The sequence below is a fragment of the Juglans microcarpa x Juglans regia genome, chromosome 8D (assembly GCF_004785595.1).
Source record: "Juglans microcarpa x Juglans regia isolate MS1-56 chromosome 8D, Jm3101_v1.0, whole genome shotgun sequence".
Taxonomy (NCBI): Eukaryota; Viridiplantae; Streptophyta; class Magnoliopsida; order Fagales; family Juglandaceae; genus Juglans; species Juglans microcarpa x Juglans regia.
The window spans coordinates 3,226,302-3,298,390 of NC_054608.1; the positions used below are offsets into that span (position 1 = coordinate 3,226,302).

Here is a 72,089-nt window from a genome sequence, read left to right on the forward strand (position 1 = left end):
ATTTATTGAGGAGAAATCTAATCCACAAGTAAGAAAAAGTGTTAAGATATAAAATCTACTAATTCTTCTCATCAGTTTAAACTTTTGATATAAATAGTAATTTCACATGAATTAAACCCTGTAACTGTAATTAGGGAATTGGGATAGTACTTCATGTACAAGTACGATTCTACTATGCGTACTACAGAAATGGTGCGCATGCATATATAACATGTTCACGGGATCAGTACTTTTCTTGCATGCGGATTAATGTTCGTCCTATAGATGTTAGCTTGGTTTTCAAATTCTATATATATAAACTCTGTGCTTACATGTATACTCTGATTTATAAGATGATGAAAAGAAGTGATAAGATTGATTCATATCAAAAACAAATATTGATCTGCAAAACTAAACGCAGATTGAACATATTATATATTGTTGATCAAAATGTACTTCAATTTCTTCTTTTTCCTTTTTTTACCCGCTTCTAAGGAAATTTCCAGGAAGCTTGCCTTACTTCCATCTCGAAAACAAACAAAGTGCAAAAAACAAGAATAACTAAATTGCTTATTTCATTTTGAGTAATGCTAGATATATACAAATGTGGTCCCGCGCACTCAATTTAAAAAAATCGTGGTCTATCATGCAAAAGTTGATTTTTTTCATGTGGATCCCAAGTTTTAAATGAGTGCACGGGCTTGCACAGTATAAGAAATTATAAATAATTTTCCTTTCATTTTTCTCTCCAACTTTTAATGCATAATATTAGTGAAACCATGACCCCAAAATGGGGATTGCATGCAATTTATATTAGATTAAGGAGCTTAGAATGCCATCTAGGTAGCAATAATAGTCAGATGGAGATCAAAAGCATTATCTTAGGCAAAACATGAGCTAATTACAAGCTGCAAAGGATGTTTAATTATATTAATCATCATCTAATCTTTAGTCATATAATTCAATTACAAATAACATGACGAATGCATGTATTATATCTAAATTTAACATCTGAGGGAAAAACGAGCGTTAAAGTATCTTTTGCGTTACAGTTTAGTAAAACCTGAATATAATATAATATAATGAACTCAATAATTATGGGCAGGAATCGGATATTTGGTAGAGGCCGGCATGATCGATGCCCTCTAGCTCTAGGTTTTTCTATAATCAGCTGGAGTACTCTAGAAATTAATGACCCCCTAAAGAACAGCGACGCACTAACTATATTACAGACCAGACAGGAAACATTAGCATTGATATCAGCTTTCAAGCCAGCCTCATTGGTGGGTCTATAATGTGTACACTACATCCATGCATGTGGAGATTTTCTGACTCAGATCATATCCTTAAGTCACATGCGAAACAGAAACTTGTCCGGTTCTTGAATGATCTAGTGACCTGATCAGCATGTGCACGAGCTACCTAAGGATCAGGAACTAGGAAACCGAAATTATTTGAATGCTAAATTTGTAAGAAAAATATATTTAATCTGAAGAATTTTTTTTTTTTTTTTTTTTTTTACAATATGCCTCGAATTATTACATTTCTCCTGGTGATCTAAGACTCCAAACTAGAACTAATACACTACTGATGATTAGAATTAGGTCAAAATCCTCCACGATCCAGAAGGTATTCCATATATATATACAGGTTAGAGACTCTTAAGAGATTTTCTCGATGATGCTTGCATGTCTTTTCTTTTTCTATCTTTTTTCTGGGCTGCCAATCACAACTTGGTTAATTAGGTTGATGGACAAAATGACAGACCCAAAAAGTTGCGTTTGTTGTCTTTCAGAATACACAAAATTATATATGTACAAGGTGGTGGCCCCAAAGGAGGGCATGGTACATGATGTATTGGTTTTTTTTTTTTTTTTTTTTTTTTTTTTTTTTTTTTTTTTTTTTTTTTTTTTTTTTTTTTTTATCTTATGAGTACTAGAGGCTTTGATTTGATGTAGATTCCTTCAAAATATAATTTCGTCCTCCATATCATGTAATTTTTTCGATCCCGACAAATGTGGTTCTTTGTCTCTACTTATTGCCATCTGACTTGGGAAACAAATGGAGTTGCTTGTCCTTAGCTTTGGCCCCTCGCGTAGTCCTTCCACACCCATTTAAAAGTTGTCCCTACGCAAACAGTACGAGGACAACCCTCGTGTCCTTGTGTTTACATACATACATGCATACATATATATACATATATCAAAGCCTCCTCCGGGTGATTGCCCACATTATAATATGTTATCATATATAAAGCTAGATGCATGAAACTTGCAACAACTCTCATGATCACCTCAACATGACAAAATCAGTTTCATATGGCATGTACATTATTGAGGTTCGAAATATACATGATTTAGTACTTCCAATATAATTTGATATTAATTTGATAAAAAGGCTACAGAAGAAACCTTGCAGATCATGAGTAATTCATGCCAACCCCACCAGCTGACACATACTGCCCACCAACAAATATTATAGCTAGCTATAGCCAAAACATCATACCACACGACAAATTAATGTATTTGACAAAACAAGAGAGGCCGGAAAGCTCACAAATACCAAAAATATACAAGACCATTCATACTCACCAAACCCAAAATGTTCTTAACTTGCCTCCAAGGAGACCCCAACCTCTCTTTATACACATGGTGCATGGAAGTCGGTTCATCATGATCTCCTAGCCATGCACTCAATTATAAGTTGACAATGAAAGAGACAGAGAACTATCCCGAAGGGAGGGGGTCGATATACAGGTCTTCTTTATTGGTGGAAGATGATATATATTAAGGAGAGAAGTGAGAGAGAGAGAGAGAGAGAGAGAGAGGTGGTGGTTATGATCTTCTTTCTGTTTAAACCATATATATATGCATGTATGATACTTTTCCGTACTTATTATATTTTAATTATGTAATATCAACATATTCTGTGTAGCTTTATATATATATATATATATATATATATATAATTCACCACACACACACACATATCAATTATCTGCATAGTTTAAGGATACGTTGAATATTGAGGTAATCTCAAATGATCTATGAATAATAGTGAAAAAATAATAAATAATTTATAAATAGTATTAATAAACTTTTTGTAAATAATAGTAAAATAGCCTAAGCATAAATTGAAAACCAAATATTCCAATGATCTATCTCCTTCTGCGCCATATATACTCGTGTATGACATGATGTACATACACGTACATAGTGAACATGAACATGATATGACGCATAAACTATTGCTTAGTACTAGCCAATCGCTGCATATATATATATATATATATAGTACATGTACTGAGATGCATGTGCATGCATGGATGGAAACGTCAAAACTTAATTATTTGTTGAATACAACACTTGTTTTTATCCCACATTGTTAAAATAGTTAGTCCTTCATGCATGAAGGGTACAAGCTCGGAATTAAATATTTGCTTGCAAAGTACTGATGATTGAAATTTTATTGGGCCAGTGATCAGCTTAATTACTAGTTTTTGTGCCATGCATGCATATTTATTTGGTGAATAAAACACGGATATATGTACTTAAAAAGGGCTGTTATATATTACTTTCTTGTTTTTGTTCCCCGTACCAAATTGATTATCTTCTCTTCAAGTACTGTTCGTACGGGAGGTGCTTGATGAGAAGTTTCAAGCTGGAGTTTTCTAGATGCGGCCTGCAGGCCGTCTCTGGTGTAACGGTGTTGCATGTACTCATATACAGATCACTTTGAACCATAAAAAATCAAATGAAATCAAGCCGCCTCCATTCCCAATTCATCACCTAATCGACCGATCATTTCATGACACGTTGTATTAATTATGCAACAAAGTGGAAATTACGTGATTTTCAATTTATTTTACATTTAATTACAGACACTGGCACCTATAAATACATATACATCATGTGTGGATTTATATATCTTAATTAATTAGGTTCCAATGTATTTAATTATCCCCTCAGAACCCGATCAAATGAACTTAGCAACAATTAATAGTACTCGATCGACTTGGTCTTAATAGTTATCATGATCGTGAGTATCGTTTTCTCATTGTATATAGATTGATTTCATCCATATAAAACAGAATATAAAGGAGTTGGTCCTGTATTGCGCTAGACATGAACTTGTTCGAAGGTGTGTGTGTGTGTATATATATATATATACACACATATATACACACATGTACATACATACATACCAAAAAAGAAATCAATATATATATATATATATATATATATATAGCTGGTTTTGAACTGACCAATAGGTACATAGATATATTTTGCATGCACACACGTCTACATATCCACTCAGAAACTCGAATAAACAAACAGAAACAATCCTCGCGCGCTCAATTGCGATGGACTGGATGATCATGATGATGATGATTATCTGCTAATTAACAACATATAATATATAATTTTCTAAGACAGAGAGAATGCATGCGTATTAATTAATCGATCAGAGATCACTCGCTGGTTTGGAAGAAAGAAGCCATTTGGTGAAGTTTGGTAGGGTGGCATCATCAGCACGGTAATGGTATTGAGTGAAATAGAGCAAATCCGACCATGTGAAATCAGGGTACGCACTTGTCCCATCACGGCACACAAGATCCTCAGGGGGTCTCACCAACTTGTCCTCTCTTGGGCACAGAAAGAATGCCAACGACCTCCTCTCCTTGTACCTGTTAACCACTGCCCTGTGTAGACAACTCTTGTATCTCCCATTCGACAATGCCTACGTACATATATATATATACATGTTATCCATTATTGTAACTCTGTATCGATCAGATGCATATACACATATTGTATATACATACATCCAAAAAGCATACATACATAAGGCTGCAAATTATATATAAGTTTCTTTCTTTAAAAAATAATTAAAAAGAAGTACTGTCTTGGCGTAATATTGGAATATCAGCTCCAACGACATATATCGATCGACTTATGCAATCTCAGTACTCAAACAGCAACAAAGTGTCCAATCTTTAAACTAATAAGTTGTTGTTTCAACGAACAGCTTATTATATTAATTATTCGAGATCATTAGTCACTGATCAGTACTTAAAGTAGTAGTTTAATATCGATCCCAACTACTCCTTGTGAGTTTGACTGCTTAATTCCTTTCAAACCTAGCCAGTTTGATATCATTCTGGTCTCTGTAGTTGTCTTGATCTTCTACCTAGATTAATTAATTACACGCGAATTTTAGGGGCATCTATATATATGTCCAATTCTGATTAATTTTCCCTAGCTCTTTCGTCGTTACAAAGTAAATACATACATATATATATATATATAAACTCTAATGTTAGAATTAAAGGACACACACCGACAGGTTTTTCAAGCTCGGAAAATAGGAAAAAAATTAGCTAGGATAAGATATAATATTAGCGATCATATTAGGTGATTTGCTCTAGAGAATAAACATCGATCGTCTCTATATATTTTTATTTTTTTAATTCAATGGTCTAATATTCCAAGATGGATAATTATAGCATATATTAAATGTATGTCTATGTAGGGTCCAAGAACGTTACTTAAAAGGGCCTTAATTAGAGAATCTAGTAGCATATAATTAAAAATGTTTTCCATCATTGGGCATGCAGTCTAGTAGTACTATATCTAGATCAGTTTCTTGATGTTTTGCGTACGTACAATTAAAGCTTAAAAATAGATAACTTAAAGTGTGTATAAAAGAGTAACGACTTCATCTTGTGTGCATGTGTGTGTTTGTAACAATAATATTACGAAAACGTGATCATAACCAAATTTGCATATTTTCTGATCACGTTTGTTATGCATCTCATCTCTCGCGCCGCCCGTTGTACCTCCTTCAATTTGAGTAAAATTCATGTCCATACGAAAAATATTTTAGTCACAAATAAATCTTATAAAAATAATTTTTTGTTATAAAGCAGATCTAAATTATAAAGTAATGTCAGTTTGTACATTTACTTTTGTAAAATCTTTTTGTAAGTATAGTGCTTCTCTGTCGATAGGCTAGTTTTAAATTTTAATAGCCATACAAGCTAAAATAAATGAGTACATAAAAATTGATGGTTCATGTTTTCAAGAGAATATGGTCGTTGACAGCACTGTAAATTGTAATTTTTCCGAAATATATAAATATAATATCAATAAAATTAATTTTGAAATCTCTTTTGTCTTTATATTATCAATGAGTGTGTAGAGCCAGTAGCATATATAAGAGAAAACATCTAGCAAATATTTCCGTAACGTTGTAATAAACCTACTTACGCACGTACCATGAAGGTGTCACCAATGTTAACGACTAGTGCATCGGGACGAGGTCGAACATTCCGCCATTTATTTTTGGCGAATACTTCAAGACCACCAACTTGGTCCTGGTGAAGAATGGTTAAGGATGTTGGATCGCAATGAGGTCCTGTGCCGAAGGCAAGACCTGGCTCTTTGCATGGTGGGTAGTAATTACATCTCATTATCGAGGAACCATCTTGAAAAAAGTGCTTATAATGCAGTGGATGGACTCCCAAGCTGATTGCCAGTAGCTCCATGATTGCTAGTGCTACATCTTTCATTGCTTCACAATACTTTTGGTATACCACTCTGCAAATTAAACAAGTAGTTCAAGTTCATGAATTGAAAACACGAGTACAAGTTGCATGGTTTGTATATGCGATCTCCTTCCAACTATATAATATAGCCTACCCTGTTTGCTCGAAATCCATCCCTAGGTTGGATTTGAAGAAATCTTCCACAACTGGTTTTGAGCCAGAGTCATGGAATCCGAAGGATAATGTCTCCTTCCAAGGTAGTTTCGACGAGAAACGATCAGCATGGGCGCCGGAGTAGCCCCACATATTACCAGGCGTTCTCTTAGCCCTAAGTTTCATGCAGGCTGGAAGCTTAAAGAAATTATCCATATGATGATATGCCATTTTGACGAGCCGAGGATCGACTCCATGGTTGGTTACTTGAAAGAAACCATGGTTTAAACAGGCTGTCCTAATGAGCAGCACAGCGTGTTGTTTTGCCACCAGATCACCCCTAAAGAAACCTCCAAGATCCACTATTGGCTCTCTAAGCTCATCATGAGCTACCACTAAATCCCCTTTTGGCCAAATGAAATTTAAGGGCACAGAGGATTCTTTCTGCAGAAATGGTGGGTGTAAAAAGGAATCCCCATGATCTTTCTGGTCTTCTCTCTCTAGAGGAAGCTGGGAAACGAGAAGTGTAGAAACGCTTGAATCCATGGGGATAGAAAGATACAAGAGCTTCTACAAAACCATACCATATTTATAGAGAACTCAGCACCACAGGAGTAAATGAATTCTCGAAAAGGACAATTAAAGAGTAATACTTCAGAAAAGAGAAAACGACTTCTACTGTGGTGAAAAAGGTTCGAGGTGGATCATCTTTGACTGGGGTGGAGGCTAGGAAAAATGAGAGATAAAATGAGCTAGCTGGTGACTGTTTTGAAAATGAAAGATAGTACAGTTGGTTGCCTTTTCAGAGCTTCCATTTATACAAGCATGCATGAAGATATTAACAGAGTACTACAACTCTTGGAACGAGGTCATGAATTGATCTGCAAACTGCAAATTCTGAAGGAAACCTCAGCAAATAGGCCACCGAGGTGACCTTCTATAGTACCTAACTTTTTCGTTCGTTCTTTACAATGATTATAAGATCTTTTAAGATGTCGAAAAAAATTTTGAATCCCTATTCTTTCGGATCCACTACTCAATTGTTTTCAACTCTGGCCTAGTGTATCACCATGAATAGATTTTTTTTTTCTATTTTCTTATAAAGTAGTACTTGCAGATAAATCAAGTGGTTTTCTTTTTGTGGGGATCGATCATTTAATTTGTTGTTTCGTGCTAGCCACTTTATGGTGGCATCATTATTTGCGACAACTTTTGAGTGTTAATCCATTCGAGCTGGCTAGCTAACGATCATCGTCAACGCTCCCTTTCTATGGTTATCAATTGTCTCATTTGCTAATTAATCAATCATGTGAGTTAATGTTGTGAAAAGCCTCAGAATTAATGGCCAGCCGGAACCCTTTTTCTGGAAATTCATTTCTTTCTAGCGAAGGCCTCCAAAAGATCCTCAATTTACACTACTTCTTTGGAAAGAGACAAAAATCTGCATCAATCGAGGCCTGCTTTGTTTTTTTAGTTAAAAGAAGAAAGAATATCTGGATTGATTTGGATCGTTGAATTAAGAAATTGAAATTTACATCTGTATTATGAAATATAATTTTAAATAAAAGGTAATAACTCTCTGACCCCTTCGGACTGAGGCATTACAGTTGATACAATTAATATATATAACTCCATATATATATTAATTGATCGAGTAATCATTCAAGAAAATTATAATCCTCTCGTTCTTGTCCAAATGGGTTAATTATTAGCATGTGTACTACCCCCAAGCAAGCTAGCTACGTGTAGAGCGGGCCCCAATATCTCAAGAAAAGAGAGCAGAAAAAGTCGGACGAGAGAAGAGTTATTATGTGTTTTGGCCTGCATGCAGACTTGATGCTAAATGGTTTTGATTTGTACCAAATAGAAAGAGACCACATCACGTGAAATGAATCGTCGTATTGCATTTCTAAGGACGCAATGCTTGGCCTACCTGCCCCGTTTACGTAAAACAGGCGGCTTAATCATCCTGCATTATCCCACTAAAAAAGAGGTAAAGAGTGAAAAGGTCAAACATAAAACATCCTTGGCCTACATGTTTCGTACAGCTAAAACCAACTTAATCCATCCGCTGCTTTATCGCATTAAATGAAGTAGCAGATGACACGTGATACGCACTAGTCGGATCCCTGTGGCAGGGACATGCATGAGTACTGCCACGAAGCCTACCTACATTTATAATGATCTGATGATATTTCAAACCATCGTTTTTCTTCGGCTTCTTTCATCCATGATTTGAATCCATGAATTATATATGGCGGATTCTGGGATGTTCTGAATTATAAGTTTCCGTTTCTTGTCGTTTCCAAAATGTTGCAGTAAATTAAAAACAATTTACAGCAGACTGATTTTTATTTTCGATTTTTCATACGTACGTACGGTACAAAATAAAAGAGAAACTGTCTATATTATTGTAAGGTGAATTCATAGTACGTACAGAAAAAAAATGGAGCTATGCGGCATAGAGCTTCGAAAAAATACAGGATTTCTTACTATTCATAAAACTTCCACACAATACATTTTCTTTTAATTTTTCTTATTTTTTCCTTTTATCAAATATTTAATATATAAATAATGAATAAAAAAATTAAATTAATTTAAAAAAAATTAACTCAAAAAAAAAATTTAAAATTTAAAAATTTAAAAAAATATGATGTATAAAAGTTAGAGATCAGATTGTGTAGCATTGCTCTAGAGCTTCAGTCTTTACATTGGCGGGAACTAACTTTGACTAGGTAACGATATAATTATTATAATTAGCTAGATATCATGTATTGTCGATCGACACATATATGCTCACATGTAATCATAATAGTACTCTCCATCAAGATGGAATATATATGTTCTATAAACCCATCGTGGAAAAAAAGAGAGTTAAGCAGAGAAGAGCCTAAGGGCTCGGTACTGAGTATAGCAGCAACTTGATTTTTGGAAGATACATGCAAAGTGCGCACAAATCATGTTACTAAATGAAAGTCCAATTTTGTGTGCTTAGTATGCTCATGAAAAATCAAATTAGTTATAACATGGAGATCAGCAGCTTAATTATCACAAAAAAGTAAGGCAACATGCATGGAGGACAGGCTCAATGGTAAGGCCATTTAGGTCATTGCTTAAGGCCTCCATCTTATGTAAGGCCTCCAAAAATAAAAAAATGAGGTTTTTTTTTCTTTTTTTGTGAAAAAAAAAAGCATTTCATTAAATAAAACTTTAAATAATTTCTATTGTTTTCAATGTGTGCAAGGCCCCATAATTCTAAATTTAATATTTAATACAATGAATTTTTTTATAAGTAATACAATGAATTATTTATATTTTATTTGATTTTTTTAGGATCTTGCTAAATTGAGGCACAAAATCTACATTGAAGCCTCATTTTAAGTTGTTGTAAATATAAATTCACAAAAACTGTATTTAAAGATTTTAAATAAAATCTCATTTTATTGAAAATTTTGAAAATATTCCATATAATAATTTATATTTTATTGCATTAATTATAATTACTAATGACTCACTTACATTTTGCCTTAGGCCTCAATTTATATTGAGCCACCCCTGAGGATGATTCTGATGTAATTCTCTAAGCAAGGATAAAACCCAAGTGACTTCAAATATAGTAGTGGCCATTGATCTATATACTTCCTCAAGAGAAGATCGAAGACTATTTGTTGTCCTTTTGGACTTCCATGAGATTAAAGAGTTACGTACCAAGGAAGACATGATATCTAGAAATTGAATGCCTTGAATCTGAACACTTTGCCCAATCAGAATTGGCAAAAGCCATAATATGCAAAGGAGAATCAGTAGAGGAAAAAGTCCCTTGACCAGGAGCCTTTTTTATGTATCTCAAAATGTGATGTGCTGCTTGCATATGAGGAACTCGAGGAGATACTAAGAACGGGCTAAGATAATGGACTTAGAAAGCAAGATGAGGCCCAATATAAGTTAGATACAACAATTGACTAATCAACCTTCCATATGAAGAAGTATATGAAGAAGCATCTAACAAGAACTACCATCGATCAATTTTAGAGAGTTTAGAATGAGAATCCATGGGAAAATTCATTGGTTCAGCAGCAACTGATCTTGCATCCAAAAGTAATTCCAAAGCATACTTTCTTTGGCACAAAGAAATACCTTTCTTAAATCTAATTATCTCCATGCCCAAAAAATATTTAACAGCAACCACACCTTTCAACTTTAAGAGACTATGAAGAAACTCTTTAAGAGCAACAACAAGTGATTCATTCTAATTACTTGCTATTAATATATCATCAACATAGGCAAGTAATGCTATGAAAGATGAAGCTTGTTTCCTTGTAAACAAAAAATAATTAGATTTGAACTTAGTGAAGCCATGAGCGAAGTGTAACAATAAACTTAGAATTCCATTGGCGTGAAGTTTACTTCAAACCATACAATAATTTTTACAGCTTACAAACTCGACCATCCCATTTCTAAGATAACGAGGAGGTAATGTAATGTAGACTTATTCCTCTAGATCACCATTTAAAACTACATTAACTATCAACATCTATTTGAAATAAGGACAACCTAGGCATATATAGCATCCAAAGAAAGAATAAATCTAATAGTCACCATCTTGACTACATGAGAAAATTTCTCCAAGTAATCTAAGCCCTCTTACTGAGTATATCTTGTAGTAACTAATCTAGCCATATAAATTTGTATAGAACCATCAACTTTATGTTTTTTCATATAAACCCACTTATAGCCTATGTGAGTTTTGCCAACTAGAAGTGTAATGACCTAACTCGTGATCAAACCCAACCTGTTTGTTAAGCCTAACCTAACCAAAAAAAAAAAAAAGGGGGGGGGGGGGGGGGGGGGGGGGGGGGGGGGGGGGGGGGGGGGGGGGGGGGGAATGATGCCATTTATACCCAACTCCTAAAACCCTAGTTCCTTTTTCTCCCCAGGCTACAGACTCCATTTTTTTTCTCTCTTTCATCTCATGCATGACCCCAGCCCCTTATGCCTCTGTCTCTCCCTCTCTCCAGTTCGGCAAGCCTCCCTCTCACTCTTCTATTCATTGTGCCATAGCAAGTCCCTCAGCCTCTATCTCATATCCTTGTTCATTTGCAGCCATCGTATGCTGCTGCACATTACCAAGTTGGTAAGCTGCCCTCTCTGATTAATCTCTCTGCTTACCCACTCTCTCAAACAGTGCCTTTCTCACTCTCACTCTCTTTGCCTATGAATGAAACTGCAGCTGCCTTCCCATGTCATTGTCAAGCCACACTACCACCATACTCCTCTGCCTCACCAGTAGGTCCTCTCTCGTACTCCATCTCTTTCCCTATCCATCTGTCTCCCTCACTTATCTCCCAGTTTTTTGTTGTAGCTCGTCATTGTAGCCGCTCAAGTCTTCTGCCACAAAGCTCCACCACACCAAGCCCTCATCTTCCCTCGGGTTCCTTCGGTCTATCACACCTCGCTTTGCTAGTAAGCTTTTCTCGTCCGTCTCTCTCTCTCTCTCTCTTTCTCTCTCTCTCTCTCTCTGTTTACTTTCTCTAAGTTTACTTGCTTTGTCTCATTGTCTTCGTTTATTTTTTATCACCATCTCACTGTTAGTTCCTCCCCATACACTCTGTCTTATCCACCACCACACCCTACTTGGAGTTTGTCGCACCATAGTCCAAGTTCAGTCGTCGCCTAACAATCTGTCTCTTAAGATAAGATGTGTTGTTAACTGGAAAACTGTGTTGTTGTTATGATGCTTGTTTCAATCAGTAGTTGAGGTTTGCTGGATTTAAGGTCAAGATAGGAATTGGTAATTTAGTTCAAATTCAAAAACCTTCGTTGCGGTGGAAGTGTACTTTTTTAGCCATTGTGGAGTATATTGGGTGTGGTTCTATGGTCAGTCTGATGCTGTGAAGGGGAATGGTTTTTATGCATAAGATAAGGTTGAGCTTTGTGTAGTTATGTTCACCAAGTAATCTTGGAAAGGTGAGGGTGTGGTTTGTACTATGGTGGTGTTACCTTTGGGCTGTGTGAAGGTACTTAGAACAAATAGATTTGGATAGATCGGCCTTGCAAAATTTGGGTCATAGGTGAATAAGATTTTAAGTGCATTTAATGTAGTTTGGGTTAATGGAGATTTTGATGAGAGTTTAGGTATGATCTATTTTATTTTTTAAAATCAGTGTTCAAGTTTGTTAACCCAAGATAGTGGTAATTATGTTTTGGTGAGCATTGAAATATGCTTGGCGTTGTTGTGAGTAAATTCAGAGAAAGTTACAAAGTTTAGGTAAAAGGCGCTCTTATGCTAGACTTCTACTAAAAACTAAATGGCGTTGATTTTATGATAAACTTGCATATTTTGTTATGGAAACAACCTCGGTAGTTTTTTGCACTACTCTTTGTATCTAAATAAGAAAATGAAATATTTCTTGTGTCATGAGTGTCATAACTGGTTTCTTTTGTCATGAATGTCATGACTGGTGTAGGCATGAGCATTTTTGTTATTATGTTCTCATATGCAAAAAAACAAAAGGGCGATTATGAATTCTAAAATCTTTGTATGGTTATATGATATTCATCTCTCAGTATTCCGTTTTGATATGACATTGCATATAAAAACTCTCAGGCATGACATTCTTTTTCTACTTTTGTCCTGACCTTACCATGGATGTAAAACCATGACCTATATTATTATGTTGGTACCAAAATCTCTGTTTTTGAATGCACGCATTTTGGCGACAAAAGTTTTTTCTGCGTAGTCTTTCTAGTATGCACACTTGGCACACTAAGTTTAAAAGGGGGAGATTCGCTTCTCTTTATACTCTATTTGGCCACCGGGGATAGTACAATCTACTACGGGAGTTAAATATAGTCTCTGTTTTAATATGATGCAGTTTTAATTATATTTATGCCAAAGGTCTTTATATTATTATTGTAAATAAATATTTCTAAAATTTCGCTATGTTATTTCTAAGATTTTGTTTTGTTCTGCATTTTGTAATTAACTCATATTACACACTAGTATATGTTTGCTGCTTACTGAGTTTGTAGACTAACCCCTTTATCCACCATTTTTTTTTTAAAGATAAGTTTGATGGTTGTAGTTAGAATAAATAGCATATGACAGAATTATATGAGAAACATGAGATAAGTGACAGGTGGGATAAGTGGATTTGTTTGAGTTAAGAGAAATTTTGTCAGCGTTTAGTTTATTTTATTTGGAAGAACCTTTGAGACATTTGATTTTTTAGGACTTTATGTATTTGAGTTCTTATTATTGTGGATTTCAGGTTAAAGGATTCATCCCGAGTACGGGGCGTGACAGGATGTGGAGTAAGAGTCCAATTATGATTTTCTTCTTGAGTAAATAATTCATCATTCATAGCATCTAACCAATTAGAGTAATCGATTCCTTGATGATAGAACTGTGGTTTTGTTTTGGGAAGATAAAGCTAAACAAAAGACAAGATGAGGAGTAGATAACTTTAAGTAAGAAAGAACACTATAAAGGGCATTTATTTTACCTGGTTTTGATTGAATGGAACTTGTAGATGGGTTGTTGGTGGCAGATGATGCAATTAGATTGCAATGATGTGAATGCAAGTAGCTAGAGCCTTGTGCACTCTAGTAGATTTTTGAAGTGGTGAAACTATATAAGATCATTGTGAGCTATTAAAACTGAATCTGAATTATTAGTATGCGAATGGATGATATATGTTGATGCTGTAGGAGTTGTAGAAAATTCAAAAATAGGTTGAGTAAGAACAATATTATATGGGTCAAAAGCCAAAGCGAAAGAGTTATTCTAATATGGAAAAATAGACTCATGAAAGACATCTCTAGAGGCAAAAATAGTATTGGATTCAAGGATGAAGAGTTTATAACCCTTAGTACTGAGTGGATAACCACGAAATATACATTTCTTGACTCTAGCATCAAACTTAGACCTATTATGACTGAAAGTAAAGGCAAAACACAAAGAACCAGACACCTGTAGATGATCATATGAAGGAATAGAATTATAAATAACCTCATGAGAAGACTTCTTACAAAATAAAGAAGTAGGCTTCCTATTTATGAGAATTGATGTAATTAACATGCAGTCACCCAAGAAATGTAGAGGAGCTTTAGATTGAAACTTAAGTGCTCTTACTACATTTTAAAAGTGCTTATGTTTTCTTTCAGCTACATAATTTTGTTGTGGTGTATTGATGCAAGAAGTTTGATGGAGAATGTCATTGGAGGAAAAAAAATCAGTCATGAAGAACTCCAAACCATTTTCACTTATAATGGATTAAATCCAAGTCTTAAACTAACTTTCTATCACATTATAAAAAGAAATAAAAAGATGCTTAACGTCATTTTTTTACTTCATCAAATAAGCCCATGTGCATCTAGAATGATTATCCAAGTGTTAGAAAAATTTAAAACCATTAAAAGTTGAGATACTAAAAGGACACCAAATATCATAATGAACCAATTGAAAAAATGTACAATAGAAACATTAGAATTATGAGGAAAATGTGATCTTTTCTATTTTTCCATTGGATAAACAATAAAAAGAAATGTACAAGCATGTGAAAAAGAAACTAGTGGACATGTTTCAGAAATAAGAGACATCATAGGTAAAGAAGGATAACCCAGGCAACAATTCCAAAGATCAAATTTGGAAAGATTTATAGCATTTACAAAGAGAAGTGACATTCTTGCATGGTGCACTAGTGAATGATTAGTGCAAAATGTATAATCCATCACATCTTCTATCTATCACATCTTCTATCCATCACAATCATCTTCCATGCCACAAGATTCTTAATGAAACAAAAATCAGGTAAAAAGATAAAAGCACATTTCTAACCAGATGCAAGCTTATTTGCAAATAGTAAATTGTAAAAGAAAGTAGGTACTAAAAGTATATCTATCATGTTTAAAGAATATGAGAGTCCAATGTTACTAAGGGTGTAGCCGATCCAATTCGGTCTGGTTTTAAACATATTTTGGAACCAAATTGGTATATATCAGTTTTGAGATTTGAAAAACTGATACCGCACCGGTTACACTACAAAACCAATATTTTCGGTGTATTATATAGAACAATTATCATCAATGTGAGGCAAAACTATGACTGCTTTGTGATTAGAAGACGAACTTCATTTGTTAATTGTGAATTTAGCAAGTTCAAGATTTGCTAATATTGTTCCTAAGAAAAAATCATAGACGAATTAGTATCAAGCAGTGTACTAGAAAGTTGGCAAACACTTGATTAGTAATAGAGAACTTCCCTTTGAACTTGTGACCTATAGGACACCCGTGTAACTTGTAGCACTTCTTCTATCAAAAAAAAAAAACTTGTAGCACTTCTCAACTATGTGATTGGTGAGTCTACAATGGTTGAAATTAACAAATCTTGAAGCATCTATCCTTGAAACATTTATTCTTTTACTAAAAAAAAAAAAAAAAAGCTGTTTTTTCAACATTAGGTGATGCTACTGAAGCACCAACTTCTTTCTATTTTTCACCTTGAACTACCAAAGGAAAAACCTTTGCAATTGGGGGTAAAGGATCCACAATGAGAATTTGTCCTTGCACCTGGGAAAAAGTTTCATTGAGTCTTGTAAGAAATTGTATAGTATGTCTACGCCGTAGAGGCTCTAAGGAAATTTTTTTTAGCACTACAAGTGCAGTTTGGAAGTGGACTATGGGGGTGCAACTCATCCCATAATCCTTTTAAATGAATGTAATATATGCCAATTCCCTTGTGTGAGAGACAAAAGATCATTTTCCAATTGAAAAATTCTTGGCCCATTGCTTTGTGTGAAAGAATGTTGATCTAATTCTTGCCATCTTTCCCAAGTAGTGTTTATACCAATGATTATTGCAACAATTTCTTTGGAGACTGAGTTGATTATCCATGAAATGATTATGTTGTTATACTGATTCCATGCATCATAGGAAGAACCCAATTAACAACGGGTTTTGGAATTGTACCATTTATAAATCCAATCTTGTGCTAGGCAACTAGAACCAGCTACATCAATCGTCTCCATGTGAAATAGTTTTCTCCTATGAAAATTTGAGTAATGAGAACTATTCCAAGAGAATCTCAATTTTGTAAGAAGAACGGGCAAGCAGAGTCTTCAACTATGGAAGACGATGAAGAGGACTTCAAGGTAAGAAAACCTAATTTGATGCCATATTACAAAATGAATGAGAAACTTGCTATATTATTGTAAAGTAAATACAACTTTTTCAAATACAAACACTTTCAAACCAATCATTACAATTTTTTCAGACTAATCATTACAATTTTTCTAAATTTTTAAAAATAAATACAACTTTTTCAAATCTCAAAATAAAAATAATATTAAAAAAATTATATTTTAACAATATTTTAACTTTATAATATTTTATATTCAACTTTTTCTCTCTCATTTTTCAAAACTCCATAAATATTTAATTCAAATTATCTTACTACTATTCACAAATTATTTTATTACTATTTATAAAATTTTCATCTCATCTCATTTTTCAAGATAAGTTGTATCATGTATTGACACCTTTATGCTGACATGTAATCCTAATACAACTTTAAGTAACTAATCGGCCAAAAAGTTGATGGATAAACAAGATTTTACACTCAATCTAAATCCAAACCTCAAATTTATCAATTGGAAACTGAAGTCAGTGTTGACTCTTTGACGTCAAAAGAAGCTTAATTCTTTCTGAATCTCCCAAACTTTTCAATTTTTTATTTCATCTAAGCGGATTAGATGTAAATACCCATGATATATATGTGCCAAAGTCTGGGCTTGGTCACCATTTTCCTAGCCCAATCAGGGCGTCATACCCACCGAGGCCCGGAATCATAAACAAAATAACATCGTAAACAATTTAAAATTGCAGCTGAGGAGTTTGAAAAGAGTATAAATCAGGGGGAAACTGTTGATCAGCTTTCAAATGCAGAATTTAGAGAGAAAATAAATAAATGAATCTCTTATATTATAGGATTAATTTTAGCCAATCTAACACTCTTTAGGTGTTAAGCTTGGCAATTAGACTAGATTACGTTTAGATAGTGAGATATTCTGAAGTATTCTATGAAAAAAATACATACAAAAATAATAATAAAATTTTAAATAGTAATGAATAGTAGTAAAAAGTAGATAAAAAATAATGATAAAATAATGAATAGTAGTGAAGTATTCTCGTAATAATACTTGAGAATACCTTGACATCCAAAATAGGATTAAAATTAAACAAAATGCAGAGATTCAATCACAATTTTCAACCTTGTTGCGTCTTCTTTAGACCAGTTCACCTGCCTAAACGTCGTCTGTCTTGGATGGTCTGTCATATGCGGGACGAATCGCCAAGTGGTCAATTCTATCATCTTCATATGTTTGTCATATGCAGAAACACCAACATAAGTTAAAAGGGAACGCAAAACTATGTACATGCATAGAAGTAGAAAGAAAAACACTTCAAAAGTAGGTAAAATTACACGATTAATCGTCTTCTAATTAATGAGTAGGGGATTCTTTTCTCACTTATGAAAAAGACAACCACATACTATCTTCAAGCTGTAATGGGAATGATACGATGCAGAAATTTCCTCTTCATGATTTGCCTCTCAATTTGACCAATTTCGACAGTATAGAGTTGAGAAGAGAAAATTTCATGCCATTCATGTCACCATGTTCGGATCTAACTCAGATATCTACTGTAATACCATATTAGATCATCATTTGTTCTAAAAGCTTGAGCCGACAAGAATAAATGAATCTAATCATTTAATTTATTAACATTTCCAAACAACAAGACTCTTAGCTTCATTACATTACTTCAAAAATAGAATATGTAGGCAGCAAAAATAATTACAAAAGGAAATAGGAAAATACTCATGATCCCATAACCACAAAGAAGATCAGGGAATTTGATCCTGCTGATCATTATCAAAACCTGTTCATGAATGAAGGCTGCAAATTATACCCAATGAAAGGGGAAAAAAAAATACACTATATATCAGCACACTTACAAGTTCTACACAAAGATAAAACAATCCAAGGAGATGAGAGGGTTGTCAATGTCCTCCATGGGAATCGAGTCGATGTCAAAATCTGACAGTGCTTTTCCAACTGCCATTTCATCGATTTTTGAACCAATTCTGTGTATGCATGTCTCCCTATTCCTCAAACAAGGGCGTAGACGACTTGAGTTGCTTTTTGGACTTGTCGGCCTCAAATTTTCCTTCCTCACAGATGATTGTACAGAGCTCACTGTATTAGGCTTAACCATATGCTTTGAATGACATTCTAGTGGTGCGTGTATCAAAACTGGCCCATATCTATCACCATTATTATACCTCCGGCTTGGAGATGGTGACTTCAGTGTTCTGCTTGGTGTAGAATATGCATGATTAGGCCACTCGGGATTCCTCCGAAAACTCTTCTGTCTTGTCAGCGGTTTTGGAGAGCTTGACCGGACTCTCTTCTGTGGTATCGAGGCTGCAGCTTTTTGTGGGTGTTTCAGTGGTGCAGCAATTGGTTTAGCCACTAAGTCTGTCTTTTGGATATGAACCTTACTGAGCAAAGCAGAATTTTCCTTGACAGAATTGATACGGACAACATGTGGATTCTCCTTAACACATGACCACAAGAACTCATTGGAGAATGATCGATCTTTCGAGCTCAAGACCGAAGATGCACTTGATGACAATGAGCTTGAGGTCGTGGTGTTACTGGCGGTGCAAGTGAGGGAAGAAACAGAAGAAGTTGAAGAAGTGGGGGAAAGAGGAGAAGGAGAAACTTTGTTAGAGTGAGGAGTACTTGGAGTTTTAGGGGCTTGAGAGACGACACGCTTGTCTTGGATATGGCTAAATTGTTCCTGGGGATGTTTCTTGGGTCTGCATTTGCTGATGCAAGAACCCATTTCATAGATTTTGATTCAGATTTTTGCAAAGGAGAGTACGGACTATAGCCAGCATATAGAAGAACATAGTGGCCATTTCTATATAAGATTTTGCAGTAGCATTTGAAAAGGGGAAGGAAAAAAAGTGGAGTTGGGTGGCTTTTTTGCTTTTGCTCTTTTTACTTTTCAGATATTTGAATTTGGTTGCCGGGTATGAAACCCGTTGCATAACGGCTGCGTAGAGGGAATAATCAATGATGGTTTTGCTTACTTTATCAAGCAGAGTGGGGATCATAGCAGATTAGGTGCCTCTTGGTATTTTATTAAGGCTTTACCTTTCAGCTTAGGGACTTGCTATGCATGAGATGCAATTAAGCTGCCAAGTGCTCATGTTTGATGTGCAAATGCATCTCTTCCATTCCACATCAATTTTCAAAAAACCTGCCGTCATTGGCTATTTCAAACACTTGCTGTATGTCGATTCAGGAGTGGGCGAAGCTACAAGAAAAAAGTAATTGGCAACTGGGAAAAAAAAATATGTATTTGGAAACAACGGTTCATCATGTACACTACACACTGCCTAACTTCAATCACTTTTCCTTCACAAATAAGAAAACTTTCCTTGGCCATTTTTGCAAGTTTTACCTTGAGAAGTTTCATTCCTCACCTTTTGCTCGTGCTAGTTAATTTCCTAACCTGAATAATGGGCACCTTTGCAACATTTGCAGTGCAATAAACCATTAATTAACAAATTAAGGCAGGGGTTGTAGAGATTCCAAAAGCTTATGAGATATTATAAAGTAGGGGTGCTATCCGTAACTCCCGACAAGACATATGCCTGTCCTGCCGGACACCGGCACCGCCCACCATGAGAGGGTGCCTCGTCTAGATTTCGGGAGCAGATTGGCCCTTACAACTATTAGCTCCACCCTGCCCACCTTCCACTTACGGCGAAATACAATTGGAAAAAGTCAAAAAATGCAAAAAAAAAAAAATCTTAAACAACTGAAAAAGAACAATAAACCTATAGATCAATCTCTAAAATTCACAAATCTATCATCCAACATTAAAAAATTCAAGAAATTACAAAGTACAAACAATTAAACACACGGCAAAAAGATCACGGTCATGGCAAGACCACGGCATGGCCATAGGTTTGAGCAAAAAACTCAAACCCATGGGCATTCGGGTAGTGGTTCCATGGCCACGCTTCAAGAAGAAAACAATGAAAAGAAAAACTAAAAATTGGAGGAGTATCCGAGAAGGAGAAGAAGAGAAGAGGCGAGAACGGAGGAGGGAGAGAGAGAGAAGAGAGGAGAGGAGAGCGGCGGAGGGGAGAGAGAGAGAGAAAGAGAGAGAAGAGAGGATAGATGAATTAGAATTTAGGGTTTTGCTTTATATACACTCATTCATAAGCATAAAACGAAGTTGGTTCGATGTTTGTTTTATATATATGTATGTATCTATGTATGTATACATATATATTTGGGCCTAGGCCTAGCTTGGGCCCCTTCTCTTGGCCTTCGTAAGTGTACATCGACGGTTTGTTTATATATGTGTGTATGCATTTGGGTTGAGCAGATGGGGCCCTTGTCCCAACCAGGCTAGGGCTGCATAAGGTGGGCGGGGTGGTGGGTAGCGAAGCCCCGCCACTCATTCCTAACGGAGAGGATCCATTTTAATCTCTCAATTATGTTTCAACCATTTTTACAAGGAAGAATTGTTTTCATTGCCCACTTTAATGCACAAAAAGAATGAAATTTGTAATTTTATGCAAGCCTCTTGAAAAATGTGAATAAGTTTAGAATGCGTATGAAAAAATTATTTTTTTAAAGGTGAATTCCAATTTTTTTTAAATAAAATGTGTGAGACTTACATATTCTAAAATATATATATATATATATAACATTACTCATGCACAAATAATTACTTCTTGACCAGAAATAATAAGATTATTTAGTGGTGAACCCAATTCCTTTATTAACTTCTAAAGCAAACTATAAGAAATCATTCATCCAATGACTACCTGTTCGGCTGACTCAAGTGGTCGTGAAACAAGGACTTGGATCAAGCATTGTCTACACACCGTTGTAGAACATAAGCCCAATACCTCATCATGTGAACCCAAAGGGCCGAAACCCAAGTAGAGAAAGTGAGAAACTTGGGTTTCCTGACACAAAAACAAAAGGACCTTTACATTAAACTTGAATCGACAGCAGTTGAAAATAAAGATTCCTACAATCCTTAATTTCTAGATTTTCCCACCAAGCAGTGAACCAAAGCCACCACTCAATCTTTTTAGCTTCATCAATAAAATCAAAAGACTCATCGAAGCTAACCAAGGTTCAGAACAATGATAAGCATCATTAACTTCAACAAGAGCTTTTTTTCGCAACAGTGTCTAAGAACTGAACCATGAAAGCTGCAGAGATTGTAATGGTGATACTATGTTTGTGAAATATCAAAGATTTTTGCCAATGAAGTAGGGGATGATATTGTAGTAAAATATCAAGGACAGTACAGAAAATGAAGGATGATGCAGGTGATCCATTCTCAGAAGAACAAAATTTTCTGGCTGGGAAGGAAGCGCAGGCACGGAACAAACTTTGAATTTTTGGAACGTTGAGCTGCTTCATGTTCTCGTCGTCATCTTCGGTATCGCTCTGCTGAAGGGTTGGCTTTATCAGATGAGACCGGCTTTATTATATCTAGTGTAGAATTTCATAAGTGGCTTATTTTTATTGGAGGCTGTTAAACGTCCAAGAACAGCCGAACCGTTCCAAAGAGGAACTGATAATCATAATTAAACTTGCCTAGAAACGGAAATCAAAGAGAAAAGGAAAAGGAACTTGCCTGGAAATGGAAAACGGAGAGAAATGTTATGTGGAAATTGAGAGATGAACAGCCACCAAGAAATCAAGGGAAAACAAGAAATCGAGGGAAAAAGACTGAAAAGAGAGTGTTCTGGATCGAGGAAGCAAATATTATAAAATAATAATAATAATAATAAAAATAAAAAGGACTTTGATCGAGCCACAGTTCACACGCAGCAAAACTATATCAAACTGGAGGTGGTGGAAAGGCAACTCGAAAATTCTGTAGGGTGAAATTAAAGGGTCATGCTTTAAGTAGTTAAAGGGACAATGGAAAAGGTTGACGCCAAAGGCAAAAGGAAAATGTTTTGGGCCTTGGGTCCCGGCCCCAAAACTACGCATGCAATGCACACAGTGCTGATATAGCCCAGCTGCTGCTACGTAAGATTTCGGATATCACATTACAGGAAAAAAGCTACCCAATTCTCGAATCTTATTGAGTTTTAATGGGTTTGATTTTCCACTTTTTATTTTTATTTTTTTAAGAAAAGGGAGGTTTCTCAATTTTATTAATAGCATCGCGAAAAAAAATGACACCTAAAATTACAAATAATCATAAAAGATCAAAACTGGTATTCAGAAAACCTAATATAAAGCCACGATAGACAAATATCCTAGGATTATAGTCAATCAACAGTAAAACAAACCTTAAAAAACTAAAAAGGACAAACCTGCATATAAACATCAACACACAGTGAGAAGAATAGCAACAAAGAAAAACAGGTGCAACGAAATAAAAAATCTCACGAAAAAATTTGTAAATAAGGAATATCTGTTATGTCTATGTGAAGAAGACCTCTCAACTTATAAGACAAAAGATCTATATCTTCAATCCAATCCATATTTATGCCCTCAGCACCACCAGACTTAGTTAAAAAATTAACTATAACATTTCTTTCACAAAACACATGGCTCACTCTTTCACTTATATATGCTATGAATCTATGATCCGATGCTAAATCATTGCTCCAATAAGAAACATAATTATCATTATGTTGAATCTTGGAAGCTTATAGTTTGGGAAACTTTCATACAGCAAAAAGTCTTTTTTCACTGGGATAGGCAATAAAGCCTGAGCTAGGTTGTAGCTAGCTAAAGAAAATATATATCAAACCTTTTGTCTTGGGGTTATCCTTATTTAATGTATGAAAGTCTTCAGCAACATTTTAGAAAGCTAGACAGCCCCCGAAAAGCGAGATAAAGGCAGAAAAATGCAGATTCATAGGAAATCTACTGATAAGGTTCGCCTAACGTATCACTTGGAGTACTCAACCTGGCGGCCAACTCATATTACACGGGCATAACTGTACCATATTTTATATAAACGCATCGATGATCTGTAAGAGAAAAGTACATACAAAGAACAAAAGAGCAAATTGGAACAACGATATATATATATATATATATATATATATATAGCCTATAGGCGATTATTAATTACAGTAGTACCTATGCAATGTCTGGTGTTGATCAGTGCTGAGAACTATTATAATTAGAATAGTAATTATTAAAATTGTCTTCTTAATATAACATAACATTGAATTTGAACACATAATTTACTCCTAATTTAATTTACTTTATATATATATATATATATATATTAATTTCACTTGAGTTAAACTGTTGTAGAAATTGATTAGAGATGAATGTATATATCCAAATCTAATCCTTCCTAGTAATTATTATGTATCTCAAAATATAGAAACGTAATCCTCTCGCTATGATATGACGTATTGTTTTTTTTTTTTTTTTTTTTGATAAACAGCATTCCATTCATTGAAAAATAAAGTCCTTACAAGAGATTCTTCTTATCAAGCCAAACAGCTTGTGATATAAAAGAAGGACAAGAATCCTACCATATGATCTCAATTTCCTCAACATTCCAAATATACCTTGCTAATTGATGTGCAACCGTATTTCCCAGTCTACTTACACGTGAAAACCGCACTTCTTGAAAGCCCCTCAGCATTTTTTTTATGTCTTGAATCAGAAAAGCAAAATCAGTAAGGTACTCAGCAGAAGAAATCAAAGCATTTTTATATGTAAATACATTTTCTAATTATATGGCAACTTGCAATATATGATCAAGTCGAGTATCGTCTCATCTATTCAAAGGGAATTGCACCGACTTCACCACATGAATTAATGCCGCCCCCACAATTTCAACATGAATCATGAATAATATTATATATATAATATCACCGCCTAAGATGGTGTATGACTGATCAGTTTATTCTTCCTTGGAAATTTGTCTTGTGACATCTCCAATCATATCATTATCAAGAAGACCTGATCTTGGAAGGAACAATATTCCCACTTGGGTCCAACATGTCCACCATTTAAAGTTTTTCCTTTATATAAACACGTTTATTGTAGAAATTACAGCCCAAATCATGCAAGATTATGGCCCGTCGTCATGACTCCGATCAATTAACTTTTTACCAAAATCAAATCAAGATCGATGATATATATGCACTTGACAGATTTCATTAAACGAGGAGGGAAGGGGAAGGGGCCGGCGGAGGAACATTTTGCAGATGATCTAATATGTCAAATAAAATCCATGGGATTAATTAATTATGTATAATAATTCAATGATCTTTTTGATACTTGAAATTACCTAGCTAGCTAATTAATTATCTTATATGTAGTATTATTCTTAGCATAAAAATTAAAAGATTTGTCTATTATTAATGTACTACTACTGTTAATTATTGACATGGTACATATTTGGAATAACATTTTCAAACAGTAATTATTGTCAATTCACTTAAACCCAGTTGATATAAGGGAAGAAAAATATTAAGGCACCATTTAGATAGTGAGATGAGATGAGATGATTTTAAATTAAAATTAAAAGTTGAATAAAATAATATTATTTTTTTAATATTATTATTATTTTGGGATTTGAAAAAGTTAAATTGTTTATTATATTCTGTGTGAAAATTTGAAAAAGTTGTAATAATAAAATGAGATTAGATGAGATGAAACTGTTTCTGTATCCAATGCTCCGTTTGTGTTGAAAACAGAGTAAAGAAAGGTGTAGAGCAGATGCTCGTAAAAATGCATCAGAGAAAATGTATATTCCGAATGAAGTGTTTTTGGTTTTCCATACATCCTCAATACAATAGTGCTCATATTTATAGCAGAAATCATTTACAAGAGAATAATTCTAGAGGGTTCTTCTGTTATTCCGTATGAGGTGCAGAGGAGGTTGTGGCATTTTGTTGAGGGCAGCCAGCAGAGGAGACATTCGGTTGAGGGCATGCAGTAGACGTGGCCCGTGAGGCGTGCTCCTCTACAGCAGGTGTACATGCTCTAATATCCCCCCGCGAGGCAAGCGGCACTGATAAAATGGTGAGGCTGGATCGTAAAAGTGCAAAGCGTGCCGAGGAGAGTGGCTTAGTAAAAATATCTGCAATTTGTTCTTTACTTGAGACAAAAGAAACAGTGAGGGTTTTGTTGGCAACACGATCACGCACAAAGTGATAATCAAGATCTACATGTTTAGTGCGTGAGTGTAGAACAGGATTAGCCGAGAGATAAGTTGCACCAATATTATCACATAACAAGTGAGGTGCTTCAGTCAAAAAAATTCCTAATTCTTTTAAGAGAGCTTGTATCCACAAAATTTCACAAGCAGTATTTGCAACTGATTTATATTCTGCTTCAGTTGAAGATCGAGCTATTGTAGGTTGTTTCTTGGAGCCCCAAGACACAAGATGAGAACCAAAGTAAATACAAAAACCACCAGTCGATTTCCGATCATCCGGGCAACCAGCCCAATCAGCATCTGAAAAAGCTGTAAGTTTGAGGGAAGAGACAGAGGAAAGGAAAAGACCAAGGGAGACAGTGAGTTTGAGATAACGCAATATGCGTTTGACAGCTTTCCAGTGGGATTGACGAGGACAGTGCATGTATTGACAGACTTTATTGACTGCATAGGAGAGGTCTGGGCGAGTGAAAGATAGATATTGAAGACTACCAACAATACTACGATAAAGGTGGGGATCTTCGAAAGAGGGTCCATCAAGTGCAGAAAGTTTATCAGATGTGGACAATGGTGTGGACACTGGTTTGGAGTCATGCATATTAGTCTTTCGTAATAAATCAGAAATGTAACGAGACTGAGATAAGAAAATACCCTGAGCCGTGCGGTGAACATGAATGCCTAAAAAAAATGTAGTGAGCCGAGATCTTTGACAGGAAATGATGAGGACAGGGATGAAATAAAATCAGTAATGAGAGAGGAATCAGAAGCTGTCACTACTATATCATCAACATAGATTAAAACATATACAGAAGCAGTGGCAGATGTAAGAATAAAAAGAGATGAGTCAGAAACGGAAGCATGAAAACCAAGAGATATTAATTTCGAACTAAGTTTAGCAAACCAAGCCCTAGGGGCTTGTTTCAAGCCATAGATGGATTTTTTTAATTTACAAACATAATGAGGAAAATCAGAATGAACAAACCCAGTAGGTTGCTGCATGAAGACATCTTCTTGCAAGTCCCCGTGTAAAAATGCGTTCTGTATATCCAACTGATGAAGAGGCCAATTCCGAGATACTGCAAGAGAGAGCAAAATACGTATAGTGACAGGCTTAACAACCCGACTAAAAGTCTCGGAATAATCAAGACCGGCTTGTTGATGAAAACCCTTGGCAACAAGGCGAGCCTTGCGCCGTTCAATGGTCCCATCAGCAAGTCGTTTGGTTTTAAGAACCCATTTTGAGCCAAGAAGATTTTGAGAGGGATGAGGGGGGACGAGAGACCAGGTTTCGTTTCTGAGAAGTGCTTCAAATTCGCTGGCCATGGTCATACGCCAGACAGAAAATTTTGAGGCTTCGAAGTAGGAGGAGGGCTCATCGGGAATGGAGGAATGTGTGGTTAGGGAAGCATGAAGATTCGGTGATTTTGGTGGAGGCCATAGAATAGTTCCGTCGTGACGTTGGAGAGGCCGAGTGATATGGTGTTTGGACCGAGTGATCATGGGATGGGAATTGATGAGAGAGGGAGTAGAGTGATCGAAACCGATTGAAGGATTATTTGGGAAGGAATTGGTCTGTGATGAAGTAAGAGGCGTTGGAAGGATGGAAGGAGAGGACGGCGCAGAAGGTAAGTGTTCGGGAGAAGAGGAAGATTCAGAGTTAGGGTTTGTGAGCGTTGGCTCGTGGGCCGGAGTAGGAGAAAGGATAAGGGATGAGGTAGGCTGAAAGCTGGTGGGCTCGGGGGCTGGGCTGGAGCTAAGAAAAGGCCGAATAGAAGTAGAGGAAGGATGATCATGAGAGGAAGCAGCGGGCTGGGTTGGAGTGAGGTGTTCGGCCTGAGGATGTAATGAAGAAATAGAGGGCTGTGTAGGCAGTGTGTGAGTAGAGGCGAAAGGAAAAGAAGTTTCATCAAATCGTACATCACGGGAGATGTAAATACGACCGGATGACACATGCAAGCAATTATACCCTTTGTGATCAAGAGTGTAGCCTAGAAAGACACAGAGTTTAGATCTCATGTCTAATTTATGATGATTGAAGGGACGAAGGTTAGGCCAACAGGCCGAACCAAAAACTCGTAAAAAATTGTAATCTGGAGGTGAATTAAAAAGGGTTTGAAAAGGAGAAAGATAGCGGAGGATAGGTGTAGGCATTCTATTAATGAGAAAAACTGCAGTTTGAAAAGCATCAACCCAGTATTTAATGGGTACGGAAGACTGGGCTAAAAGAGAGAGCCCAGTTTCGACAATATGGCGATGACGCCGTTCGATGCTACCATTTTGTGCATGAGAGTAAGGACAAGAAATTCTATGAGAAATACCCAGAGTTTGTAAAAGAGTATGAAAGGGGCGGAATTCACCACCCCAGTCGGATTGAACAGCTATGATATTTTTTGAAAAGGTATTCTTGACAAATTGAACAAAGTTGAGAAAGATTTTAGAAACATCGGACTTGACATACAACGGAAAGAGCCAAACATACTTCGTAAAATCATCAACAATGGAGAAATAAAATCTAAAACCATTGGAGGATAGCACAGGCGCAGGTCCCCATACATCTAAAAATAATAATTGAAAAGGAAATTGAGATTGAGAAGGTGATGATGGATGAGGAAGAGCATGAGACTTGGCATGAAGACATGCCGAGCAGGGTAATGAGGTTGACATGGATGAGACTGGAAGATTGTGATGTCGTATGGTAAAGGAGGTGATCCGAGGGGAGGGATGTCCAAGACGAGCATGCCATGTAGAAGATGAAGTCCTTTCACCAATGAGAGCATGTTGTGAAGGAAGATTGACATTCTTGACATCAGTTGGAAGGACATACAAGCCATTTTTAACGGGGCCCTGAAGCAGTACTTCTTGGGAATGCAAATCCTTCACAAAAAAATCAGAAGAGTTAAATTCAAAGAAAACAAAATTATCTAAACAAAATTGTCGGACAGATAATAAATTTCGAGAAATTAAAGGAACATGGAGTAATTGACGGAGAAGAAAATTGCCAGAGGGTGTGGGAAGTAAGCCTGAGCCAGTGTTTTGTATAGCAAGAGATGATCCATCGCCAATAGTCACTTGATCTGGACCTTGATAAGCAGATGATTCCAGATTAAGTTTAGAAAAATCAGATGTGAAGTGAGTGGAAGCAGCCGTATCTGGAAACCAAGAAGTGGAAGAAGTGGAATTATTTGGAAAATTTGTGAAGTTAGCCGAGAGAGAGGAGGGAGGAGGAGACTGATATGCATGATCAAAACGATGGTAACAGGAGATTACAGTGTGACCAATGCGATTACAGAGTTGACAAGTGGGGCGATTATTCGGAGAAGAGGAAAAGAAATTTGGGGAAGAAGATGGAAGAGTTCGACCACCTCGTCCACGCCGATAGCCACGACCACGGCTTCGGTTAGGAGTGAAATTATGAGGAGAAGAAGAGGGACCACGCGTAGTAGTGAAGTTAGCCTGAAACGAATGATTGAGAAGAGACTGTGTTTGGTGTGCAAGACGAGACTCATGGTTGACAAGAAAACTGTAAACCTGAGAAATGGAAAGAGGCTCAGGTCGTGTAGTGATTGAGGACACTACAGACTCGAAATCCGACCCAAGACCAGTTAAAAAGTAGATGATAAATTCGAATTCTGGGAGAGGGTGACCGGCGGCATTAAGGGATGCCGAGAGTGCTTTTGCCTTGTGAAAATAAGTGGAGACCGAATCGGATCCTTTTTTGAGGGTAGCAAGTTGGAATTTCGTGGTCATTAGATGGGCTGTTGATTGAGCAGAATAAAGATTGTGAAGTGTATCCCAGATTTGCTTAGAGGTCGGACAGTCAAGAATTTGAGAGAGAACATTTTCGGTAAGAGAAGAATAGATTGCCGACATGATGAGTTGGTCTTGAGTGAGCCAGGAGAGGTAGTTCGGATTGGGAGCATCATCGATGGAAGAGGGAGGTGCTGGGATAGAGCCGTCGACATGACCAAACAATTGGTTGCCACGGAGGAAGGTAGTGATCTGTGCATGCCAAAGAAGATAATTTTCGGAAGAAAGTTTGATGGTGATGGATTGGGCAGCTGCGTTTGTGATGGAAGGATTTGGAGAGTTAGACTTAGGTGGTGCCATGATGATCGGAAAAAAAAAGGATGGGTGTTAGCCCTATGTGGCTCTCGATACCATGTTGAAAACAGAGTAAAGAAAGGTGTAGAGCAGATGCTCGTAAAAATGCATCAGAGAAAATGTATATTCCGAATGAAGTGCTTTTGGTTTTCCATACATCCTCAATACAATAGTGCTCATATTTATAGCAGAAATCATTTACAAGAGAATAATTCTAGAGGGTTCTTCTGTTGTTCCGTATGAGGTGCAGAGGAGGTTGTGGCATTTTGTTGAGGGCAACCAGCAGAGGAGACATTCGGTTGAGGGCATGCAGTAGACGTGGCCCGTAAGGCGTGCTCCTCTACAGCAGGTGTACATGCTCTAATAGTTTGGATGTTGAGATGAGTTGAATTAACGTTTTTTATAAATAATAGTAAATTAAGATGATGGAGTGAATTTTGTAAGGCTCATCTAAAATGAGTTTAGATATGTTTAGATGTCAAGATGAGTTTAATTAGATGTATTTATGGGAACTTGAAAAAAGTTGTAGGTCCCGCATGTAAAGAGGTATTGAGTTGAAAAATATTGGTCCCACGTGTAAAGAAATTTTGAGTTGAGATGAGTTTAGTAATTTGAGAATTGGATACTTAGATGTTAGACTCAGTTTAAAATTAAACTGAACTGAGTTCAATCTAAATTCCATATGGCCAAGTCTTTTACAACATCAGAAATTATATCTCAAAAATCAGTTTTAAAGCGGTTGCGTGAGCTATATTGTGCACACAATCCAACAAACATGGTTGAAAAATAGTTGCTAAACAATTGCAATTGGTAAGATATGCAATTAAGTAGCCATCAATGCCCAATGTAATATATGGGTTATTTTCTATAAATCGCTAACAAACATTGACTGAAAACTTAATGAAAATGCCCGCGGCTTAATGAAGGAGCATGCAAGCTACTTTTGGAGCACCACATTTTTGATTGACATGAATTACACATGTTGAACAAATGCCCGCGGCTTTCATCTTTGAGATTTTTTTGTCTCCTAAGATGGATACGCTCAGGGTAAGTAAATTCAGACTTTTTCTTTAATTTAGGGACCTAAAAGAAAATGCCAAAAATAAAAAGTAAAAATTAAACTTGAAAAATTATTTGCTTTTTGGAGGTACGTAATAAGTATGCACACTACAAGAAAACGGACTTTTGTGACCAATTTATTGCAACCAAAAGACTATTCACAATCAAAATTAATTGCAAATAGTCATTTAATTGGAATTAACTGGTCACAAAAATCCATTTTTCTTATAGTGGTGCATATATAGAGATTGCTTTTTGAAGAAGCTAACGTTAACTTGTCTTGATTTTTCACTCTCTTTTCGCTTTTATTTACACATGCATAAGGGACCAAGAAGATCAGGTTAGTCATTAAAACTAAATATATGTGTATTAGTTTTGCGACACATAATTAGCACATCATCACTTATAGTAGGACCCATATAATTTAAAAAGAAAAATTAAAACACTAATCATTTAATTTTAGCATAGTTGATGTGGAAAGCTTCCACGTACGTCAGTAGTGTGTTGGGCCTGTGAAAAATAATATTTCTAAAAGATTCTTTTCATATTTGTATTTCTTATTTAATTTACCCATTTATGAATATATACAATAAATATTGGTAATTAGTAAATTAAGGAAGATGGTTATAAAGCAGAACAGAACATATATAAAACATTAAAATGCCAATTTCATGCAACACAAGACTGAAAGGATTTTCCTGTGCTAAACCTCGATCGAGAAACTATTTCGAACACTAAAATCAAAGTACCACTTATGTCTAAGGACTAGGAATATATAACAATATCATCTGCCACCACAAAAGAACGAAGATAAACGCCTTGAGCCCTGAGCCCTTAATTTACACAGACACAAGGGCAGGCAGTATATGGCATGATCATGCATTGCCATGCATGCTGGCTAGGATGGGTATGGAAATATGTTGTTGTCCTTCCTGACATTTGCTGAATTGTTTGGTGGAACAGTCTTTGAGCTGATGTTAGGGTTTGTAGACGAGGAAGAGGAAGCACCACCACAAGAACATGAGAGAAGAGTGGCAACAGATCGGACAATGGATTCATACATCAGCGTTTTCACCAGCCTCCTCTTTGCTGGAATTATACTTCCTGTCTTTGGTTGGAACCGATATTGTTGTGTCACTGTCTTGTCCCTGACTGCTTCCTTTTCATCACCTGAGTTCACCCTCTCCAACATCTCTGGCGCCATTGCTTTCGCCCTCATTTCCTCACTACTTTGGTTGATCTCTTTCACCATCCCTGCAGGTGAGATCCACTCCTGGCTTTTCTCAAGAAGATCAATCTTAGAGAGTTGCGTAATCCTCTCAGTCTCTCTCGATCGCAAGTGTAATGCTAGCTTTTATGTAAGAAAATGAAACTTGGAGATGTTATAAGGATAAAGCTGGGAGTAATATTAGTAATACGAGTACTGGCCGGATGGTTGGGAGTCGCAGAGCAGACAAGATGAAAGAATTTGATGTGGATTACGCAATGGTCCGTGGGCCAAAGGTAACTCCTAATTTCTTTCTTGGAAATCTTTATAGTTTTAGCTATGATAAAAAAATTTTACAAAAATAAATTTATAAATCGAAGTAATTTGATATAGTACGTAAAATTATTTTTATTATAAAATAGATATAATATATCACACGAAATTAGATCAATTTATAAATTTATTTTTTTTTAAATCTTTTCATAATTACAGCACTCTTCTTCCAATATTATTTTTTTAAAATCTACCAACGAACCCATTATTCCAAGAGGCATGGGAAACAAATCTAGTGGATAATATCTGCAGCTTGACTTTTTAACTTTATGTTTCGGATGTTTTCAAAACATGAGTTGGCAATACATAAATTAAAGAGTACGTAGTACCATCGATAGGGACACCTTTTTTTTTTTTGTTAAATAATGATACTCCCGCCATTATATTTTACAAAAATATCCTCTATTTTATACATAGTTATAAATACATAGTTATAAAATAGTTCATGTACAAAAGAGTTGTGTTTTTATTATATATATATATATATTACTCTACATTCAATAGTTACTGATTGTGGAATGTTCTTGAGTAGCATGTTGTTCACTCATTGTTGAAAGTTTATCAACGACGGCTAGTCCAATTGAATCCGATCAGTTAACTCAGGCAACATAGGCGCAGAATGGGAAATATCATGACATTTAACGCTACTTGTATAGAATTTTTTAGCAGGTATATATGAAACTCACATATGCATTTAATATCGTTGTGTCTATGATCTCTCTCTACATTGCATAATTTAATTAAGAAATGTTACTTATCATCCGGCCCAAACCACATAACAACATGTGATTTGTCATTTTTATCCTTCTATTTAAACACACATATTTACAAATCAATATATGTAATATGTGGTGTAGACTGAAATGATAACTAGAATTTTTCAATTTGATTTAGTCAAGTAATTGAAGAGATCAACATGATATCATTTATGGGGCCGGGAAAAGATCGATTGATATTTACTTGACTTAAACATCGGAGCTATCATGATCTCTCGAACATAGCCAGCAAGCTTTTTTATTTATGCTTACCTTTTCTGTAATTAATTTAATCTAATGGTACCTTACAGTCTATTACATGGTACTTGAACTGATCTCTTTATAACCTTCAATAAGCTGGTTGATTTATGAAATTTATTTAATGATCAAAGGGGATCGAGTACCTCTAGTAAATGATACCTTTTAAATTCAGCACTCAAAGATTATAATATACTATATATATACTCCTCTCTTTTCAACAGCTTATTGATCATGCAGATGATATTGCTATATATTATTAATTAGGAGAAATTTATAATGGCAATCACCAATATTTCATGAATATTGTAGCAATATTATTGTAAACATTATTTAATATTGTAACATTTTAATTAAGTCCTTTGGAAATATGAAGCAAAGCAACATTATATATAATAATAATCCATAAATATTGCCACTATTTGGAGGGGGCCACATGATGACGGATCATGTGGGACCCTGACCAATGAACCTTGTTACTTGACTTACTTTTGAAGCCCTCCAACTTGAAAGACAAAATCTTTAAACCAAGAGATCTACTGGAGATTACATCAAAAAGATCTTCCGAAAACTAAAGATCAGATCAAGCCACATGGGATCATATACAATTTGAAGACAGAATTTTGTAGAAAAGAGTATCTGTCAGTACTGACAGATTCCAGATTACCATCTTGATAGATTTTTGTTCTCTAAGGTGGATCATTTCTCTCTCAACTCAATTATAATGATCATTTCTTACCATCTTATTCGTTTCACACCTTTACCTTTTTCTGACTTCTTCTAGTCCACGTTTACATTGAGAGGTGAGATAAGATGGTTTTAAATGAAAATTAAATAAAATATTGTTAAAATATTATTTTTTAATATTATTATTTTTATAAAATTTAAAAATATTAAATTGTTTATTATATTTTATGTGAAAATTTAAAAAAATCGTAATAATGAAATGAGATAAGAGATGAAACCGTTTATATATCCAAACAGGGCCTAAAGTTTAATTTGGCATTTTTTTTTAAGGGGTGCTAATTCACGTAAAATTATTTGGATGCTTCTTAGTGGGGGTTTGGATAGTAAGATGAGATAAGATGATTTTAAATGAAAGACATTGAAAGTTGAAAAAAATATTGTTAGAATATTATTTTTAATATTATTATTGTTTTGAGATTTGAAAAAGTTGAATTGTTTATTATATTTTTTGTGAGAATTTGAAAAAAATTTAATAATGAAATGAAATAAGATGAAACATTTTCGCTATCCAAACCGGATCAACTAAGTTTGGATCACTAGAGTACTTTGTACTGTTAAGTCAATCTTCTTTAATTTAATTATCAGTTTCCAAATTTATCACAACAATGCATTATTAATATTATGTGATTGAGAATATTATAACACCAAAACGGTTTGAATTTTTAGAATTAAAATATGAATTAGGTATTTAAAATAAATAAAATATTTTATAAATTTAAAAATGAGAGAATTTATACAAAAACTCAAAAAAATAAATTAAATATATAGAGATGGAGGTGACACGGAACGGAGTTGATTTTGTAACACCCGAATCCAGTACCAAAACCAAGCTAAACAGCATTCTATAAAAAATTTTAGAATGTTAATATTTATAAAGAACTCATTTGAGACTTATCATGAAATTTTAAATAGGCCAAGGGCCTAGATTTTATTGTGGTGGAATGTAGATTGTTATTGAGCTTGATAATAAGGATAAAATCATTTAGTAATTATGGGCTAAGTTGGCCGCTTAGTTTTGGGCCCAAGATTTTGTTTTTGTTGAAGCCGAAACTACTAATTGGACGTGTTGAACCCATTTTAGAATTTGAGTTCAGCCAAGTTGTTAAGTGACCTAGCCACATAAGTGGGCCTGGCGTATATCTTCTTATACTTAAAAGTGTCTATTGCCCAATAAACAGTAATAAACAGTATTCTTATTTTACACTTTTTTTTTTCGTCCCTCTCTACATCCTCACAATAATATTCTTCCTAAAATATTACAAAATCACTACAACGGATCACAAAATCACCACAACAGATCACAAAATCACAGCAAGCATAGACCAAACTCACTGTAAATCATCTCAAAATCACTGTAGGATGATCACAAACTCACTATAAATCAACTTAATTCTACAAAATCACAAAATGTACAAATTTACAAAATCACAAAATGGGAGAGGTAGAGGCTCGACTGGGCATGGAGGAGCAGGGGAGGTGCCGTGGAAGGCTGGTGGTGGCGTCGTGGGCTGTAGACGGCAGATCCAGGCCGTCGTGGTGGTGCGATGGCATGGGCTTGGCTAACGGCGGCGCTACGGGGAGAAGCCCGTGCGTGTAGAGGCACTGCATGGTGGGGCTAGGGAGGAGCTACAAGCATTGCGTCGGGGAGCCGCGTTGTGGGGAAGAGGTGGCTGTTGAAGCTCGTGGGAGGAGCTGCTCATGGTGGCGCGATGGAGGGAAATCAAAGGGAGAGGAAGACAGGGCTACAAGCTTCGGTCTGCTGCGGAGAGAGAGAGAGAGGGAGAGAGAGAGAGAGAGAGGAGATCTGCGTGGGGAAGGTCGCCGGTGATTGGGCTTGTGGTGACACGGAAACGAAGGCCGACGGCGCTGGGACGAGCCGAGGAGAAGAGAGATCGAGAGGGAGAGGGGCATGCTGCTGGAGGGAGGGAGGAGAGAGACGAAAGAGGGAAAAGTTAGGGGAAAAGTTAGAGTTTGGGCCTTTAAATCCCAACCCTTCTTCTTGAGTCTCTAGATTTGATCCAACAGTAGATCAAATCATACATTTAAATAAACTCACTTAAAATAAATAATTAAAAAATAAAGATCATATCATATATTTAAAATCAACTAATTTATAAAATACTAATCTTTTATCATTAAATAAATGATGAAGTTTTGCTAAATATTTTTAAGAAAATAAAACCATATAAATAATTAGAGTTTTTAACATAATTTAAATCTCATAATATTCTTAATTAACTAAAATCATTTAGATAAAATAATTTTCTACAATTATAATATTTTTGGGACTTCCAAAATATAAGAAGCTTACTTTAATGATGAAAGAAGGTGAGAGTAGGAACATAGAGAGTGGATTTGTTTCATACGAGCTCGCTACATCTTCTACATAGTTGGAGATAACATGACATGCATGCATTGATCTCTACCGTCAAATATGGTTAATTTGTAGAGCTGAAACTTCCATGCAAAGCTTTTAACACGTGATCGTAACTGATCTTTGACGTACAGATGATCAACCCAAAGGAAATGTAGAGAAATTCATAAAAATTCTGCAGTTGGAACAAACTCTTCTTATTAAAGTAGTGAAAGATGAAAATTCATAGATGCTTGCTTATATTAGGTTTTATGCTCATATGTATTAGGCTATTTGCTAATCTATCTTATGTATTCTTTCAATCTTGATGATTGTGAACTAACAGCTAATTCAATTATTAAAAAGTATGTACTGCATGTAAGGATCAGTCACACTTTATTTGTTGTTCGGACATATTATTTTTAAAAATTTTATTTTTTCTTCCAATTAGGTAAACGTGACAAACGTGCTTTGCACGTTAAACTACTGCTAGTATGTGTGTGTGTGTGCGCGCGTGCGTGCGAGTAGGACAACTTAAGACTAAAAACCCATTACATAGGCCCAACCCGTGGGTTTGATCCCTAACCTATGAAACCCTAGATTCAGAGTTGCATGTATATAAACCATCCTCACACACAAAGACAGGATCTTCAACCTAAGACTAGGGTTGCCGCTCCAGCTATTTTTCCTCTTGTCTCGGTTTTTTTTCCCACTGCCATGCACTTCCAGAAAAAAGTTAAGGAAGCCCTTCAAGTTGCTCATTTGGTCCCATGCAAGCTGAACGTGACATAGCTCTTCCTGTTCTCAAACCACCGTTCATCAACTCTCCCTCCACACCGTTGCCATATTGCACCAAGAACAGTCATAGTCCATGCACGTATGTTGGCAGCATGCATACACATCACCAGACCACTGCTGGAAGCAACCTCCAGTTTGCACTGAAAACTGCTACAATTTCTTCTCCACAACAGCTCCTCTAGCCGCGCACCACAATGGTACACTGGGCCAAATCGAGAGCCACCCCACTACCAAAGCTCCTTCACACTGCCACTACCACTGCACCGTAAACCCACGTCGATGGAGACCATGACACTAGCTTATAGGGAAAGGACCACATTCGTCACAACCCTCCATGGACAGTCCAGTACCACCCATCTCCGTTCACTGCCCAACCACTGGTTAGCCACGCACCGTGCTGCTCCTTCCACCGAGACAAGATAGGCCCTATTTTCATACACTCGAAATGGAGCACATGAGTTCCTTCCCGTTTAACGCGGCTCCTCCGCAATTAGCTGCTCAGCCCCACTGCCCATGGTTGCACCCCCCATGCAAGACCTCCATCCTTCTCGATCACCCATGTCGCCACACTTCTCGCCGGAAACGCAGCGGCAAACCACGCCACATAGCTAACCTTCTCGTAAGGCCTCTGACCTGTCCCTCCAATAGTTAAACATGCGGGATCTCAAACTGTAGGGATCAAGTTGCGTATATACCCTTGCTTTAAGTGATCATAGGGTGATATTTTTATGATATGAGTGTGATAAAATATATGAGAAATTAGATACCTGCAGGTGGAAAATAATTTAGAGTTTAATGTATAAGTCCGAGAAATTAAGTGGATATAGATTAAATTGGGAAGTGATGATATTTTAGGATTGCAAGATTTTTTAGATATTTTTTTTAGAAAAATAGGTTATTTTAGTATTTTACGCTTGAATATCAAATTATGTGTTTCATTAGAGATTTAATTTACGTGTTTATTTTTATAGGCGACAATTGATATTCGTTCGACGCTATTGTGAAAAAATTCAGAAAAACTAAGAAGTCCAGGTAAGTGAGATTTTTATACTAGATTTTGCATAAAAATAGAAATTAACTGAGGTTGATTTATGAAAATGTGCATATTTTGTTATGAAAAGACATTTGAAACAATCTCATTTATTTGTTCTGCATTACTCATAAAGTCAATATAAAAGAGAAAATGCTTCTGACATTACTAGTGTAGACATGAGTAATATTTTGGCATGTTGTTTTTTGAAAAATGCAAAAGAACGAATATGAAATCTGAAAATTTGTACATGTCATGTGAAAATGCTCGAAATCTGTTTTGAATATGTGAAAATGATACAAAATTATTCAGTACTTTGTTTTAATATGATGTCTCATCTGAAAAACCTTTGGCAAAACATTTGATTCTGGTCATGATCCGATTATTCTGATTCTGTTTTTGCTCTGATATATGGTCCTGTCACGGGTGATAATAGTGACATCCGACCTTGTTATGAGTGATAATAGTGACCTATGGCCCAGTCACGGGGACATAATAGTGATATCTAGCCGTGTCACAGGATATAATAGTGATCTCTGGCCCTGTCATGGGATATAATAGTAACTTTTGGCCTTGTCACGAGTGACTTCTGGCCCTGTCACGGGACATAATAGCGACCTCTGTCTCTATCACGGGACATAATAGGGACATCTAGCCCTGTCACGAGACATAATAGCGACCTCTGGCCCTGTCACGGGACATAATAGCGACCTCTAACCCTGCCACGTGATATAATAATGGTCTCTAGCTCCGCCACGAGATATCATGATGATTTGTGTTCTGCTAGACTTTCCGCAAAATGCACAACTCTATCACGGGGGGTTAAACATGGTCTCTATTCTGATATGATGCTCCACCTTGCCCGCCTTCAAGTCATGGCGAAATATAATCGAACAAATCCAAAAAATCCAAAAAAAAAAAAAATCTAAAAAAATCTAATAAGAAAAATAAACCTACAAATCAATCTCTAAAGTTCAGAAATCTATCATCCTACAACAAATACAAGAAATTACAAAGTACAAACATTTAAATACATGGCGTAAGATCGTGACCACAATAAGACCACATCATAGCCGTGGGTTTGACCAAAGAACTCAAACCCATAGACATTCATGGTCGTGGCTCCCCGGCCACATTTCAAAAAGGAAATAGCAAGTAGAAAAACTAAAAATTGGAGGAGTATTCGAGGAGGAGAAGAAGATAATAGGAGAGAACAGAGGAGGAAGACAGAAAAGAGAGGAGAGGAGAACGGTGGAGGGAAGAGAAAGAAGAGACGATAGATGAATTAAAATTCAGGATTTTGCTTTATATACACTCATTCATAAGTGTAAAACGACGTCGATTCGAAATTTGTTTATATATATATGTATATATGTATGTATAGATACATATATATATATATTTGGGCTGAGCGGACTGTGTAAACTCGGGCAGGCCTAAGCCCAACCCGGGCCCCTTCCCTTGGCCTTCGTAAGTGTACAACGACAATTTGTTTATATATATATATATGTATGTATATATATATATATATATATATATATATATATATACATTTGGGTTGGGCAGATGGGGGCCCCCGCCCCAGCCAAGTTGGGGCCAGATACGGTGGGGGGGTGGTGGGCTGCGGAACCTCGCCATCCATCCCTAATGGAGAAGACCCACCCATCTCTCAGTTATGTTTCAATCATTTTTACACGAAAGAATTGTTTTCATTGCCCACATTAATGCCCAAAGAGAAATTAAATTTGCAATTTTATGCAAGCCCTTTGAAAAATGTGAATAAATTTAGAATGAGTAATTCTACATACAACCGTGAAGTACGTAAATTCCGCATAATCGCTTTAAAAAAGAGTGAGATCCACTAAAAAAAATTAAAGTTTTCATGTGGGTTCCATGTTTTATTCACTTTTTTTAAAATGATTACGTAACGGTTACATAATTCACAGTTGTAAATATATTTTCTCAATTTAAAATGCATATGAAAATATTATTTTTTTTAACGGTAGATTCTAATTTTTTTCAAATGGTATGTGGAATTTGCATACTCTAAATTAAACTATATATATATATATATATATATATATATATATCATTACTCGTTCACAAATAATTACTTATTGACCTGAAATAATAAGATTATTTAGTGGTGAACCCAATTCCTTTATTAAGTTCCAAAGCAAACTATAACTAGAACTCGTTCATCCAATGACTACGTGTTCGGCTGACTCGATTGCTCGGGAAACAAGGACTTGGATCAAGCATTGTCTACACACCGTTGTAGAACATAAGCCCAATAAACCTCCAGTGAACCCAAAACCCAAGTAGAGAAACTTGGGTTTCCTGACACAAAAACAAAAGGACCTTTACATTAATCCTGAATCGACAGCAGTCGGAAACAAAGATTCGTACATTTCTTACTTCTAACCACGCCCGTTGAAATCGCCGAAAGACAATTAACTCACATTCCATTTAAATTCGATCTCAATCCACTCATTAATTATTCATTCATTTTCTATATATATAATAAAAAAAATTATTAATTTAATTTTTTTAATATTTTTTTATTTAATTTTTTTGTCACATTTTACCGTTCTACGGATTATATGATAATTAATAATCATAATTAAACTTGCCTAGAAACGAAAAGCAAAGAGAAAAGGAAACTTGCCTGGAAATGGAAAACGGCCAGATCAGAGAAATGTTACGGGGAAATTGAGAGAACAGCCACCAAGAAATCAAGGGAAAAACAATAAATAGAGGGAAAAAGACTGAAGAGATCATAGTGTTCTGGGGAAGAAAATATTAAAAAACAAGGCTTTGATCGAGCTACAGTTCTCTGCTAAATATGACCCAGGGCTTGGTTTATTTTACTGTAACTCAAGTTCCTATTCCACTAACTTGCCTAATCAAATGTGGTATATTTTTATGTTTTATTAGCCACGATTTATGTCAATTTATTTGCAGTTAAGAATGCTCTTAGGATTTAAATCGAAGAAATATACATACATATATAATACAATCCATAATTATATATTCATGTCTTTATTTGTCTGAAATATAGACCCCAGATTTTCCTAGAAATTCTAATGATTCATATCCTGAGGATACAGCCGACAGTGGACATTGAGGATGGCATGCCACTAACTACTGCCTTTTAAGGGAATGACAGACAGAAAAACCTTAATTTCTAGGATCCTTGATATAGTACTCGGTCAAACATGACTGCTTAATCCTAGCTGCATGAATCATATCTAGGGTGCCGAAGAATTAACTGCATGCATACCTGTACTTTAAACGAGACGAAACTTACAATGGAGAACACAACTTAAACGTACAAACAACGTACGGTACGACACATACAAGACTAACATGACTTAACATGATAAAGACATAGACAAGCAAATATAGATTTCTGAAACTTAAGAGGCCGGAGGGTCGGAACGACAGAGTCTAGAAATCTCAGCCCATATTTTCTTTATCACAGATCCTCTCTTGGCTGGCTGCATTGTTCTCTTCCTGATCGGAACCACACCCCGGCAGGCTCCGTCGTCATTGCCAGAAGCTTCTGCAGTTTTAACAGCCTTATTAAGACCCCCTTCATTGGCTTCACTCATTCCTGCAGGCATATTCTTTCAGTTCACACGCAGCAAAACTATATCAAACTGGGGGTCGTGGAAAGGCAACTAGAAAATTATGTTTGGTGAAACTAAAAGGTCATGCTTTAAGTAGTTAAAGGGACAGTAGAAAGGGTTGACGGTAAAGACAAAAGGAAAATGTTTTGGGCCTTGGGTCCCGCCCCCAAAACTACGCATGCAATGCACACAGTGATGCTATGGCCCAGCTGCTGCTACGTAAGATTTGGGGTATCACATTGGAGGAAAAAAGCTACCCAATTCTTGAATCTTATTCAGTTTTAATGGATTTGATCTTCCACTTTTCTTTTCTTTTTTTCATAAAGAAAAAAAAGGAAGGTACGTGCTCCAAATTTATTAATAGCATTCACTTGTAATAAATAAAAACCGTAATTACAAGCAGACACATGAAATTACAAATAATTATAAAGGATCAAAACCTAAGTATTCAAAAAACCTAATATAAAGCCACAATAGACAAATATCCAAGCATTACAATCAATTAACAGTCAAGCAAATCTTAAAAAACTAAAAAGAAGGACAAACATGCATATAAACGTCAACGCACACTGAGAAGAATAATAACAAAGAAAAATAAGTGTAACAAAATAAAAAGTCTGACGATAAAATTCGTAAATAAGGAACATCAGTTATGTCCGTGCGAAGAAGACCCCTTAACTTACTAGACAAAATATCTATATCTTCAATCCAGTTCATATTTACGCCCTCAACACCACGCTTAATTAGCTAAAAAATTAGCTACAACATTTCCTTCACCAAACGCATGGCTCACTCTTCCACTTATATTACGCTATGAATCTATGATCCAATGCTAAATCATTGCTCCAATAAGAAACATAATTATCATTATGTTGAATCTTGGAAGCTTATATTTTGGGAAACTTTGACACAGCAAAAGGTCAGTTTTCACTGGGATAGGCAATAACTGAGGTTGTAGCTAGCTGAAGAATATATATTTCACACCTTTTGTCTTGGGGTTCTCTTTATTTAACGTGTGAAAATCTTCAGCAACATTTTAGAAAGCTAGACAAGTACTAGAGGATGCCCCCGAAAAGCGAGAAAAGCAGATCATAAAGGTAGAAAAATGCAGATTCATAGGAAATCTACTGATAAGGCCGAGGTTCGCCTAACATATCACTTGGAGTCAACCTGGTGGCCAACTGATATTTTTATATAAACGCATCGATGATCTGTAAAAGAAAAGTACATAACAAAGAACAAAAGAGCAAATTGGAACAACGATATATATATATATATATAATGTCTGGTCTTGATCAGTGCTGAGAACTATTATAATTAGAATAGTAATGATTAAAATTGTCTTCTTAATATAATATAACATTGAATTTGAACACATAATTGACTCCTAATTTAATTTACTATATATATATATATATTAATTTCACTTGAGTTAAACTGTTGTAGAAAATGATTAGAGATCAATCTATATATCCAAACCTAATCCTTTCTAGTAATTATTATGTATCTCAAAATATTGAAACGTAATACTCTCGATCGCTATGATATGACGTATTGTGTTTTTTTTTTTTTTTTTTTTTTTGACAAACAACAATCCATTCATTGGAAAATAAAGTCCTTACAAGAGATTCTTCTTATCGAGCCAAACAACTTCTGGTACAAAAGAAGGACAAGAGTCTCACCACATGATTTCATGATCAAGTCGAGTATCGTCTCACCTATTCAAAGGGAATATTTCATGCACCAAATTCACCAAATGAATTAAAGCCGCCCCCACAATTTCAACATGAATCATGAACAATAATATTATATAATATCACCGCCTAAGATGGTGTGCGACTACTTTCAGTTTATTCTTCCTTTAGAAATTTGTCTTGTGACATCTCCAATCACATCATTGTCAAGAAGACCTCTTGGAAGGAACAATCCCCCTTGGGTCCAACATGTCCCCCATTTAAAGTCTTTCCTTTATATAAACACGTTTATTGTAGAAATTACAGCCCAAATCATGAAAGATTATAATGGCCCGCGGATCAATTAACTTTTTACCAAAATCGAATCAAGATCGATTATATGCATGCACTTGACAGATTTCATTAAACGATAAGAGAGGAACATTTTGCAGATGATGATCTATTATTATTATTATTATTATTCTTATAAATCCAGTTGATATAAGGGAAGAAAAATATTAAGTCCTTAAAATTAACATCCGAATTAAATTATATCTCAAAAACCAGTTTTTAAAGCGCGCGGTTGCATGAGCCATCAATGCCCAATGTACTATATGGGTTATTTTCTATAAATCACTAACAAACATTGACTGAAAACTTAATGAAAATGAAGTGTGAACATATATGATCACCATAAGACTTTCAAGTCATCGTCCATTGGAGTACACGCGGAGGATCAACATATTATAAGATTCGCAAGGGAATATTGTCGGACCCAAAAACAAAGGAAGGAGCATGCAATTGCAAGCTACTTTTGGAGCACAACATTTTTGTTTGACATGTTGAACAAATGCTCGCTTCCATCTTTGAGATCTTTTTGTCTTCTTAGATGGATACGCTCAGGGTAAATTTAGACTTGTTTTTTAATTTAGGGATCTACAAGAAAATGCCAAAAATGAAAAGTAAAAATTAACTTGAAAAATTATTGTCTCCTTGCTTTTTGGAGGTAACAAGCTATATGCATAGAGATTTGCTTTTTTAAGAGCATTCTCGTTGGATTGGCCAAATCTATCTTCAAAATTTAGCCAATATCACACTTTTTTACATTTGTCTATTCTATTTAAATTCAATCTCTACATTGGATTAGTCATTCACTCTCTATATAATAATAAAATATTATTAAATTAATAATTTTTTTATTTAATTTATTTGTATCACATTTTATAATTCTACCAATTTAATATTAATAATAATTATATTCTAATTAAATTAATATTAAAAAATCATATTTTCAAATGTCATTTAATGCTAATAACAACAAATCGAGATTAAACTTATCTAAATTTCTATCTAAATTTCTTATTCATTAACCAAAGTGGAGAAAGAGTTACGGGTGAGAAATATTCCCGCGTGTGTAGTTGGAGTGAGAAATTATTATTTTAATATTTGGTGAACCAATTGTGGTTGTCTATATTTGGTCAATCACTGTACCAGAAATCTAAATTATTTTAGAGATGACCAATCCAATGTAAAGTCTGTTTGGTATAAATTATCTAAATTTTAACTAACCTCCCAATGAGGATGCTCTAAGAAGCTAACGTTAACTTGTCTTGGTTTTTCGCTTTTATTTACACATGCATAAGAGACCAAGAGGATCAGGTTAGTCATTAAGGGTTGCTCTGGATTCATAGATGAGATGAGATGAGATGAGATATTTTAGATGGAAGTGAAAAAATATTGTTAGAATATTATTTTTTAATATTATTATTATTTTGAGATTTGAAAAAGTTGATTTGTTTATTAAATTTTGTGTAAAAATTTGAAAAAATTGAAATGATGAGATGATATGAGATTAAACACTTTCTCAATCCAAACGGGACCTAAAACTAAATATGTGTATTAGTTTTGCGACACATAATTAGCCGATGTATTTGCATATCATCACTTATATATGGACCCATATAATTTAAAAAAAACAAAAAACAAAACAAAACACCAATAATTTCTTAGCATAGTTGATGCACGCCAGCAGTGTGTTGGGTCTGCAAAAATAAGATTTCTAAATAGATTTTTTTCATATTTGTATTTATTATTTAATTTACCCATTTATGAATAGGTAAATTAATTGGTAATTAGTAAATTAAGGAATATGGTTATAAAGCAGAACACAACAGAACATATATAACATTAAAATGTCAATTTTATGCAACACAAAACTGAAAAGATTTTCCTATACTGATAAACCTCGATCGAGAAACTACCACAAACACTAAAATCAAACTACCACTAATGTCTAAGGACTAGGAATATATAACATCATTTGCCACCACAAGAAAAATGACAAATAAAATGTCAATTCGAGGTTTGTTTATATATATATATATATATATATATATATATATATATATATGTGTGTGTGTGTGTATGTATGTATGTATAGATACGTATATATATATTTGGGCTGAGTGTACTAGGTAAACTCGGGCAGGCCTAAGCCCAGCCCAGGCCCCTTCCCTTGGCCTTTGTAAGTGTACAATGACGGTTTGTTTATATATATGTATGTATGTATGTATGTATGTATACATACATTTGAGTCAGGCAGATGGGGGCCCCCGCCCCAGCCAAGCAAGGGCCAGATACGGTGGGCGGGGTGGTGGGCAGCGGAGCCCTGCCACCCATCCCTAATGGAGAAGACCCCCCTATCTCTCAATTATGTTTTGATCGATCAATTTTACAAAAAAGAATTCTTTTCATTGCCTACTTTAATGCACAAAGATAAATGAAATTTGTAATTTTATGCAAGCCCCTTGAAAAATGTGAATAAATTTAGAAGAGTAATTCTACATACAATTGTGAAGTACGTAAACTCTGCGTAATCGCTTTGAAAAAGAGTGAGATCCACTAAAAAAATCAATTTTTTCATGTGAATCTCACATTTTATTCATTTTTTTTAAAACGATTACGTACTGAAAGTTGCATATTTCACGGTTGCAAATATATTTTCTCGATTAAGAATACATATGAAAAAAGTTATTTTTTTAATGGTAGATTCCAGTTTTTTTCAAATGAAGTGTGTGAAATTATATATATATATATAACATTACTCATTCACAAATAATTACGTATTGACCCGAAATAAGAAGATTTTTTAGTAGTGAACCCAATTCCTTTATTAAGTTCTAAAGCAAACGAGAACTAGAACTCATTCATCCAATGACTACGTGTTCGGCTGACTCAATTGCTCGGGAAACAAGGACTTGGATCAAGCATTGTCTACAGACCGTTGTAGAACATAAGCCCAATAAACCTCCAGTGAACCCAAAACCCAATGGGTTTGCTGGCACAAAAACAAAAGGACCTTTACATTAATCCTGAATCGACAGCAGTTGGAAACTCCTACATTGCTTACTTCTAACCACTCCCGTTGAAATAGTAGCCGAAAGACAATTAACTCACATTTTGGTTAATATCACCTTGGGTTTACTTTTACTTATTACATTTAAATTCAATCTCAATCCCCACATTAGATTATTCATTTATTTTCTATATATATAATAATAATATATATTATTAATTTAACTTTTTTAATAATATTTTTGTCACATTTTACAGTTTTACCAATTATATGACAATTAATAATCATAATTAAACTTGCCTAGAAACGAAAAGCAAAGAGAAAAGGAAAAGGAAACTTGCCTGCAAATGGAAATTAAACGGCTGGAGAGAAATGTTATGGGGAAATTGAGAGAACACCACCAAGAAATCAAGGGAAAAACAAGAAATCGAGGGAAAAAGACTGAAGAGATCATAGTGTTCTGGGGGAAGAAAATATTAAAAAACAAGGCTTTGATCGAGCCACATGAGTTCTCTGCTAAATATGACCCAAGGCTTGGTTTTACTGTAGCTCAAAGTTCGTATTCGGCTAACTTGCCTAATAATCCAATGTGGTATATTTTTATGTTTTATTAGCCACGATTTATGTGAACTTATTTTCATTTACCTGTTCCGTTAAGAATGCTCTTAGGATTTGAATCGAAGAAATATACATACATATATAATAGGTAAATCTCACATCATTTAATACAATCCATAATTATTGTCTTTGTTTGTCTGAAATATAGACCCCAGATTTTCCTAGAAATTCTAATGATTCATATCCTGAGGATACAGTGGACAGTGGACATGCATTGAGGATGGCATGCCACTAACTACTGCCTTTTAAGGGAATGACTGACAGCAAAACCTTAATTTCTAGGACCCTTGATATAGTACTCGGTCAAACATGACTGCTTAATCCTAGCATGAACCATATCTAGCTAGGGTGCCGAATTATTAACTGCATACCTGTACTTTAAACAACTCGAAACTTACAAAGGAGAACACAATTTGAACTTACAAACAACGTACGGTACGACACATACAAGACTAACATGACTTAATATGATAAAGACATAGACAAGCAAATATATATAGATTTCTGAAACTTAAAGAGGGAGGGTCGGAACGAAAGAGTCTAGAAATGTCAGCCCATATTTTCTTTATCACAGATCCTCTCTTGGCCGGCTGCATTGTTCTCTCCCTGATTGGTACCACACCCCAGCCGGCTCTGTCATTGCCAGAAGCTTCTGCAGTTTTAACACCCCGGCCAGCCGGCTCCGGCCACTCTTGCTTGGCTTCACTCATTCCTGCAGGCATATTCTTTCAGTTCACACGCAGCAGAACTATATCAAACTGGAGGTGGTGGAAAGGCAACTAGAAAATTATGTAGGGTGATATTAAAGGGACATGCTCTAAGTTGTTAAAGGGACAATACAAAAGGTTGACGGTAAAGACAAAGGAAAATGTTTTGGGCCTTGTGTCCCGTCCCCAAAACTACGCATGCAATGCGCACAGTGCTGCTCTGGCCCAGCTGCTGCTAGTACGTAAGATTTGGAGTATCACATTATTAGAGGAAAAAAGCTACCCAATTCTTGAATATTCTTTTTTTTTTTTTTGTTTATGGGAATTCTTGAATATTCTTATTCAGTTTTAATCGGTTTCTTCCACTTATATTATGCTATGAATGTATGATCCGATGCTAAATCATTGATCCAATAAGAAACATAATTATCATTATGTTGAATCTTGGAAGCTTATATTTTGGGAAACTTTCATACAGCAAAAAGTCTGTTTTCATTGGGATAAGCAATAACTAAGCTCGTAGCTAAAGAATATATATTTCAAACCTTTTGTCTTGGGATTCTCTTTATTTAATGCGTGAAAATCTTCAGCAGCATTTTAGAAAGCTAGACAAGTGGAGGATGCAACCCCCGAAAAGCGAGGAAAGCAGATAAAGGAAGAAAAATGCAGATTCAGAGGAAATCTACTGATGAGGAGGTTCGCCTAACGTATCACTTGGAGTCAACCTGGCCAACTCATATATATATATATATATCTTTTATGGAAACACATTTCATTTCATTCAATAAATCGCAAGGGACAGGTAACACCCATTTCCCGTACCCCGCTTTACATGGAGCGGGGATGGGGTTTTCACCCCCATCCCCCACCCCCGGAATGCGGGGGCGGGATGCGCGGCGGATTGGGAATCCACCCTGCCTCTTTTCACTTAAAAAAAAATACTACATTTATTTGATTTAAAAATTATTTATAACTGCAAAAGTAATTAAAAATATATTTTTAAATCCAAATTATAAATTTAAATTTTGTAAATATGACTATAATTTAAAAACTATGTAATTTTTAAATTTGTTAGTGCATATTTTGTGTTAATTGTAGTGTATTAGTTTTTAAATTTGTCAATACATATTTTATGAACAAGTCTAACAAATTATAATATATATATATATTTATATATACACAATTTGTAAAATATAAATATATATTTATGTTTATATATATGTATATATATATAAATGGGGGCGGGAGCGGGGCGGGGTTGGGCCCCTCCCCGCCACCCACCCCTGCTAGGAGCCCTAGATGCGGGGGCAGGGGCCCCACCCCCACATGGGCGGAGCGGGGTTGCCGACCCCGCCATGCAGAGGAGGAGCAGAAGCGGGGCCCCGCTGCCCACCCCTTAGCCAAACTACGCATCTACTCTGGGGCATGATCCTCGCACACATTATGACGGACATTATCTTAACTTCTCAATAACTCTCTCTTAAAAAAGAAAGTGCTCTGTAAAAACAGAGTTGAAAAGTCTCCTCTATCCTCCCAAGGAGTATGGGACACTGTTGCTAGACACTAACTCCAATAGCCTATTTCATCTTTATTAATAACTAAACAAAAAAAAACTACAATACAAAACACAACTAAACCGACAGAACCACAAGCACAAGCATGAACGCAGACGGCATGCCCACTGTAAGCATCGGCTTCACGAGTCCAGACGGCACAAGCATCCACCTCTCACATGGACCACACAGTCCAACCGTACGACCACTGGCCATGACATCGCCCGCCATTCTCGACCAGCTCTTACACCAGAATACGTCCAATCTAGCAACTCAACACTTCAGTCGGGTCAAAATAAAGAAAAACAAAAACAAAAGCACTAAAAACAAACGAATTGATAGAGCCCTAAACACATGGGCTGAAGAAACACATGGTCCATCCCAAACAAAAAACCCAACCTGTTTGCAAATAGTGGGATGACAGAGTTTCATCTCTTTGCTTTCAGCCCCCCGCCCCACCCCTTTTCTTTTTTTCCTTTTATGATCGAACGCAAATAATGAATTGCCTGTTCGAACACGTTTGAACGGCACGCAATTTTTTACCATTCAAACTCTAACTTACAATGTTTGAACGGTTGTATCCGATTTATATATGTTCGAACGGTTATTATTAGTATACTAATTGTAGTACACCCCCCTCAAGCTAGATTTGGAAAGAGAAAAAACTTCAGAGAGAAGTTAAGAGCTTGATCTCACTCTAGAAAATCAAGAATGTTAACTGGCCAACTCATATTGCAAGGGCATAACTGTACCATATTTTTATATAAACGCATCGATCGACCTTTAAAAGAAAAGTACATAACAAAGAACAAAAGGGCAAATTGGAACAACGATATATATATATATATATATATATATATAATATATATACTTATATAGGCCGTATTATTACAGTAGTACCTATGCAATGTCTGGTCTTGATCAGTGCTGAGAACATTGAATTTCAACACATAATTGACTCCTAATTTAATTTACTATATATATTAATTTCACTTGAGTTAAATTACTTTTGTAGAAATTGATTAGAGATCAATGTATATCCGAACCTAATCCTTTCTAGCAATTATTATGTATCTCAAAATATCGAAACGTACGTAATACTCCCGCTATGATATGAAGTAATAATATTGTTAATTAATATTTAGTTTTTATGTAAATACTCTTTCTAATTATATGGAAACTTGCAATAGATGATCAAGTCGAGTATCGTCTCATATTTTCAAAGCGAATTGCACCAACTTCACCACATGAATTAAAGCCGCCCCCACAATTTCAACATGAACGAACAATATTATTATATATCACCGCCTTATAAGAAGGTGTACGACTACTTTCAGTTTATTCTTCTTTAGAAATTAATTTGTCTTGTGACATCTCCAATCATATCATTGTCAAGAAGACCTCTTGGAAGGAACAATCCCACTTGGGTCCAACATGTCCCCCATTTAAAGTCTTTCCTTTATATGAACAAGTTTATTGTAGAAATTACAGCCCAAATCATGCTAAATTATGGCCCGCCATCATGACTGATATCGGATAATTAACTTTTTTCCAAAATCAAATCAAGATCGATGATATGCACTTGACAGATTTCATTAAACGAGAAGAGAGGGAAGGGGAAGGGGGAGGAACATTTTGCAGATCATGATCTACTATGTCAAATGAAATCCATGGGATTAATTAATTAATTATGTATAATAATTCAATGATCTTTTTTATACTTGAAATCACCTAGCAAATTCTTATATGTAGTATTATTCTTAGCATAAAAATTAAAAGATATGTAGTATCACTATTAATGATTTGGATAGTGATATGAGATGATATGATTTTAGATGAAAGTTAAAAGTTGAATAAAATATTATTAGAATATTATTTTTTAATATTATTCTTAATTATTTTGAGATTTGAAAATATTAAATTATTTATTATATTTTACAACATCCGTAATTATATCTCAAAAACCAGTTTTTAAAGCGGTTGCGTGAGTGATATTGTGCACAACCCAACAAACATGGTTGAAAAATAGACGTTGCTCAACAATTGCAATTGGCAAGCTATGCAATTAGGAAGCCATCAATGCCCATTAATGTAATATATGGGTTATTTTCTATAAATCACTAACAAGCATTAATGACTGAAAACTTAATGAAAATGAAGTGTGAACACATATCGCCATAAGATTTTCATATCATCTTTCATCGGATCGAGTACACGCGGAGGATCAACATATAATTATAAGATTCGCAAGCTGGGAATATTGTCGGACCCAAAAACAAAGGAAGGAGCCATGCAGCAAGCTGGAGCACCATGTTTTTGTTGACATGAATTACACATGTTGAACAAATGCCCGCTTCCATCTTTGAGATTTTGTTTTCTTTTTTTTTTTTTTTTTTTTTTTTGTTTCCTAAGATGGTTACGCTCAGGGTAAATTCAGACTTGTTTTTTAAATATTTAGGGATCTAAAAGAAAATGCCAAAAATAAAAAGTAAAAATTAAACTTGAAAGATTATTGTCTCTTTGCTTTTTGGAGGTAACAAGTATGCATAGAGACTTGCGTTTTGTCTTGGTTTTTCGCTCTCTTTCCGCTTTTATTTACACATGCATAAGAGACCGAGATCAGGATCAGGTTAGTCATTAAAACTAAATATATGTGTATTAGTTTTGCGACCCATAATTAGCCGGTGTGTTAGTACGTCATCACTTAGAGTAGGACCCATATAATTTAAAAGAAAAAAATCAATAATTTTTTAGCATGGATGATGTGGAAAGCTAGCTTCCACGTCAGCAGTGTGTATGGGTCTGCAAAAAATAAGATTTTTAAATATATTTCATATTTATTATTTAATTTACCCATATATGAATAGATACAATAATTGGTAATTAGTAAATTAAGGAATATGGTTATAAAGCAGAACAGAACATATATATATATATATATAACATTAAAATGCCAATTTTATGCAACACAAGACTGAAAGGATTTTCGTGTACTGATAAACCTCGATCGAGAAACTACCACAAACACTAAAATCAAAGTACCACTCATGTCTAAGGACTTGGATTAATATATAACATCATCTGCCACCACAAGAAAAATGACAAATAAAGAACGAAGACAAAGGCCTTGAGCCCTTAATTTACAGAGACACAAGGGCAGGCAATATATGGCATGATCATGCATTGCCGTGCATATTAGCTAGGATGGGTATGGAAATATGTTGTTGTCCTTCCTGACATTTGCTGAATTGTTTGGTGGAACAGTCTTTGAGCTGATGTTAGGGTTTGTAGACGAGGAGGAGGAAGCACCACCACAAGAACATGAGAGAAGAGTGGCAACAGATAGGACAATGGATTCATACATCAGCGTTTTCACCAGCCTCCTCTTTGCTGGAATTACACTTCCTATCTTTGGTCGGAACCCATATTGTTGTGTCACTTTCTTGTCCCTCACTGCTTCCTTTTCATCACCCGAGTTCACCCTCTCCAACATCTCTGGCGCCATTGCTTTCGCCCTCATTTCCCCAGTACTTTGGTTGATCTCTTTCACCATCCCTGCAGATGAGATCCTCTCCTGGCTTTTCTCAAGAAGAATCTTAGAGAATTGGGTAATCCTCCCAGTCTCTCTCGCAAGTGTAATGCTTTTATGTTCTAGTTGTAAGAAAATGAAACTTGGCCTGAGATGTTATAAGGATAAAGCTGGGAGTAATATTAGTAATACGAGTACTGGCCGGATGGTTGGGAGTCGCAGAGCAGACAAGATGAAAGAATTTGATGTGGATTACGCAATGGTCCGTGGGCCAAAGGTAACTCCTAATTTCTTTCTTGGAAATCTTTATAGTTTTAGCTATGATAAAAAAATTTTACAAAAATAAATTTATAAATCGAAGTAATTTGATATAGTACGTAAAATTATTTTTATTATAAAATAGATATAATATATCACACGAAATTAGATCAATTTATAAATTTATTTTTTTTAAAATCTTTTCATAATTACAGCACTCTTCTTCCACTATTATTTTTTTAAAATCTACCAACGAACCCATTATTCCAAGAGGCATGGGAAACAAATCTAGTGGATAATATCTGCAGCTTGACTTTTTAACTTTATGTTTCGGATGTTTTCAAAACATGAGTTGGCAATACATAAATTTAACTGTAACGATAGGGACACATTTCTTTTTGTTAAATAATGATTCTCCCACCATTCTATTTTACAAAAATATCCTCTATTAATTTATACATAGACTTTATAAAATATTTTAGTTGTACAAATTAAGAGTAGTGTTTGTATTATATATATATATTACCCTACATTCAATAGCTATTGATTGTGAAATCTTATTGAGTAGCATGTTGTTCAGTACTCATTCTTGTTACTTGACTTAATTACTTTTGAAGCCCTCCAACTGGAAAGACCAAAATCTTCAAACCAAGAGATCCACTGGAGATTACATCAAAAAGATCTTCCAAAAACTAAAGATCAGATCGATCCATAATTTGAAGACAGAATTTTGTAGAAAAGAGTATCTGTCAGTGGCAGATTCCAGATCACCGTCTTGATGGATTTTTGTTCTCGAAGGTGGATCATTTCTCACTCAACTCAATTATAATCATCATTTCTTACCATCTTATTCGTTTCACACCTTTACTTTTTTTTTTTTATGGCTTTTTTAGATTCTGTTTAGATAGTAAAATGAGATAAGATGATTTTAAATAAAAATTTTAATATTAATAAAATATTATTATTATTTTAGAATTTAAAAAAATTAAATTGCTTATTATATTTTATGTAAAAACTTAAAAAGTTATGATGATAAGATGAGATAAAACTGTTTCTGTATCCAAACAGAGCCTAAAGTTTAATTTTGCCTTTTTTAAGGGGTGCTAATTCACATAAGATTATTTAGATTCTTCTTAGGTGCGGTTTGAATAGTGAGCTTAAATGAAATGGTTTTAGATGAAAGACATTGAAAGTTAAATAAAATATTGTTAAAATATTAATTTTTAATATTATTATTATTTTAGAATTTGAAAAAATTAAATTAATATTTATTATATTTCTGTGAGAATTTGAAAAAATTGTAATGATGAGATGAGATGACACATCAATGCATTATTAATATTACGTAATTGAGAATATTATTACTCCAAAATGGTTTAAGTTTTTAGAACTAAAATATGAATTGAGTATTTAAAATAAATCAAATATTTTATAAATTTAAAAATGATCAAATTTATACAAAAACCCGAAAAATAAATTAAATATATAGGGATGGAGCCGACATGAACCGGAGTTGGTTTTGTAACACCTGATCCAACACCAAGGCCAAGCCAAGCGGCATTCTATAAATAATTTTTAGAAGTTTAATACTTATAAGAAACCAATTTGATACTTATCATGAAATTTTCGATAGGCCAAGGGCTCAGATTTCACTATGGTGGAATATAGATTGTTATTGAGTTTGATAATGGGGATAAAGTCATTTAGTGATTATGGGCTAAGTTGGCCCCCTAATTTTGGGCCCAGGATTTTGTTTCTGTTGATGCCGAAACTACTAATTGGACGTGTTGAACCCATTTTAGAATTTGAGTTCAGCCATTTCAAATTGTTAAGTGACCTAGCCACATAAATGGGCGTGGCATATATATATATATAGATATATATGTGTGTGTGTGTGTAGGGTCAACTTAAGACTAAAAACCCATGACATAGGCCCAACCCGTGGGTTTGATCCCTGGCCTAAGAAACCCTAGATTCAGAGTTGCATGTATATAAATCATCATCACACATAGAGACAAGATCTTCAACTTAAAACTAGGGCTGCACTCTAAGTATTTTCCCTCTCGTCTCTCAATTTTTTTTCCCACTACCATGCACCACCAGAAGAAAGTTAAAGAAGCCCCTCAAGTTGCTCATTCAGTCCCATGCAAGCTGAATGTGACGTAGTCGGCCTTCTTGTTCTCAAACACCGTTCATCAACTCTCCCTCCACACCGTTGCCACCCTGCACCATGAACAGCCATAGTCCATGCATGTATGTTGGTAGCATGCATACACCTTACCAGACCACTACTAGAAGCAACCTCCATGTCGGATCGAAAACTGCTACAATTTATTCTCCACAATAGCTCCTTTAGTCGTGCACCACAATGGCACACTGGGGCCAAACCGAGAGCCACCCCACTACCAAAGCTCCTTTACACCACCCTACCACTGCATCGTAAACCCACGTCGATGGAGACCATGACACTAGCTCACGGGGAAAGGACCACATTCGGCACAGCCTTCCATGGACAATCCAGTACCACCCATCTCTGTTCACTGCCCAACCACCGGTTAGCCACCAGGCTGCTCCTTCCACAGAGACAAGATAGGCCCTGTTTTAATACACCCAAAATAGAGCACATGAGTTCCTTCCTGTTTAACACGACTCCTATGCAATTAGTTGCTCAGCCCCTCCGCCCATGGTTGCACCACCATGCAAGATGTCCATCCTTCTCGGTTGCGCATGTCGCATAGCTAACCTTCCTATAAGGCCTCTGACCTGTCCCTCCAATGGTTAAACATGTAGGATCTCAAACTGTATGGATCAAGTTGGGTATATACCCTTGCCTTAAGTGTTTGATCGCAGGGTGATATTTTTATGATATGAGTGTGATAAAATATATGAGAAATTAGATACTTGTAGGTGGAAAATAATTTAGAGTTTAATGTATAAGTCCAAGAAATTAAGTGGATATAGATTAAATTGAGAAGTGATAATATTTTAGGGTTGTGAGATTTTTTAGATATTTTTTTAGAAAAATAGGTTATTTTAGTATTGTAGGCTTGAATATCAAATTATGTGTTTCATGTGGCGCCCACGACCTCCATGTAAGGAGATACGGGAATCGAGACGCCGGGATGATGACAACAGGATCACACATCTCAACGTTAGTGCCAAGTGTGTGTACATGCAACAGTGTACAATAACAACGCAGCGGATAATTAATACAGCTAAGTACCAGAATTGTTAATACAATTTAAACAATCAGTAAAAAGGTTTAAAAATTATACAGTCATCCAAAATAAATATTTACAAGTCTCAAACCAGAATGTGAGTGATCTAATCACTCCTCGGGCGTAGCCGACTCCTCAGGTTCACTCTCATCTTTCTCTGTATCAAAATCTGCGTTACCATAGAACGGTATCGCAGGTAAGTATAACCCAAATAACCACTAGATAAAAATACATTAATGCGACCAACATGCATGCATATGATGAAATATGCATTATTATCAAAAAAACTATTTTTTTTGAAAATAGATATTTTCCAACACACGCCAAAATCCCATTTTGGCCCAAAAAGAATACTTCTTCATTTTCCCAGAAAATGACCCAAATCAATAAAATCTCATTTTCTCAGAAAATGAATCACATAAAATCCTTTTAATCAACACACGCTATTTTTCCAGAAAACAGCTCATTATTCCATTAACTAATGCACTATGATCTCCCCTAAGGATCATCCCCACGTCCTGGCTTCGTAGCGATGCTCAGTTCCGCGCCCAGCGCGTTCGTGGCCAAGCACCCACTACGCAACGAGCGATGCTCAGTTCCGCGCCCAGCGCGTTCGTGGCCAAGCACCCACTACGCAACGAGCGATGCCCAGTTCCCCGCCCAGCGCGTACGTGGCCAAGCATCCTCTAGCCCCCACCAGCAGAGGGGCCACGGAGTCAGCACGAGACCATCTCGTCAGATCCCATCGTCACCCAGCGACAATCTAGGAGACGTCACTCAGTATATTGCACTCCCTAGTGACCAGAAGAGCTCCACTGAGATAATACCTTATCTCGGCTTGGGGTCGTGATACACACGCACTCAAAATCCTTTAACACATGAAAATCCAGTTTTCATGAAACACATGAACATGAATGCATGTACACGAAAATCCAGTTTCCTTTACAAACATGATCATGCGTGCAATATACCATGTACATGAACAACACCATACCAACAACCAACAATTTACAATACCAACTAAACACACAACTCTGTCCACAATCCATCCGACCCCCGAACCCTCGTACTCAGTCCGGCATGTCCAACCAGTTCACAATAATATAGATTAGTGCAAAAATATATTTAAATCACGATAGTTCTTTAGAAAAATACTTACAGTGCTATATAATAATTTCCGAATGATCATGGAGCAGCAAAAGGTGGTGACACAGCAATGTAACAGTGTAAAATACACTGTGGCCGTGGGTCTCAAATACCCACTTTTGAATGGGGACCAACTTAGACCCGAAATTGATAGGATAGGGCCTAGAGAGGTCGGTGAAGCCAATGGTGGTGGTGGTTTGCCGTGGGTGGCGGCGCAAATGGTGGTTTTAGGCCAAAGATATCCAAATCAGAAATGGAGATAGATAGGCTTCACCGGTGACGGATCGGTGCTGTGTTTGGGTCTATTGGGTTGCTAGGAGGTCGAGGATAAAGTGGTGAAGAGATGGTGGCCGGAAGTGGCGCGACGGCGGCACGCGAGCTCAAGAAACGCCGTGGCTTGGTGTGGTGCGTGGGGGCTATCGGCGGCAATGGAGGAGCTGGAAATGGAGGGAGGTGGTCGCCTGCTGGTGGGGAAGCTGATGGGAGGGGCGGTGTCACGCACGGCGGCGCGACGACGGTGGGTTGGGTGAGGCAACACGAACGCACGATGAAAGGAGGGGAAGGGGAAGGTTGTCGCGCGGGGGGGGGGGGGGGGGTCGGGGGGAACTTGGGAAAGAAAAAGAAAAAAAAAGAAAGGAAAGAAAAGAAAAAGGGAAAAAAGAAAAATGAAGAGAAAGAAATGAGGTCCAATTATCACATCTTGGGTCACAGAAAATGATCCAACGAAAATTATTTTAAAACAGTAAATCTATTACAATAAATTAAACGTAATGATAAAATGAAAATAAAATAATTAAATCCCATAATCAATTAATTTAAAAGGAAGAACAATTTTAATGTACAACAATAAATAATATTAAGAAAACATATCAAATTTAATTTTCACAATTTAAAGATCATAAAATAACCTATTTAAAATATCCGATAATTTTAAAACAAGAGAATAAATTTTTGAATTAATAAAAATAATCCTTCAGTGAAAATACACTAAAATACAGGGTGTTATATTTCATTAGAGATTTAAGTTACGCATTTATTTTTATAGGCGATAATTGATATTTGTTCGACATTATTGTGGAAAATTCAGAAAAACTAAGAAGTCCAGATCAGCAGGGTTTCTATGCTAAATTTTGCATAAAAATAAAAATGATCTGAGGTTGATTTATAAAAATGTGCATGTTTTGTTATGAAAAGAAATTTGAAACAATCTTAGTTATTTGTTTTGTATTAATCATAAAGTCGATATAAAAGAGAAAGTGCTTCTGACATTAATAGTGTATAAATGAGTAATATTTTGACATGTTATTTTCTGAAATGTGCAAAAGAACCAATATAAAATCTGAAAATTTGTACATATTATATGAAAATACTCGGAATCTGTTTTGAATATACGAAAATGATATGAAATTATTCAGTACTTTGTTTTGATATGATGTCCCATCTGAAAAAACTTTTGGCATAACTTTCTGATTCTGGTCATGATCCGATTATTCTGATTCTGTTTTGTTTTGATATATGACCATTCCACGGGTGATAATAGTGGCATCCGGCCTTATCACGAGTGATAATAGTGACATGTGGCCCTGTCACAAGACATAATAATGACATCTAGCCGTGTCACGAGATATAATAATGACCTTTAGCCCAGTCATGACACATAATATTGACCTCTAGCCCTGTCACTAGACATAATAACGACCTTTGGCCCTGCCATGGGACATAATAGTGACATCTGACCTTATTACGGGATATAATAGTGATCTCTAGTCATGCCACAATATATAATAGTGGCCTCTGGCCATGCCATGAGATATCATGATGATTTGTATTCTGTTTGACTTTCCACATAATGCACAACCTTATCACGGGGGTTAAACATGATCTCTATTATAATATGATACTCTGATATGATATGATATAATAAGATGATATGATATAATATAATAAGATGATGATGTTCAGTCATGTTTTGCCAAATGACATTTTTGAATATGAATATTTTGAATTGTCGTTCTGATATTCTGATAACATGTTTTTGGATCTGCAATTCTGAAATTAAAATATTTTGTTCTGCGTTCTAAATTCTGTGAAAATGCTCATCTTTACATACTAGTATATGTTCTCTGCTTATTGAGTTGTTTGATAACTCACATCTTATTTCCACAATATTTTTCAGATGATTTGAATATTTCAGCTGAGGATCAAGATTATGGAGCATGTGTGAGATGATTTTAGCATAGTAGATTAAGCATAGAAGGTTCATATGAGTATTGAGGAATTTTATTAAGTAATTTTGTCGTTCTGATAACTTGGTATTTTAAGATGTTGATTATATTGAGGTAGTTGGTTTGAAACAATAACTTTTCTATAGCATTGAGAATTTAGAGTTTATAAATGTATTGTTAGAACATGAGTTTAAATGACAAGTAATAATTCTCTAACCCCTGCGGGACTGGGACGTTACAGGTTTTAAATATCATCTTGCAGTAGTCTATGAAAAAACATCAGGATAGAGGTTATTGGATTTTTTATTGTTTCAATTTTCAACTAAAATTACTTACACAATATGGGAATCACAAGATTATTCAAGGATCAAGGATTTTCATTTTTCAATCCAAACTATTAAAAGGAGTACCTATTAGTACTCCGTGAACTATCTTAAAATTGACTTTGTAGTACAGTCCTCACTTCTTGCTTCAAGAAGCCAAAACACATGGACCAACCCAACTTGTTAGAAAACATTTCCGATCTTCTCGTTAAAAAAGGATTCGTACGGGTAAGGTGTGCTAGTTTGGTACGGCAAGTCCTAAGAAAAAAGCGAAACCTATATGAATAAAATTCCCTATTTTTATAATGGTCCAACTATTTTTCAAATGATTTGTTTGAAACTTAAATACCTTAGATCTATATTTAAAATTACTCTTTTTCTTTTCTAATCATGTAATAATTGATTTGCGACGTTTATAAATATTATAAGAAAAATAAAATTTACAATTATAAAGTGTTTAAGCCCAAAAATGAGTATATATAGAACGAAAAAAAATAATAATAAATTCTTCTTACCCAATTTATAATTGTATATAAGCTATTTGATTTTTGGGCAGAAACGATGATCCGGTCGTCTGAACCAAGCCCAAACCCATGGGGCCTAACTTGGACTTTATATTTTGTGCGGGCTATCTATGTATCTTAGGCTTGCTTGGTAAGGCTGATGAAACCACTCCTGCTTCATCTGTATCTTTGGCCGGTTAGGGTGATGATTGCTGTTAATGGACGTCGTTTCTAACTGGGTTTCATTTTCGTTTTGCTTTTGTCCCTTTTTTAGTCTTTTCTTTGGTGTCTAAATTCTTGTATGCTGAGAAACATAGCTTAATTTACAGAACTGCGGGCGCTGATGATCGGATTATGTACCGATCGCCCTGACAGTTCGGTTTCTCAGCCTCTGCCGGAGAAGAGTGTATGAGCCATGAACCTGATAGTTAAAGAGTTGCTATATTTCAAGAATATTTTAGATGATAATTGACTGGAGCCCCAAGGAGTACTTACAACCCCCATCTCTGAAGCTAATTCACTGTATATCAGATCTGCCCAATTTGTCAAATTGATGTGAAAATCCAGTCATTTCATTTTCACAGCATAAATGAGTTGCATCATAAAGACAAACCTTGAAAGCCTTTTCGTTTTTCCTGCTTAAAGCTTAAAGAGCCAATAACAGTGTCAAAATACAAATGGTATGAAGGAGGAGGAGGAGGAGGAGGAAGAGGCTTTGGACTACATGTTATAGCTTTCGTGGGTAAGGAACTATGTTCTTTTTACCCAGAATTTGAAGAATTAAGCGGGGAAACCGTCTTTTGAAGTTGCTGCTAGCCTTGCAGCCTTGTGGGAATGGGCCTGGGGAACTGCAGAGGCAGAGGGTTGACTGAAACAGAAAACAGAGCCAATGTATTTGACAACGTAATCCCACATCATTCTCTTCACCAACCTCTTCTTAGCTGGAGTTACGCCTCCACCCTTAGTTCTGAAGCAAGTCCCTGCCCTGGCTCTAATTAATTCCTCGTATGGCTTTGCCTTCAGCTCCTTCTCTGGCTCTGCCATGGCCGCAGCCACTTCCTCGCCTGGCTTCAGTGTCATCAACATCTCTGTCTTTGGTTACTGATTCTAAACTGCCCTGCCCTGCCCTTCTTGTTCCCTAATAGTACTTATGCAGGTAGCAGAATGCTTTATAAACGAGCTAATCAAGAGAATGATTAGAGACAGATGCTGGGAATTTCCAAGAAGTTGAATCCATGTCAAAAGCAGAAGTAAGCTAGAGTAGACTACATCAGGACCGTCCAATTAAAGGTGCAAGTCATGGGAATCGATACTTGAAGAGAGTTCGAGGGACCCCATGAAAAGGCCATTAGATTTAAGGTGAAAATAGTGGGAATGGATACTTGGAAACGTTTGATCGATTGGTGTACCCCATGAAAAGGCATTTGACAGATGATCACTTTGATATTTTATGGATCATGATGGATCCCTATTCCCTTCTTTGAATATAACTTGTTGGAAGGTAGGCATTCCTGTGTTCACAATTTTGGATAGAAATGTGGAGACCAGAATTAAGCAGCTGGGGACGTAGACTATTACTCATTCCCACACATCACTTTTTTTTGCTGTAGCATCCATGATATTTCCTTAAAAGGTACACAAGGTTAAGGTAAGACATGCATATTTCCAAAATGATAGTAATCCTAAGAAATTCTCTGCTAAATATTTCCCAAAAAAAGTGCATATTATGTACAGACGCAAGTTTTAAGATCTTTAATACATATTTGTCTTATATATATGTCAAGTCTCCAAACTAGTAGTTTTTAGCTAGCATTCAAGGACCCACTAAAGGTATATGATTGCTAGCGCAAGAGCACTGCCATTGCATGGTATGGCCAATTGCTAGTGGCTAGTCAAAATTTGGTTAGGTAGCTCAAAAGTGGGTTGTATTGGATTAAACAAACATTCAAAACCTCAAATTTGACTAGTCATTGTTCGTCTCCAAACTATCATTTTAGTACTCGACAATTATTTCCAACAAACATATTTCTTCTCTCGTTTTTCAATTCTTCATTTTCCCTTTTATTTTTTTTTTCTCTATGTTTTGAGCAGTATTTTTTCTTTTTTCTTTTTTTTTCCCTTCTTATCATGAATATGAAAACTGAAATCCTAAAAATTGTGTTGAAGTAGAAAAGTCTAGCTAAAGAAAACTTGTATGGTTGCAAATGCTCGTAGACATGCTCATCATGAGAATTTGTAAATAAAGTTAGATATAATATAAATAATTTATTTTATTAAAATTTATTTTACAAGATATAAAAATATATATTATTAAAGTATATAATATTATATTATTATTTTGATTTTAATATCTGATCAAAATCTTAAATTTTAATAAAAATTTGTAATTGGCCAAATGGTCTAAAGATGTAGAAGAACATAATTTGAGTTGTCTTGACTCAAAAAGGGTGGGTGCCAAAAAGGATGATAAGTGGTCACATGCATCCATGGAAGAAGTTGGGTGGGGTCATAGATATGTCAGCATCAATCAATACCTGCATGAACATATTGATTTCTCAACTAGTCTTGTCTTTGCATGCTCTCATGTTTGCAAGATTGGGGTATAATTAGCGCACCCCACCCCCACTCCCCTCCTTTTTTACCAAATCTACGTACGATGAAGGTTGGACCCATTAATTAAAACTATTTTTGGTCACTTTAATGTTCAATATCTAATATCCTTCACTACTGATTGCATTCCATGAGTGCATAGATGATCAGCAGGTTCCGGTCGAGCTAGATTATAATACTTAATTACTATATATAAGTTCCCCACCAAACAAAACATAATGAGAAAAAAGGTGTATAATTTCCTACCACCAAATGAATTGAAAAATAATCTCTAAGAAAAAGTATATCTTCAAATTGAATTTGAGAGTCTTGAGTAAAAGCGAGATAAACACATGAATAAAGATATTAAAGTTAGAATTATAATTTTGGAACTGATAATAAAAGTAGATAAAGGAAATTAATCATAACTTATAAAGATGGCTTATTAGCTTTATTTATTGATCATGGAATTAGAAGTTGGGTAAATGATATGAAACGACATGTAATATGAGCGATAAAATTCTATGCTTCAACCACTATTAACTAAGAATCACTGTAAAGTTGGTCTCAAAAAAAAAAAAAGCACAAAAAATGGGGGGATTGTTGTGCATATATATATTAGAATTTCGAGTTAGAAATAAGAAGATATGATCATTCTGATAACATAATCATAATTCTGATAACAACGTACGTAGAATCATAGAATAAATATGTAAAGCCCTAAAGACCTACATACCAAGCACAATCAAATTACACAAAGCCTTAAATAAATACTTAGAATCAAATCCAATCATGCATAGGGAAAAAAATAAAATAAAATAAAATTCTAAAGACCTACGTACGTACCAAGCACAATCAAACACAAAATGAATATTCAAACCAAACCCAGCAGAATATATGGGTTATGGCGGCACAATTAATCAATCTAAGAAAAGTGTATATAATTTGATGGAAAAAAGGATCGATTTTGCCAAAACCGATGATAATTAGTGGTCGCAACCATGGAAGCAGTTGGCCGAGTGGGGTAATCGATAGATATGTCTGCATGCATCAATCAATACCATAAACATATTGATTAATTTGGTCCTGGTCTTTGATGCTTGCACGATTGGGAATATCTATCCCTTTCTTACCAAGTGATCTACGCTCGATGAAAGTTGGACCCATCAAAACTACTTTTGTTTACTTTCATACGGTTGATCAATATCTTAATCTAAATTTTCTAAGGAGAAGTGTAATATACACAAATAAATTATATAAAAATAAATTTACAATCTGACGTACCATATCAAACCACATCAGTTAGTGATTTTATTTTTGTATTATCCCTTTGTGTCTAAAGTATTTCTCCTTTCTTGCTCGTTTCCAATATCCTAATTGACTGCCTGCATTCCCGCATAATGATCATAAGATTATAAGATTAATTTAGACCATAATCTAGTAGTAAGTACTATATATATATATATATATATATATATATATAAACTCCCCACTAAACAAAATACAATGAGAAAAAAATTGTATATTATTTACCGACCACCAAATTAATTGAATAGTAACATCTAAGAAAAAAGTATCTCTTCAAATTGAGTTTGAGGACCTCGAGTGAGAGTGAGATGGATGCATGAATATAAAGATACTAAAACTGGGATGTTAATTTTAGAAGTAATGCTATATGCAGTCGTGGAGTGTGCAAGTAACATGCAGTCGCTTTGAAAAAGAGTGGAATCTACTACTAAAAAATTAATATTTTTTCATATGAGTCTCGTATATATTCACTTTTTTTATAAAGTGAACGCGTGGCGCTTGCGCACTCACGACTGCAACTATCATTTCTCTAATTTTGGAGGGGCTAGTGTATTTTTAGGCAGGAATAAATATTTCAATAAAAAGTGATTAAAAAAATAAAAAATTAATGAAAAGAGACATTTTACAAAAATCACAACAACGAAAGCTGGTTCATATAATGTTTTAATTAAAAAAGTTTATCTATATATAAATTTAAGGAATTATACAAATTAGAATTATGGTTTAAAAATATACAGATAAAAAATTAAAAGGCATTAATGATGCCTACAAATAATAGTATATATTTAATTTATCTTCTTCTATGTTTTAAATTAGTTTAAAAGTGTATATATATATTATTCCTAATTAATAAATTCACCTAAAAACTGGGATTGTCTCTAGCAAGAAATTATTTAAGAATCAAAATCGTATGTGAAATATTAGTTTTTAATTTGCTTGAAATAAAATAGAATAGAAACAAGAAAAGTGCAATTGCTATAGAACTTATTAAAACCCAAAGCTAATTTAATGATATAAAAAAATGGTCCCACCTAAAGAATTGTGGACAATATTGTTTGAATGAAGCAACGTTGTCAATGACAAATAATCGATGCATTTAATCGGTTGGACCCAAGAAAAAGATTCGGATGGTGAGGGCTCTTTGTCAATGATAAATAAGCTGGTTGTCCCTTTCTTCGTTGAAAAATTATTTACATCAGTCGTTGTAATAGTAACACACCGTATTATTAAAAAAAAAAAAAACCATATAAGATATGCAAGAATCCAACTAATGTATAGCGGTGCTCTTTTTCATTATAGCTGGGACCAAGTCCTATGTACATGATTTTTAAGTCTCTTTTGGTAAGGAGCCCCACGATTAGCTATTTTCTATATTTTTTTATTTGTTTGCAATCGTTTCTAGTTTCCAACAATATTTATTAAAAAAATCTAGAAGATTATGATTTGAGGTCCATTAAACGACAGACCATGTAATTTTCAAGTCCTAAAAGTAGAAAGTATTATAATATTATTGTTATATTTTTTGGAAATCATGTCATTCATTCGAGAATTCTTATTTAAAGTTGGGTGGGGTTGATGAATCTCAGAATTCAACAGAAAATATTAGTGTCGACCCAGAAACACTTTTAGAATATTATTAAGGGTTTATTTCTTAGATTCATTTAATATGATATATATTAAATTGATTTTTTTATTAATTTTTAAATCATTTTTATGTCTAATATTATTTGGAAAAAAAATCTAATTCCGCTTAACAACTTAATTATATATCTATTGAAATCGATGTTTTATTTTCATCATTTTAAGTTATGTTTAGATAGGAAGTTATTCTTAGATATTTTGTAAATAATAATAAAAAATAATAAAAAAAAAAATAATGATTGAATATGAAATAATAGTGAATAGTAATAATAAATAAATAAATAATAATAAAATAATAAATAATAATAAGATATTTTAAAAATATCAACATCTAAGGGTGTGTGTGGATGTTGAAGTGAGTTGAGTTGAGTTGAGTTGTGATGATAAAATATTGTTAGAATATTATTTTTTAATATTATTATTATTTTGAAATTTAGAAAAGTTGAATTGTTTATTATATTTTGTATTGAAATTTAAAAAAGTTATAATAATGAGTTGAGATGAGTTGAGGTGAGTTTGGTAACCAAACACACTCTAAGTCAATTAGAACTAAGGTTTTTATTCAAGTAACTATTTTAGATGGTCACTGTCCAACAAAATCATAAATAGTTTTTTTTTTATTTTTGAAGAAGAAGAAGAAGAAGAAGATGATATGGAGAATGCTTTGGCTTTGGAAATGCAAAGAATATAGGAAGACAATCTGAATAATCTGACCGTGGCCGTATGTCCGTACACCTTTTCTTTTCGTTTCTGGGTATTCCCGGAATCCGGATCGGAGTTTAGAACTCCCATGAAAATCCAGTGAGTCAGATCTCGGTTTTTTTGTTTGTCTGAGGCAGAGTAGCACCCCATTTGACCGTGAAAAAATTTAAAAGAATTCAATACATTAATAATCCCATTCTTAACTATTAAATAAAAAAAAAATTATAAGATGTCAGATAAATTAAATGAATAAAGTAGCTAGCATTTTTCTTGTTTTAACTTCTACAAAAACGCTCGCTACTGGCCCTATGATTCTGACTGGATGCACTTGGATAAAAGCGAAAACTCCAAAACATACTGTATGAAAAACAGAGTACTCCTAAGTACAGTACTGTAGCGTATTGGCAATATCGAGTTACAAAGTCAATTATCATGATCTTTATCCTTAAAAAAGCAGGTAACCAAGTTCTGATAAAAAACAAGAAGATACGAAAATCGAAGTACGGTGATGTTGCTGTTGTTTTGGGTATGGATTAGTCACGAGATGATCGACGGCCAGCACAGAAAACATGGGTGATGGAATTTGCTATATAATCGAACATCATACGCTTCACCAACCTCCGCTTTAACGGAATCAGACCTCCGATTTTGGGTTTGAACCATGGCTTCTCCCTGCTGAACCTGGGAGGTCGTTCTTCACTGGGGCTGAAATTCAATACCAACTTCCGCTCTGGCTCGACCTTCTTGCAGACCTCCTGACCCGCACCCGGGCTCAGCTTCTCCATCACCATCAATAGCTCTGTGTAAAGCCTGTGCGTTTCTTCTTCACTTGGGCTCAGCTTCACCACCTTCAACCCTGGCACCTCGGCCCTTTTGCAAACCACCTTCCCTCCATCTGGGTTCAACTTCTTCACCATCTTTGGCTCTGCCATTCTGCCCATCGCCATATCTTTCACTCTTTCAAGAAGCTCGAGCTTTCAATTCCTAAAGTGAGAGGCTTTGAGCTGTTCAACTATATATATATATATATATATATATATATATATTATTTTGATTGAGATCCTTTTTTTTTTTTTTTTTTTTTTGCCCCACACGGCACGCTTGTTTCTTAGATTTTCTTACTAATTTAGATTCTTTGGCCCAAACGAAAAAAAATAAAAGAGAAATCAATAGCACGTAATCTGGATTTCCTCGAACTTTCCTAGAGGTGCATGGTAGATGTAATTATGGATTATTTTTTTTTTTTTAAAAACGAGATTTCTTATTAAAAGGATTAAATTTCTCATGTAAATCTCCTATTTAATTACTTTTTTCAAAAGTAGTGCATAACACTTGCACCCTCTATAATTGTAAATATAATTTATCTTATAAATAATTATCTTATAATATCCAACAGCGGACAAATATATATATTAGTTAGTATGTTCTGTCTATTTCTTCATAGCTAGCTAGTTCCTCTGAATATTAATGCTCAAAGTGAAAATATATAATTTTCAAAAAAATGAAATTTAGCATGAATACTTTTTAAAATCAGTGGAAATAAGTGGATCGTCATAGATTAATACATTGTGATGGACAGACAAGATCATGTTTAATTGACCCATAAATAATTTTCCTTTTAAGATAATTATGGCCCGCAATGGGTCCTATTGATTATATATGTACTATACCACGGTAATGATACATTCTTCTTCTGCAAGAAAACGGTAATGACAATTAATCAATCTAAAGTCAGTCTTTGGAAATCGATAGATACCTCCAATTGAATCACCCGAATTAATATGCAGATCAACACACTGTTACACAGCAATATTAAATATATTCTCTAAATTACAATGTATATGAGAATAAATTTCATAATAATAATGGATAGAAGATCAGGAAGAGTACGTACCTAGTCTTCGTATAGAAAATATTCATAAATTACAGTTTCATAGAAGCTTCCTAGTTCCCACTGCACAAAGTGGATGAGCTGTTGTTTCACTCGAGCTAAATCGGACCCAATGCGGGTCCATCTATATGATTTCAATGTATTCACTTCCAAAATTAAGTTAGAAGCCAGTATGTATAATTTTAAAAGATGTTTTATAAAAGTAAACTTATAAATTAACGTGACTTTATATAATTAATACGTTAGATGTATTTTATAATCTAATGTATCAAATTAAGTCATATCAATTTTTTAATTTTATAAAATCTCATGTGCTCGTGGTTAAAGAACTTTTCTAAAAAGAAATGTAATTAATTTCAATTCTCTTTGTGTACAATGAACCCAACTTTGTAGACTCTCATGCATATAAATTAAGCTAAATGTCTGATGATATATAATGGCATGCATCAAATACCTATTTGGGAAAAAAAAAAAAAGATATAAAACAAGAAAGAAGAATATATAATATTGGTGATGATAATGGTACTGATCGGGATATTGTTCGAATCAATATTTAAGGAGAAAACAAGAAAGCTTCTTTTCAATGCGCCGTGGATATTATAATAAGATTAATGATATATCCACAATATTTTGTACAACATATTGTACAACAATATATTAAATGAGAAATATTTTTATAAAACATCTTATAAAAGTAATATAATTTTATAAAAATACTCTTCATTTAACACATTGTTGTATAATGTGCTGTATAAATATTGTGTATAAATCATTTTTCTTATAATAATGATTCAGTACGGTACGCCCAATCATTTTCGATGGCCATGCATGCATGCAGTGTCGACACGACATGCAGCTAGAAACTACATATGAATTATTCTTTTTTCTTGTTTTTCTTCTTGACGGTATCCCCACGACTGAGATCCGACTACATATATATATATATATATATATATATATATATATATATATATACATTCACGATCAATATCGGCTACTTCATTAATTTAATAGGAATTAAAGACACACGATTAAGCTCGTCTTTGCTAAATGTAACGTGACAGCCCAAGCACGAGTACTCATGTTTTTTCCAACCTACCTTAAGAAACAAAAAATTTGAAATATTCTCGACGTACACTACTTGAGTTTGAATGAAAATCCTCAAAGAAAATACTTCGTTTCATGACACAGTATAAGCTCAACTTATTTATCCGATCCATTTACACACATGATCAATATTAATATTTTCTAAACAATATATATTAGAATAAATTTCGTAATAATAAGGGATATATATATAATAAATTTCGTAATAATAAGGGATATATATATATATATATATGAGAGAGAGATCAGGAAGACCTAGTCTTCTATACAGAATATTCATGAGTTAGAGTTTCATATATAGAAGCTTCCCAGTTCCCATGAATATTCATATATAGAAGCTTCCCAGAATATTCATAAGTTAGAGTACACATGAAATCAATAAGCTTTTATCAGCTTGCATTGATCAGCTTATAAGTAGTTCATTTGTCTCACTTACGTACCTAATCTGGATTTCTGCGAAGTTTCCAAACGGTGGGGTACTCATATATATATATATATATATATATATATATATATATATATATATATGTATATACACACGTATGTATGTATGTGTAGGGTACTGTATTCGATGGCAGGGGCCAACAATATTATATCATATATATATATATATACACACGTATGTATGTATGTATAGGGTACTGTATTCGATGGCAGGGGCCAACAATATTATATCCAACAAATTATGTAAAAAATTGATGAGACATGATTTCATCAATTTGATTTTTGACAAGACGTGCTACGTTGGAGTACTATAGTTTCTTTTTGAATGGCACTATTATGCCTTTCCACTTTTACAGTTGGACGGTTTTTTTTCTTTTTATTTTTTATATTATTTTAATATATTTTAATATTTTTAAAAAATAAAAAAATATATACGAATATATTTAAAATTATTTTCTTAATTATTAAATAAAATAAAAAAAAAATCAACCAATGATCAAATGAAGTGGTCAATTAAAGTGGGGAGGCAGTTTGGCATTTCCCTTTCCTTTTTCTGTATATAATATTCTACTATTAATAACCCAACATTTGTACTGCCCTAGCTATGTATAATGCATTTGTTCCTGATCTTGTATAAACCCAAATTGAAAATGATGATTTAAGCTGCGTTTATATAGAGATGAGTTGATTTGAATTATAAATATTAGTATTTTTTAAATTTCATTAAAATGGAAATAACTTTTTTTAGGTTAAAATGATTTTAATTTTTTAGACTAAAATGTACGAAGTTCGTTGATATGGATTTAACGTTTTTATAAAAAGTTAAAAAAATAATGAGTCTCATCAATAATTAGTTTATTATAAGTTTGAGCTTAGTTTAACAACTAAACACAACTTAGTTAAAAGATTAATTTTATGTTAATTTCCTAATTTAAAAGAAGTGATAATCAGTTGATGGATTACATTATTTTCTGTACTTGTTCTTGTTGGCAATATCAAATTTGCTGCCTTTCTTCCCTTTTCGAGTGTGAGATCAAGTGGTGACCACCATTAATTCGTGTGCTCAAGAATTCTGAGACCGTGTCAGATCTAG

The 72,089-nt window shown here is 34.9% G+C and overlaps 2 protein-coding genes across 2 annotated transcripts; both read right to left on the reverse strand.

The window, feature by feature from the left end:
• Nucleotides 1–4,177: 4,177 nt before the first annotated feature.
• On the reverse strand, nucleotides 4,178–7,533 carry LOC121241905 (gibberellin 20 oxidase 2-like). The gene is made up of 3 exons (XM_041139760.1): nucleotides 6,681–7,533; nucleotides 6,257–6,578; nucleotides 4,178–4,719 (listed from the first exon to the last, which is right to left on the reverse strand). The coding sequence occupies exons 1-3, from the start codon at nucleotides 7,223–7,225 to the stop codon at nucleotides 4,444–4,446; spliced, it is 1,143 nt and encodes a 380-aa protein (XP_040995694.1). The 5' UTR covers nucleotides 7,226–7,533; the 3' UTR covers nucleotides 4,178–4,443.
• Nucleotides 7,534–18,472: 10,939 nt separating this feature from the next.
• On the reverse strand, nucleotides 18,473–19,794 carry LOC121241950 (integrator complex subunit 6 homolog). Its single transcript, XM_041139809.1, has one exon. The coding sequence runs from the start codon at nucleotides 19,586–19,588 to the stop codon at nucleotides 18,701–18,703; it is 888 nt and encodes a 295-aa protein (XP_040995743.1). The 5' UTR covers nucleotides 19,589–19,794; the 3' UTR covers nucleotides 18,473–18,700.
• Between the last annotated feature and the right edge of the window lie 52,295 nt (nucleotides 19,795–72,089).

What these genes read in the sequence shown, in the direction of transcription:
- LOC121241905 (XM_041139760.1), bottom strand. Translation starts at nt 7,225, where the DNA reads ATGGATTCAAGCGTTTCTACACTTCTCGTTTCCCAGCTTCCTCTAGAG. An exon ending in ATGGATTTCGAGCAAACAGG is followed by an intron (nt 6,579 to 6,680) that starts GTAGGCTATATT and finishes TTTAATTTGCAG; the next exon opens with AGTGGTATACCAAAAGTATT. An exon ending in ACATTGGTGACACCTTCATG is followed by an intron (nt 4,720 to 6,256) that starts GTACGTGCGTAA and finishes ATATGTACGTAG; the next exon opens with GCATTGTCGAATGGGAGATA.
- LOC121241950 (XM_041139809.1), bottom strand. Translation starts at nt 19,588, where the DNA reads ATGGGTTCTTGCATCAGCAAATGCAGACCCAAGAAACATCCCCAGGAA.